At 41.8% G+C, this 72,089-nt stretch overlaps 1 long non-coding RNA gene across 1 annotated transcript; it reads left to right on the top strand.

The window, feature by feature from the left end:
• The first annotated feature begins 18,312 nt into the window (after nucleotides 1–18,312).
• On the top strand, nucleotides 18,313–62,291 carry LOC142020532 (uncharacterized). The gene is made up of 3 exons (XR_012647432.1): nucleotides 18,313–18,404; nucleotides 61,456–61,695; nucleotides 62,120–62,291. It is a non-coding gene; the product is annotated as an uncharacterized LOC142020532 (long non-coding RNA).
• Nucleotides 62,292–72,089: the final 9,798 nt, after the last annotated feature.

Here is a 72,089-nt window from a genome sequence, read left to right as displayed (position 1 = left end):
CTATTTCGAAGTTGGGTGCACGTGTAGACGTAGCCTTTAAGGTGCTACAATACTGCTTGTTCTTTGTGGAGCTACAGACAACAGCGTCTACCCCTCTGAGTCAATTGACAAAAGGTTGTTCATAATCAACATTTTTATTGGGAAAGGTAGAAACTATTAAAATGGATGCAGGATTGAGACTAAAGTTTAGATTTAACTTCATTCCATTAAAATTGCCTTCTGCTTCAACTCTCATAAGCATGGAGTTGTGCAATCCATGTGGGTATCAGACTGTAAGCTGTTCTCCCTGATGGTAGGGTAGCATAGTGGCTACGCCCCTTGTGGAGCCTAGAGGCCCAAGGTGTAGGTCTGCAGCCCACCCCTAAGTGTTGTGGTCTTAGTTTGGGGTGTGGGTCTGAGAGTCTAGCTTCCCCCTCTCTGCCTGGGGAAGGGTTTGGAGGCTCCTTCCTGCAGTGGCCAACCTGGTGGCAGCTCTGACTCAGGGTCTGCATGCACCAGAGCCAGCTCCTGCCCCTTGGCTGGTCAGCCCCAAACTGGGCCATATTCTCCTGGTTTACAGTGCCTCCAAGCCCGACAACAGCTGCAGGTAAACCAGGCTGGGGCTAATTGGGCAAACAGGCCCTGTTTAACCCCTGCCTTGCCTGGCCTTCCTCTTGCTCCCTTACACCCCCCCGTCCCAAGACCCTCATAGGAATCTGTCTCTCCCCTCCAACTATGTTCGTTCTCCTCTGGAGAAAAAGTCAGCATTTGCATGATCCTTCCCCACACAATGTTGGATCCGGAAGGAGAAGGGTTGGAGGGAGAGGTACCACCTCATGATTCTGGGGTTTGTCTCCTTCATCGCCTTTAGCTAGCAAAGAGGGGCGTGTTCAGTGATGAGGGTGAAGTGTCTGCCCAGGAGGTAATATCAGAGTGAGTTCAGGGCCCATTTTACTTCTCTATTACTGAGTAGGCCTTCTCTCTTGGAAAGATTTTCCTGCCAATATAAAGAACTAGCAGTTCTTTGCCTTTCTTTGCCTCCCACAACGTGGCAGAGCACCGGTCCCGCTCCAGCATCCCAGGCACCCATCTGTAACAACATGGCTCATGCATCTGATGAAACGGGTCTTTATCCACAAAACCTTATGCTCCAAAATATCTGTTAGCCTATAAGGTGCCACAGGACTTCTTGTGGTTCTCAAAGATACAGACTAACACAGCTATATAGAGCTGTAACAAGAACTCCTTTGAGAAGCTGGGGCTATGCAGGACTGCTTCTTGGCAGAGCTGGGCTTTTAATGCTTGGAAAGCTTTCTCGTAAGCTGGGGTCCACTGTATATGGTTTGGACTTGCTTTCTTGAGGAGGCCAGCAAGAGGGGCAGCGATGGAGGAGAAGCCCAGGATGAAGCCGTGAGTGCACCCTGCTCACCCCAGGAACTGGTGTACTTGTCCTTTTGAGGATAGAGGAGCATACTGATGGAGGGATTGGACCTTCCCCACTAGGGGGTGTACAGTGCCCTTCCCCAAGGTGGAGCTTAGATAGGTGGTTTCATCTGTTGCCAGGCAACATTTTGCAGGGTTCACTGTCAGCCCTGCTTCCTTGAGTGACTGCAGTAAAGCAGCCACATGTTGTAGGTGGGTTTGCCAACCGTGGCTATAGATTACTCAGGCACGAGAGGGATTTGCCAATAGCCCTTTGTTAAGTTGAGGATAGTAATGTACTCTGCCTCCCAAAGCCAGTGGAGCAGCTAATCCACCCAGCACATTGCATTGGCATTGAATGTAGAGACTGCATTCACTTTTTGGAGGTCACTACAAAACAGGGTGCTCCCATCCGGATGGGGAATAGGACTATTGGGCTTTTCCATTCACTGGAGGACTCCTTGATTACGCCTCAGTGCTAGCATTGACTGAAGTTCTTGTTTTACCACCTCTCTCAACTTCTGGGAAAGGTCTCCTGGACCTTAACCCCTGGTTCGGTCTGAATATGATGAACAGCAGGGGTGTTTGACCAGGTTTTGCTGAAAAGACTGAGAAGAAGTTGGCAACTAACTTTTGGGCCTGAAGCCTCTGTTCTGGAGTCAGGTTGGGCCCAATCTGGGCCTCCCTGGGGTTGTCTGCCTCCTCTGCCTGGGGTCCCAGTTCCAGGTCTGGCAGATAGGGGCCATGTCTACACGTGCACGCTACTTCGAAGTAGCGGTGCCAACTTTGAAATAGCGCCCATCATGGCTACACATATTGGGCGCTATTTCGAAGTTGAAATTGACGTTAGGTGGCGAGACATCGAAGTCGCTAACCCCATGAGCGGATGGGAATAGCGCCCTACTTCGAAGTTGAACTTCGAAGTAGGGCACGTGTAGACGATCTGCGTCCCGCACCATCGAAATAACGGGGTCCGCCATGGCGGCCATCAGCTGAGGGGTTGAGAGACGCTCTCTCTCCAGCCCCTGCGGGGCTCTATGGTCATCGTGTGCAGAAGCCCTAAGCCCAGGGCTTCTGGCTGCGGCTGCTGCAGCTGGGGATCCATGCTGCATGCACAGGGTCTGCAACCAGTTGTCGGCTCTGTGGATCTTGTGTTGTTTAGTGCAACTGTGTCCGGGAGGGGCCTTTTAAGGGAGTGGCTTTCTGTTGAGTCCACCCTGTGACCCTGTCTGCAGCTGTTCCTGGCACCCTTATTTCGATGTGTGCTACTTTGGCGTGTAGACGTTCCCTCGCAGCGCCTATTTTGATGTGGTGCTGCCCAATGTTGAAGTTGAACGTCGACGGTGCCAGCCCTGGAGGACGTGTAGATGTTATTCATCGAAATAGACTATTTCGATGTTGCTACATCAAAATAAGCTATTTCGATGTAGCGTGCACGTGTAGACGTAGCCAGGGAGTGATTAGTAACCCTTCCTGGGCCTTCTAGGGGTTTGAGGCTACGTCTACACGTGCCCCAAACTTTGAAATGGCCATGCAAATGGCCATTTCGAAGTTTACTAATGAAGCGCTGAAATGCATATTCAGCGCTTCATTAGCATGCAGGCGGCAGCGGCGCTTCGAAATTGATGCGCCTTGCAGCCGCGCGGCGCATCCAGACGGGGCTCCTTTTCGAAAGGACACCACCTACTTCAAAGTCCCCTTATTCCCATGAGCTCATGGGAATAAGGGGACTTCGAAGTAGGCGGGGCCCTTTCGAAAAGGAGCCCCTCTGGACGCGCCGCGCGGCAGCAAGGCGTGTCAATTTCGAAGCTCTGCTGCCACCCGCATGCTAATGAAGCGCTGAATATGCATTTCAGTGCTTCATTAGTAAACTTCAAAATGGCCATTTGCATGGCCATTTCGAAGTTTGGGGCACGTGTAGACATGGCCTAGGAGATTTACATGGTAAATCTGTCACCCCTTGTGGTTACCCTTCTAGTCCAGCTCATAGTTCACTGGTTCATAGTTCATAGGTCCCAGTCACTGAACGACCCCATAAGGTTCATGCCAGTGGGTGAGGAGATTGGAGTCTGTACTAGGTAGTAGCAGTAGCAGTCAATCCCCTGGCTGAAACTCACGGAGTCTTGCTCATTTGTTATGTCGCCTCCTGGGCGTGCTGTGCTTGGAGGAGGTTCTCCTGGGCAAACATACCGAGGGCTTCAAGCCTCTCTTGTAGGTTAAGCATGTCATGCACCATGTTACTGCTTTGGGATGGCTGTTCCTCCCACATCTCCCTTACTAAGTCCAAAATCCCCCACGGCTGCCTCCCATACAGGAGTTCAAAAGGTGAAAATGCTGTGGAGGCCTGGGGCACTTCCCAGACTGTGAACATGAGGGCTGGGAGGAGCTGGTCCCAGTGGTGTACATGTCAACACAAACTTGCTGAGCATTGCATTCGAAGTCCGATTGAATTGCTCTACTAGTCCATTCATTGGGGTGGTAGACGGATGTCCGGAGTGTCTTGATTTTTAATAACCAGCAGAGATGTTGCACCATTTGAGACAAAGTTTGTCCCCTGATCTGTTAGGATTTCCCAAAGGACCCCGACCCAAGCAAAGATATTCATGAGCTCAGTTGTCATCTTCTTGGCACTCATGGAGCATAGTGGCCCGGCTTCTGGGTACTAGGTTGCATAGTCAAGGACAACGAGGATGAACTGGTATCCTGCTGTACTCCTCTCAAGTGGGCTGACTATATCAACACCTTGCTAAATGGGTATATTCACTAGCAGGAGGGGAAGTAGAGGGGCTTTCTCCATGGCCCAGGGTGCTGTGAGCAGGCACTCTGGACAGGAGGCACAGGAGTCCATGATCTTCCTGTGGACCCCGGGCCAAAAGAAGTGGGCCAGGATCCTGGCCAGGGTCTTGTCTCATCCCAGGTGTCCTGCCAAGGGGATGGCATGGGCAAGCTGCATGACCTCCCTCCGGTAGGGCCAGGGAACCTGGAGCTGATGGTGCACTTCTTCTGTTTGTGGGTCCTTTTCTACACTGTATAGTCGGTCTCCCTGGATTTTAAAGTAGGGGAACGGTGCCACTTGATGGGGTCGAGTGGTCTCCCCATTCACCATAATCACCTTATCATATGATCTGCTCAGCATCTCATCCGGCTGCTGCTCCCCCACAAAGGCTGAGGGGGGCATTAGGACTGCAGATTCAGGCAGTGAGGGTAGCTCCATCTCAGGTTTATTGGGGCTCAGGCTCACCTGGGCCAGTGCTAGCCCCTGGGATGTCCCTTCCCCTGGATCCACCACTTCCCCTACCCCAGCAAGTATCATGGATTCCTTCTGCACAGTTCTCAGTGGTTGGGGTTGCTATTCCCTAGCTGAAGGCTTCCCAAGCTCTGCTTGCAGTTCTCCAAAATATGTCCAGTCTCTACCCAGTATCACTGGATTTGCAAGGGCTGGGGCCAGGCCGACCAGTGCTTTTCCACTTATACAGTTACCCAGGTGCAGGGGTAGGCCTTCATGTCTCTGTGGACACACTGCAGCCTGATGGTACACTGAAGGGATCCTGGGTCAGGCACGAGCATTTGCCGAGCCAGGGTCTGGGCACACCCCAAGTCAGTCAGCCCAATTGCCTGTCTCATTGATGCACACAGGGATGGCTGGCTTGGCGGGGTCCTGAGGGCACACCCATGTTTGTGGGGTCCAGAGCTTCCCAAAGCTGCATTCCATATATGGGCTGTCCTCGGACCAGTGCCCAAAGCCCCTGCATGTAAAGCAGGCATCCTGTTCCAGGGTGGATTTCTGGAGGGCTCCAGCTCCTTGGCTGGTCAGCCCCAAACTGGGCTAGCTTCTCCTCTTTTATACTGCCTCCAAGCCTGACATGGGCTGCAGGTGAACCGAGGTGGAGCTCACACGGCTAATGGGCCCTGTTTAACCCTTGTCTTGCCCAGCTTTCCTCTCACTCCCTTACACAGACAATATACTTACGAAATTGGGGAAATGAGGTGCCCACCTGATCTTTTTATATCATCTAGTTTTCCCATCTAAGATTTTTAACAAACTGGTCCACCCTACCAATTTTTCCCAATCCCCAATGTGTGACTGGAGCAAAACTAGTTAACTCCTGTGTAACTAGTAACTCTCTGCACTTCCATTTTTAACATGGTAGTTTGTACCTTTCAGAACAACACAGTATGTACCTCCTTGTGGCGTGTTCCTCAGAACGTCACATCCTTTGCTACCTCTGATTTCCCCAAAATCTGCCCTGCCAAACTACAATAATCCCAGATTTAAATTTGCTAGTAGTGTGAAATCCACCAGACCACCCAAGAGTATACTAGCTATAAAATACATGGTTGGATGGATAATTTAAGCCATCTTCACATATCCGTGATAAATGCCATCCACCAACAAAGCATGGTCCTTTTTCAGCTCAGATTCAGATTTATGAATGAGCAGGGGAACGGCTGTCAGGCTGTGAAAAACAAGATCCTTAAAGTACACTTGGAAAACTATGTTAATCAAACACAAGGGAGTAAATATAATTGGCTGACCCCCTTGTTTTTTTCTACTGACTGTTACATAAAATTAAAATGGGAGAAAGAGGTAATATTCTCCATTTCCTTGATAGGGTAGGAAAATACATGACACAATATATGTAGACCATCCAGTTCTCCATTTCTGAAGTTTGTTTCAAAACAAAATCTAAATAGATATTTTTGGACTTCTTAGCAATGCATAAAACCAGACTAACCAGTGTCGCGAACCAACAGTGTCCTCACGGTGGGAAAACTGATGTTAACCTACAGAGGCACAAGATCCAATCCTGTAGACTTTTGGTCTCTAAGGACAGTGTTACAAACTAACTTGAGGTTTGATTTGGCTTCTGAAGAGTTTTTTTTTTCTGTGATAAGGCTGGAGGCTTAGGGAATGATTACCCCTGAATGTTATATCAATGTTTGCATCATACTATGTTATTGTTCTGTCCACCTCTTGCCAGGGCAGGTTTGAGATATCACTGCTGATTTTCCTTGTTTTGTTCTGTGCATACATTTACACACTGAAAAAATATTAGCATTTTTACATAAAGAAATATATAAAATAAAAGTAGTTGTCACTCTTCACAATATAAGGCTTTAAATATTAGTCTCAGAACTTTAAGACATGACATGTAATCTGAGCGCCTCAGTTTTTTTATTCCCAACTTTTCAGATGGGCATCTAAAAATCACTGAGTGTGCTTGGAAATTTTGGCTAAAAATGCTGGATAAATGTTGCAGGATTGGATTCAGCACAGACCCGAAGGTTGAAACCCCAAGTAGCAGGAAGTCAGTGAAAGAAATTCATGTAATGGTGCAAAGTGACAATATGCTTTATAACAGCCGTGTTGTCCACTGGAAGCACAGTCCCAAAAGGTGACCAGGGAGAGGACAATCAAACCAGCCATCGGATATTCTAATTCAGCACAGCCTCATCTGTGGCAGAGAAGCTGGGGAGAGCTGGCAGTAATATTCCAGTTCTAGGAACAGACTGGCCCAGGGCTATGTAATTTACATTGTGTGCCAGCCAGAATGAATCTGGCCTATAAAAGGCCTTTCTCACACCTCCTTCCGAAACTTGATATTGAGACAACTTTATTATCCTTGATGGAAGATATTCTTTAAGGAGCAAGAAATTGTTAAAGTTGGAAATTGCAGAAAAATGTTCAAATAATGTTACTAAGAAGTTTATAAAATATTTATTGCTCTGTAAACTGGGTGTAAGGAGCAAAACAGTGCTGCAAAAAATCCATTGAAATTTCAGTGACTTATGTATTAAAAATAAGTGGAATATATTTTCATAAACCATATCTTGCTGTTGCTTTCTCCAACACCAAAACCCTCCACCTTGGTGTGAGTAGGCTTATGTCCTGTGAATTCAGTGAAATTACACTCCCTCGCAGGGCTGCATTTCCCCTTTAACCCTGCAGAAACTTAGTATAGGGCTTCTCTTCATTTTGCATTCATTACTCTAACCTAGCTACATCAAGGCATTTATAGCAGGTTCATCGCTATAGATTTTGAGGGCTCTTATAGCAGAGATGTTGGACTCACTCATTTATGACCAAATGATTTAAGAAAGTTACAAATGAATTAGGGATGAGCAAATTGTCCCCGGTAAAACAATCCATTTTAAACCATCTGACCGTTCAAACACACCTGGAAGAAAGCGCTAAATTCAAACAGAATCTTTATTGAGATCCTGAAACGGGAGTGGGGACTGTTTTTTACTGGCTTGGGAGCAGTAGTCTTGCAGAAAGATTGTTGCTTGGGAGCTACAAGTCTCACTACCACAAATCTCATGACATGTTCAGGCTTCAGAGTGTTGGATAGTCTGAATAAACATCCAGACTTTTGGACACTTATCCAGACTGAAGCTGAATTTCCAATGTTTGAAGGATGCCTGTCCCTAATACAAATATCAAGATGCAGACTGCCTCATTATAATTAAAGGTTTCAATGGGTACTGCACTTGTTAGAATGCACAGGCATCTACCTTTCAAACTATTTAGAAATGCTGAACTGCCCCTCCCCCAGGAATTAAACTGGACCAAAGCATTCAGAGGACACGGTTAAAAGTTTAATTGCCTTCAGCATTTTCTCTTTAGTAGGAGTTCTGAATTCCAGTGGAATAAAACTTCAGTCTCCACTGTATTGAAATATATATATTTTTTTTTAGCTCTCAACTCACTGTCTCCACTTGACTAAGACATTTCTGTGCTGAAGCGGGTTCATTTACTTTTCAAGTATTATTTTACTAATCAATTGAAAAATTACCTCTGTGAATGACAGAAGTGCAGACCTTTGGAGTATTTCATTAAAAGGAACAAACATTAATTACAAATCCAGCCTAACCTTTTGCAGACATAAATTATGGGACTGATCTATTTTCTCCATAGTTAATTGCAACCAGGGAGTAGGTCTTTATATTATTATCTGTAAGGCATGAATGAAATTAGAATTTATTGAGTGATATTCTGAAGATTTATTTGTGTCTAAAAAACCTGACAAAGGGAGTATTGGCCCAATGCTACATATTGTTAGAGCAGAACCAGTTAATACATCTTTGAGGCTCCAGATTGGCTGACCAAGATCACTATCAAAAGTTGGATAATAGCCTATGATAAACACTTTATTAACAGTAACAGAGAGGTAGCCCTGTTAGTCTGTGTTCTAACAAAGCAAAACAGCAGAAAAGTAGCACTTTAAAGACTAATGAAATGATTTATTCCGTGATGAGCTTTCATGGGACAGAACCACTTTATTAGCAGTGTCCTATAGCTGTTGGGGATAGCTAGTATTGCCCAATTATGTTTATTGTAAGTCAACAATTTTGTTACCGATAACTTTCCAAAAAGTTCACATCACGGGCAGAAATTTTCCACACATAATATTTGCTGGAAGGTAAAGCAGGTCAGCTATTTTCTAGTGAAATAAAATACACTTTCCCCATGATAAAACAAAACAGGTAGAGCACTGATGTAGTTGGGGATCAGATTTAAATCTGTTAGACTACAGTTACACTAGCAAGTTTTGCTGAACAAAACTCGTGTAGCATGCACACACAAAATGGGATTTGTCAACAGTATCTCAACAAAACACAGTACATTTGTCTGCAGCCTCCTGCCCGAAAGCTTTGAGACCTAACAGTGCTGTCGACAGATTCTGTGAACAAAAAAGCTGTGTAAACACTCCCCGGGGGCCTCTCTCTACAGAAAAGGCATCCACAAAAAAGGGCAGCCCTGTCTGCTGTGCTTCCGGGTGCCTGTTTTTTCAAGAGAGCAGCCAGGCAGTCTGGCTGCTCTGTCGACAGCCGAGCGCTTTCCTGATTTACCTGTGTGTGTGGCCGCACTCTGTCAACAGAAGTTTTGTCAGGAAATCTCTTCCAACGGTGACTTTTGTCAACAGAGCGCTGTAGTGTAATCAAAGCCTTAGAGAACTGGCCTTCTATGAGCAAAGTGACTGACTGTTCCGGTTTAACTGGTTTTGATTTGACTTTCTTTTCCTTCAAATATGATTTTCAGAGGTGAACAACAACAATGGCAGTAATTTTATAGTGATCATGCTGGATCATCACTTCACAAGTGTAAGAGGTGAGGCATGCTTGTTTTAGTCTTCTCTTTAAAATCTTACTTATTTTTCTGTTACAGGACAAGAGAACTGGAGTGGGAGCATCACCAGGTCACAGCTGAACGGATGAGTGCGTTGTATCTCTCTCAAAGGAAGTCTCACTCTCGAAGCATTTTTTGGGCATTTGAGTTAAGTAGAAAATAAACCAAAACAAAAAGTTTTAAACAGACTTACTAGAAATCCTTGCCAGTCTGTACTGATCCAGCGCATTAAATTTCCTAACTTACCACTGTGATAAGGAATCATCTAAAGTGATGGAAGTCATTAAATAAAATTTTCATGTAAATGACAACAATAAACACCGATCATTACTATCAGTTTTATTTCAAGTCCTTTCAGGCTATATTCACGCAAAGCAAGAGCAAGGAGAAAATAAGCCAACATATGTGGAAAAAACAAAATCTATTTGAATAATCCAGACTATGGAAAAAAACTGTTTTGGTATTTAGCAAGTAAGGACACCACTTATACATGGGTCCAAGCCTTTTCTGTTTTCCATATTATTCCTTGGAACAATTTTCAGCAGAGCCATCTATTGGTGAAGTCACTCCAATATTGTTACTACACGTGACATCAAAGTCATTTTTATGGCATATTAGAACCATCAGTACCTTCACAGGTTAGATTAGCTGCAGGGCATGATGACTTTATGTAAGGAATAAGTAGCTAGCGACGATTGAAAAAACAGAGACTTTTTTTTCCTTTTTATTCATATAAAGGACACTTATCATGAAAACTGGAAAGAAAAATATGGAATGCTCTATACATAAAATATGTCAACAGATTTCACTCTAAGAGAGCTTACAAAAAGAAAAAGAAAGAAAAAATTAAATACTTTACACTGGATATAGTAAACTTTGAATCCATAAATTCTGGAACACACAGGACAATGTGTTGAAAGAAATATCTCAGCCATGACTGTTTGCCTCACTTCTCTCGCTCCCATTTACCAAAGGAGTTAGTTATACTGCACATCAGAAAACTTAGCCAGTGTGTTGTATCGTCACCTGAGTAAATTAAACAAGTCACCCCAAAGTTCTCAGAGCATTCAGCATTAAGACTGAATGCTGTGTGCTAGCTTACGACACACTTTTGCACCCTCCACATGTGTTATGTGAATACAGTCTGTTCATAAATCTGGAACACAGCTATGCCTTTCAGAGATAATTTTCAAAAGGACCTAAGAAAAAGTAGAGGCTAGGGGCTTTGTCTGCACACCGAATCTTAAAGTGCTGCTGCGGCAGTGTGTTAACCAGCACTGAGCACCCAGCTCTCTGGGAAAACCACAGAGTATAGCTCCCTGCACCGAGAACCTGTTTGGTGCTTTCAGGCCTGCCAACAGAGGAGTGTCAAGCAGGGAACTGTGTAGGGGCCCCACATTTCATAGTAGCAGCGGCAGTGACTGAGACTTCTAGACCCCTTTGAAACGCGGCAGAAATATCACTCTGAGGCTGCGTCTACACGTGCACGCTACTTCGAAGTAGCGGCAGTAACTTCGAAATAGCGCCCGTCACGTCTACACGTGTTGGGCGCTATTTCGAAGTTGAAATCGACGTTAGGCGGCGAGACGTCGAAGTCGCTAACCCCATGAGGGGATGGGAATAGCGCCCTACTTCGACGTTCAACATCGAAGTAGGGACGTGTAGACGATCCGCGTCCCGCAACATCGAAATAGCGGGGTCCTCCATGGCGGCCATCAGCTGGGGGGTTGAGAGATACTCTCTCTCCAGCCCTTGCGGGGCTCTGTGGTCACCGTGGGCAGCAGCCCTTAGCCCAGGGCTTCTGGCTGCTGCTGCTGCAGCTGGGGGTCCGTGCTGCATATACAGGGTCTGCAACTAGTTGTTGGCTCTGTGTATCTTGCACTGTTTAATGAAAGCGTGTCTGGGAGGGGCCCTTTAAGGGAGCGACTTGCTGTTGAGTCCACCCCGTGACCCTGTCTGCAGCTGTGCCTGGCTCCCTTATTTCGATGTGTGCTACTTTGGCGTGTAGACGTTCCCTCGCTGTGCCTATTTCGATGTTGGGCTGAGCAACGTCGAAGTTGAACATCGACGTTGCCAGCCCTGGAGGACGTGTAGACGTTATTCATCGAAATAGCCTATTTCGATGTCGCAACATCGAAATAAGCTATTTCGAAGTTGGGTGCACGTGTAGACGTAGCCTGATTCTCCTTGCGGCTCTGAGGGCTGATGGCGGGGGATAGCACCATGCTCCAGGTACTGCTAAGGGCTGACTACTCTCACCCTCCCCTTCCACTGGAAGTTCTGCCCCTTCTGGAGGAGCTGGGTGCCCCCCTCCACCTTCCTCCAGGCCCGTGGTGGCTGTGAAGTGTTGTAACTTCTGCCCTTGCAGGGATGAGGGTGTTTTCACATCCCCGAGTGAGAAAATTACAGTAAAGTGGCAGCGCAGACAAGCTCCGTGTCTAAGGCCACCTTGACAACGTTGCTCTTCGGAACTAATCTGGTCTTCCATCTCTTCAGCCACACATCCCCTGGAAGTGAGACTGCTGCAGCTCTGCTTTGCAGGGAGGGGGCTGAGTTTGTGGGAGGTATGGGGGGGTGCCCCTTCTAGGCTGCATGCAAGGGAGCATTGGAATCAGGACAGAGCTATCCTGTGATGAACATACGGCTTTGCTACTCTTCTAATCCTTGCTCTATGCCAGACGCTGTGTGATGCCATTATATGATATTGCACACAGTAGGATGAAGATATCTTTGCAGTTTGGCTCTTGTACACACTGAGCCACAGTAGCTGGGAATACTTAGCCTGATGAGGAGTTTGGAGAACTGGGAAAAGAGGAATTAGTCCTTGTGAAGCCAAAGCTGTCTCTTATCCTTGTATTTTGTCACATTTTGAAAGAAAGGGAGTTAAGGACTGAGCTGGAGCCTGGGAAAAGCACTCAGGCAACAAGACCACTTGAGACAGAGTGAAACTTTTTAAAACCTTTCTGCGTGAGAAAAGCACACAGTGACAATCCTGCCCTTAGCACTATTACGTGGAACCTATTTCTTCTGGAACCACAGTCAAAGCAGCGCTTTTCAACTACCAGCTTGTTTGTGTCATATCAGCAAAAATTAAATCAGGCATATTACAGGGGATCTCCTGAATCCTAATTTTAAAGGATTTCACTCAACTTGGCAAACCGTCCCAGTCTTACATTGAAGAACACGCTACTCAACTCATGGCTAACATTATAAACTTACATGAGTATTGTGACCACTCCCCACCCCCACACCATGAAAGTCTAGGCATGAAATGCTATCCACTTCGAATTTCTTGCCAGAGAGACTCCCTTCCCCCACCCCCAACAGAATGAGTGAGGATCGCAGGAATAGCTATGACTTGGCTTTTACACCTTCAGAGCTGGTTTCCATATTCGGAAGAGACACCTTGAGAACGGTGTGAATCTAACACCAGTGTAATTTACAAAATGAAAAACCTTAGAGTAGAATAGGCCTGATGCTGGATAAATCAGAGGCTTAAAAAATGACTTAACATCTCCGTTCCCTTCCAGGCTCCTCCATTCCACTCAGACCCCCACTCCCAGCCTGGTTCTTGTGACCAGCTCTCCCACCCCCAGCCCACTCCTGCACCCTCCCTTGATTCTGCACCCCATCCTGGCCAGACACCCTACCCCAAATGCCTCTTGCTTCTTTACCTGCCCCTCTGGCCAGAAACCCCACACTGAGTAGGTTCCTGCACCCACCCTCCCAGCCAGACACCCACCCTACTCCCATACCTACCCCGCTCCCTGGCAGCCCCTTCTCACACATCGAACCCCTCATTTTTGGCCTCAGAGGGAGGTTTATGAAATCTACTAACTGTGGGACCCCAAAAGACTTAATCTGTCTTGTGGGAAGCCCAGGTTGGTCTTCCCAGCATCTTCTCTTCCTTCACCCCACCATGGGGCTGGCACACCAGGGGAATGCAGTATCTCAGCTTGGGGCCTTATCAGTGAGGGTTGGGTTAGTTTTTAATTTTTTGGGGGGGTTGCGTCTCAATTGTGTGCCCCCCCCCCGACTAATTGTTCTGTAGATCCGTGGCCCTTGACCCAAAAAAGGTTCCCTGCCTTTGCCTTAAATAAAGACACAGCTGAAACCCTTTATCACATAAATTAATACTTTACTTTATTTAAAAAAAAGAATAGTAAACTAACATGATAAAGTTTAAGCGCTTAATCTAGTTATTTTGATTTCCTCTCTTACTAGTTATATATACCCCCTTATGTTATAGGTCCAGTAGCCTAATGTAAATAATTTGGTAGGTATGTAGAGATAAACAAAGTCATTTTGTCATCATGGGTGGTTGGCTAGTGGTCCATGCAAAGGTTTGCATTGAGTGGTTGGCCATGGGCCAAGAAGTTTGAGAACCATTTCAATAAATGATGGTAAATGATTGATTTAAGGAGAAGCTTATTCCACATTTACATGCCTGTGTGTGAAAGAAGATTTCAGCCAAATTCTCAGTCACAAAATACACAGAGGGGTAACCCATTAGTTCAACATCTTTATAGTTATTATTACAACCAGTGTCTTTTTTTTGGGGGGGTGGAGGGGACGGGAGAAGGGCTGGTACTCAGCCAGCTACCCACCTCCTCCTTCTACTTGATCCCATGGCTAGGGCTGCCAAGGTGCTGGTACTGAGTACCAGCAAGTATTGGCATCAAAAAAGCACTGATTACAACACTTTCTGGTATGTGCTGCAGAATTTTATGGCAGATGATATACCTCTCTCAGACATAAAAGACAGCATGTCACACATAAGTTTGGCATGACATGGTATATAGACTGTTCTCTATGAACACCTAGTTGACATGCCGGAGCCGAAAAGCTGACAAGTGATATGGCCATCACTTTGTCAAATGGCAAGCCATGGGTTATAAAATGCAGAAATAACTTTTTGGAGCTTACATCCATTATTTCCATTCTATCGTGTTTCTTCATGCAAGAAGTTCTGAAGCAGGTAAAAATGAACAATTTTACCTTTTCATAGATAAAAGAATCTTTATGGAACAATATGATGCAGCTGTTCAAAGATTTCTAAACACAGCTCCTGGCAGTGTTATGGTTTACCCTATGTCACTTTATTCTCACATTTACATTTCATTTAACTGGAGCATGATGTAGGTAAAAAACCTACTTGGCCAGGCAGCCCAAGAGGTTACAGTCTTGTTTTCAAAAGAAGCGTGTAACTTACGAGCTATCTAAGGCAGGGATGAGCAAACGTTTTAGGTCGTGCCCCCCTTTTCAGCACTGCAATTAGGCAGGGTACTCCCAACCTGTGGGAGGACCACAGGAAGGGATACAGAGTGGGTGTGTGTTCAGACAGAGGGTGGGTGCTTGGGAAGTGGGTGCCGGGAGGATCCAGGGGGTGCCTGAAGGGGAAGAGGTGCTTGTGGGGAGAACCCCAGGAGGGAACCTCTTCAAGCCATGAAATCGCCAGCTGCCCCCACCCCTTGTGTCAGAGCCTCTGTACACTCTGATTGTGCCAACAGCAGGTGCGGGGGAGGGCTTCCCTCGGTAAAGCAGCAGCAGATGCTGGGTGGGAGAAATCGGAGAGCTGGCAATGCAGTGGAAGCTGCAGGTGGGTGGAGGGGAGCCCATCATACTTCACCCCCCTTGCAAAATGTCATGCCCCTTCTGGGGGGTGCAACCTCCACTTTGCACACCCCTGATCTAAGGCTTTGACTGGTAGTGTAATTCCTATTAACGTCACTCTACTCGCTTGTTTGCAGAACAAAACCAATGTGGTAAAAATCAATTTCAGATCTTTTTCTGACGGGAAAGTATTAATAACTTGATTAAAAGCCACCTATTTTGGCCATGTTATGTTCCCAGTCTGAGATCTGCTATCACAAACGTGACTGTGAGAAGCTACACTTTCAGGACAATGACAGAATATCTGACAGATTAAAAATTTCTGTAAGTCAGTAGGCTGCTGTTAAGCCCTTCTAAAATATTTATAGTAAAGTAACTAGCAAAAGCTGAAGTCCGAGGCTTTATTACAGTGGGTAACATTGAGACAAATTATATTGAGAAATTAAATTTACTTTAGATTTGTTTCATGTAAATACACAAAATCAACTTCTCAGAAATCACATGAAAAATATAATGAAGTTAATATTAAATACACTGATTACACAACCTATTACTTTTACAGTTTATGTGGTTATGTCCTTGATTTTAGTTCTGTTTTGCTTATGATTAATGAATGACTCACCCTGAGTACAATTGTATTTATTTCATACCTTACTATGAGTCTAAAAAGGTCATTTGCTCTTTGGAACTAGAAGGCAAAACATCTTTGCAAACAGTAAAATGTTGACACATTTAAAGCACAGACTTCTGTGTAACTAAATTATTGTAATTCATTTTTAAAAATGGCATTATTTTATGTTTTCTAAATAGGTTCTAAAACTTTCAAGAACTTACATGCTTATTATTCCCACACAGCACAAGAGATGATAATTTGGGCATTGATGTGTTATGTGCAGCCACACACACACACACACACACACACATGCACATACACACACAAATATATAAAATCTTATGTACTCTCTCTTTTAACTTGTCAGGTGTACTACTACAATAGCATGTTAATTATTTGTTTATGTGATACAGTTGCCTATGTATGGTACTCATATGGGACCAAATCCTAGCTCAGAAGAAGTTAATGGAAGTTGTGTCTCCATATAGCCCACAATTTTTAAAACCCAAAAAGTATCCAATCAATATTTTAAGAAAAAGTTTTCTTTACTACCAGCTTACACTAAAACATGAAACTTTAGTTTCCAGGGGGCTGGAATATTTTGACCCAATTCCAGTGATTTGGTTTTGTATGAAGGAGGCTAGGCAGGGTTGGTGAGACACAATTACTCGGAACAGATGATCTGTCCATCCCACTGCCCTAAACTCCAGCAATCTCTAGTTGGCATCAGAGGCCCTAGGGAGAAGTAGGGAGCAGCACATTTAGAACCAGCCCTGAGAGTGCTATAACTTGTGTTAATAGCCAAGCTGGCCGCAGAAGCCACAGGTTTAGGGTTACATAAGGACAGCATTTAGGCATTGTGGCTCCTCCTCAACTGTGTTGAGCAGAGCTCTGGAATAGCTGAGCATCTGGACCAGTACCATACAGGAGAACATAGACCAGAGTCTGTTCTTACTGTGCATCAAGGTCTTTGTTGTTTTCCTCATTCACCTAATTTGAAAAAGACTTCCCCAAAAGAGACTGATTTCATGTTATTGGTCAGAAATCATTAGCTATAATCCTCCCCTCCCACCATCTCTGCTCTGGTGGGATTCCATTGACTCCAGTGGAGTCACTCCTAGTTAAACAGGCCTGAGAGGATGATCAGATCCATTATCTTTTCTCATCTCTAGAGCTAAATTGATTGAGAAGCTTAGCTATATATATTTGAAGCTACACTTCCTGAGAACCAGTGACTGAAGCATTATTATACAGTTGTATATGGCAATGGTTTTCAGCCTGTGGTTGGTAGGTCCCTGGGAGTCTGCAGAATATGTCTAGGGTGTTTATAAAAGACTGCTGTTGCCACAGAACAGTGGTTTTGAAAGTCAGGGAGGTAGACTTTTTGGGGGTCCACACCTCCATCTGAAATTAAGGGAGCACAAATGAAAAAAGCTTGAAAACCACTGGTTTAAGCCATAGTACTCCAGAGCCAGTGTAGCTAAAGAATTTGAGGAGCAGTGGTATTTGAACCAAGCATCTCACTTATTGCAGTCTTCCATGTGTCTTGTCCCTCAGATTTCTGGTGTCAACTGCTGGCAGGAACACCTCACCTCCCTCCCACATTTTCATTGCACAGCACGGTCAGTTAAATTACAACCGTTCTTTACAGACATGCGCTTGGGTTGGTACTGGGGCTAGGAGTTGATTTTTACATTTGTCTTTAAACTGCCAATTGTGTAATTGCTCACCATGTATAATATTCAGACATATTTGCGTTACAAAGGTCAGTAGTTTCAGTATTGTGTCATCACTTAAAATAACATAACTGAGAATGATTAGTAACAGCAGTCTGACCTTCAGACTCTGGTTTGCTTAATATTGTGGCTTTAAGAGTCCTCTTCCCCCACCCTCCCACTTTGTTCAGAACTTTTTGTACCTTGGATTATTAACCTATAACTAAACACTGTCCTTGGTTTTCATCTAGCTGACGATGTCTGGACCCAAACCAAATCTATTATCATTTCTTTTAATTTTGTAAGCACATTAATTCCCACTGTTTATTCAAGCTGCTTGTTCCCTACAATTTCATTGTAAACTGTGCACATGCAGAGGACATTACTTAATCTTTTGGGATTAGTGATTAAACCACCTTTCACAGATGATGAGCATTAGATTTTTGTGGACAGTATCTCTAAGTAAATTTGACTAAAATCGAGCTATTTCTTAAGGTTTCAGGTCTGCCACATTTCATATCTAGTAGTATAGTAGTGCTCAGTGTGAGTATCCATAAATGAGGGACAGTTCAGTGACATATATAGCTTGCTATTAGCAGATGGCAAATATTAGGTGAGTTGGGTTGGAGAGGATGCTAATCATACTCCAATAAGAAAAAAAAATTAGAATAGACCTACAGATGGTCTTAAGCTATGTCTACACTAGACATAGAAATTGACCACTGATACACTCTTTTAGCTATGCCAATTGTGTGGTCCATCCATACAGCAGAAGGTGGACCCTCCTTATTCCTCACCTCTCATGAGGCGTACAGGAGTCAACGATGACCCATGGAAGCATCATTTTGCGCATGCGTAACATCAAAGCCTGGAAGATTGATCCTGAGCGGGTCGATCTTTGACTAGAGCCACACTACAGCAAAAGAACTGTGTAAGTCTAAACTGACTACTGAATTGCTGCTATTCTATCGTAGTGTAAAGCCATTGAAATCAACTGAGTAACACCATTGCCGAATTGGCTGTTACACAGGGTAAACTAAGGCAGGTGATTTCATCTGCTGGAAGTAGCTTCATACAAAGGCTATGTATAGGAGCAAATTTACTTAATTATTCCTATGGAAGTTTAATTTCAAGGTAGATGTTTAGAGATGACAGCTTGTAGGCAGTTTGAAACATATGCATTATCTCAGGTTAGATTTTCAGTTGATTAGATACAGCTTTGTTTGTAAAAGAACTGGATTTGCTGTTGTGTTCGAAGTATTTCCCTCCCCAAATGAATTCTCCAGTATCATAACAACTTTCTTCTTTGCAAACATTTTATGGCTATTATGAGCTGAAAAGGACTTTGCTGGGGAATATAGCATCAAGGCAAAGAGAAAACTAAATATACACTTCACCATTCAACCCAGAACTCCTTTTAAACTCAGTGCAATTGTATTTGCTGAATTTTTCCCTACCTTTTAGGAAAGGAATGATCGGGTTTTCCAATGATCCTGTTCAAGTGCAAAGATGCCTCTTGTGAGAAGATAACATCTTGAAGTGCGCGACACTATTCTCTAGTCAAGCATCTTTTACTTATGATAAATTCTATAAACCTCTCTCTTAGTTCAAGTCTTTCCATCGATGTTTGTTGAAAAACCTTTTCTATTTTCAAACGTCTGTCAGCTTTAGCACCCTACATTACTTTTAAATTCTAAGCTCATTTGTGAGAAGAAGATGGTAAAATTTTAAAGAATTACATTTAGAAACAACAAGAAACATCTCCGTCACAGACCTCTCCACTGTCCCGAAAGCAGAACAAAAACAAAACATTGCACAGCTGAAAGAAACCTACATTATCTAAAGCTGCTTGGATAATGCTGAGCTGTAAGTAGTAGTAGTCACATTTCCAAGATTTGTCACTTCTATCTCAAGCAAAGGATGTGACTAAATACTCACTCCTGGATGTAAAGTGAATTTTAAAAGGTTTTAATCAAGTTACAAATCACAATGCCCAGGCACAGAACTTTTGCCTATGACAAAACATTTTTATTTGGATACTCATTACAGGCCTCTAAAATCTCTGTTCTTTGCTCAACACATGCACTGAGTTAATGTCCAAACTCTGTTCCAGAGACTGGCCTTATTCGTAACTCAAAAACCAACCAAAACAAAACAAAAGAAAAAATGGGCCTGTGCCTGCATGACTCAGCAAAGGTTTTTACTCTCTGAGATGACTCAGCAGGGATCCCCACATTTCTGTACTGAGTTTTGAGTTTGCTTTCCTGTTGCATGGCCCTGAAAGATTTAGCAATGAAAGCAAATTTCTGCTGTTCACAAATGTTTAAGAGAATGAGGACAAATCCCTTTACCCATCCTCATACTATCTTGAGTTGCATGCGTTGTTTTGCTATCTTTGTTAATTATTTTTAATTATTTCAATTGATGAAGTTGGACTGCAGCAATCTGATGACACTAAAGTAATAGGATGTTTATCATTTGTCTGTGGTCACTATGATCCCACATGACAAATGGTACAAAAGAGAACACCTTGTTTTCAAATTAATCTCCTTATCATCTAGAAACATGAAGCACCAAGCAAAGTATGGAGAGCTGTCTGATTGCGGTTCAAAGAACTCCACATCTCCGCTATGGCTCATGCGCTCTGATGACATACTAGAAAGCTTCCCAACATCATGCATTTCTGCACTGACTATGTTATGCATCTGTTGGGCTGAACCCATGGAGCGATGAGGAGCTTGTATGGAGTGCTCAGAATGCTGTATATTCTGTCATTAGGAAAGCTATGCAACAAAGTCCTGAAATTCCACCACATAACTCTCTCAATAAAACTGAAACTTTATAATGCTTTTGTGCTCGCATCACTCCTTTGTGACTGTGAGACCTGGACTCCATAGAAATGGCATATCAATCAGCTAACGGGCTTTCCTGTGCTGTCTCTGTGCACCATTGTGGAGAGCCACTGGCAGGACAAAATTACCAACTTGGAAGTTCTCCAAAAGTCAAACAATACAATCATTGAGACAAGCTGATAAGAGCCCAACTGTGCCAGGTTGGACACATTATAATACCTGAACACTGGCTCCCTAGAAATATTTTCTATGGGAACTGGCACAAGGACATCAGAAGCAAGGCCACCCCAGAAAAAGCTCCAAGGATAGAATCAAGAACAGCACATGCTTTGTTGCAATAAAACCAGATGATCTTGAGAAGGCTGCATTAAACAGACCAGCATGGCAGCACACAAGCCTTTCCAAGTCTTTGAAGAAGACTGAAATAATCAGCTGTTAGCTGCCAGGAAAAAGTGGCTTACTCTTGCTGTAACCACCAAGATGCTCTCAATGACTTTGTCTGCCTGATATGCTCATGGGCATGCACACCAGGCTTTGGACTTCATAGTCACTCCAGATTCCACAGAAAGAGACAGCATGAAAATGCCAGAGTCTAACTGATGGGCTACACACATATTCGCTTCTAAAGTCTATGAATACTGAAGATATGCAGCACTTTGAAGTACTGGGGTAATTTTGACCACTCAACTGCTAGAGCAATGATTGCTTTCATTGTTTAGCTGCTCATAATGCAAAAAAAGTTTTAACACAGGAAATGAATGGACTCCAACAGTTTGCAAGTAGACCACTCCATGGAATGACTCTGCTGATATTTTATACTATGACAGCAGAGTTTCCAAAAAATCTCATGAAGGGCATCCAGGTTAATTTGAACAAACCTGAAATTGTCCCCGATAACCCATCCCTATTATAAGCTGTAATATGCCTTATAAGAGGTGTTTTGACTTTTCATACCATCACTAAAAAAATTCAAAAATAGACAAAAGATGTGGTGTGTTTTTACTACATCATCAGCAAAGAGCACCCAATAATATATGCCTGAGAGTGAGAAGTGTTTGCCACCAATCTGCATGATGCACGCACACACATGACACAGTTACTAGAGCCTAACATTAGTTACCGCACCACAGCAGTACAGGCAGACTGCTACTAACGTATTTTTAATTTCATTAGTAGTGCTATGTGTAACACAGATGTAACAACAACAATCATCAACAGCAGTCACCATCAAAATAACAGAGGCCCTCTGAAGGTCAATGGGGACACAAACACCCTTAGAATAACTTCATTGATTCATTCCCTGAAGATTTAGAGGGTCGGAGGGTGAAATCTGATTCTACATTGGGTGCCTGGACACACTTTTTGAACTCACAAAATTGTGGGAGTTTAAGCTACTGGGTCGCTGTTTAGATTCCATACTATAACATTTCAGAGGCAAACTTACTAATGCATGCATCTTATATAGTTTGTGTGTATGTCTAGGAAAAAGATAAAGCAACAAACTATAGGGACAGGCTGAGAATATAGAATTTAAAAGTTAAAAAAATGAAAGGATGGCTTAAGTGGCACACACAACTACAGCAACTGTGCTGGTAAGGCAGTTACTCCGAATGGTGAACCATCTGCTTTCTAATGAAAACAGCTCTACTTGTCAGCAACATCTAGAAAAAATGATTTCTTAGTCAGAGTGTATAACCAAGGAAAGTAGCTTTTTTGCTATATGAGGTAATACACTCGAATGATGTATGACTTAGATAATAGTGTGGGTTAATGATCTTCAGCTGGATCAGGGAGTAAAACAAAGTAATTTCATAATACAGAGCATGATGGATTAAATCATGTTAATACGGGATATATACATTAAAGAAAATGATCTTTCTGGCATACTAAATGGCAAAATAAAAAGCACTTTTAGTAAGTTATATGATTAATTAGTCTGCCCTTTTATTTATGTACCATGATAAAGTAAAATGTACTACTTCTGGTTACCTCCTAGGCAATTATTCTAGAACTTGTATTAAATATATTAGCATTGCTGTATTGTACCAGTCCATCAGGAACACCAAAGTGTGTCCCTGTCTTTCTTATAAGTAAGGGATTCCCTCTCTCCCCCTATTAATTAAAATGGAAGTGAGCCCATTCTTTCCTAAGGTTTCTAAAGGGCTTTTCTCCATGAGAACATGCTTTTGATTTCAATACAAAATTTGTCTATGTTTGAGTTCATTAACTAGTGGCACTGTTAAGAACTAGTAGTGGGTAAGTAAGAATTGGAATTGAGGTAAGCCAGGGCTTAAATTGGCATTATATGGCTGCTTCTAAGGAGAAAATGTCCCCTCAAACAGGAAGTAGCATCCATGTGACTGAGGAATTAAGGAAGCCAAAGGATCAATACCGCCCAGTAGCTTCAGAAACAATTATGGGTTGACTGGAGAACTGGTCCTCATTTAAAATGCTCTCATGAAAGACAAGCTGTTTAGAAAAGAAATTAGTCAGATAAGAACTAGTTAGCTTAGCTCTTTAAAAATTTTCCCCATCCACAGTTTTCACAGTGTGGCTCAGTACTGCATGTACGTGTTCTAATCCTGGGTGTCTCTCTAAAACAGCCTACCAGCGACAGTTGTTTTGTTTTAACAACTGCTAATCTCCCAATGCTCCCCTGCTATTGTTTGACTTTTCTTTCTCTGGAAATGGGATGTGAATTTTATTTGTACTGAATATCTATCAGAACCATGGAAAATGTAAATCCATGTGTTTTAACCATTTGTTTTAACATCTGTACATTTCAACAATATGCCTTTAGCAAAGGAAACTCTTTGCCATCAAGTTTCACAATGTAACTTTCCACAGGATCTCATTTTGGCAAGTGAGAGTACATTTATATGGTTACAGTTAAGGGCCTTTCATTCTCCCTACAGCGCTTTCACTATGTTTAATTTTAATCAGCATTACAGGGAGTGATTCACGTGCACTGAGCAGGCCCCTCAGCTTTCTACATTTAGTGGAATAAGAGAGAAAATACCAGAAACTTTCTTGCTTACGGTAGATCTTGCCAGTATTGTTCTTTTTAATTAAAAGAGTGTAATGATTCTGAGTATCTGTATTAAATGCTGCTACTTATACCCAAAGAGATCCTCCTAACCTTAATCAGAAGGCAGTAATAAACAGTGAGACGTATGCTAAGGTATCACGTTTGCAGATATGTCTCACATAGAAATCTCTGCTTTTTAATCTGACAATATTGTCAGTTTTGTCTTAGAAATTTATTTTAATAAGATACTACAGCTATTGGGTTAATTATTCTCATATGTTTTTAAGAGGCCTTTGAGACACGGAAAAATAGAGTGAAATTGACAGAAAACATACGGTAAAATGGGACTTATCCTGCATAAGTAGAAAAAAATCGAGCACCCCAAGGTCTCACTCATTCACTGCAAATCATAAAGGGATTTTAAAGGCATGTTAGAAGAAATACCTTTATGAAAAGAAAACTAAGCGCTGAAGCAACAGCATTAAAATATGGAAGATGGGTGAACTATATCAAAGAGTGGAGAAGTACAGCTTCTGAGGCACACAAAGTGGTGATTTAAAATAACTTTCAATTGTTGTTGCATTTTAGACTTTGTAGGCAATAAACACAGTGCAGAAGTGTGACTTTAAAATTAGCATTTGAAAGTGCTTGTGATGAAGGTGAGGGTTTTTAACAAAACAGTGGGGTTTGAACCTAAAATTACATTAATTTATTTGCTGCAACAAAATTAAATATATTAGTTATTATTCAAACTCAGTTGTTAAACAAAAGAAAAGCCTTTATATTATATAAAAAAATCAGTATAGCAGGCACTTCTTGTAGTCCATTACTGTTGACAACACTTGACTAGAAATGCAAGATATGTATAAAGAGTAATTTTGTCTCATTAAACGACAACACTAGTGGTTCCTCTTCATCTCCTTAATTCATTTCTTATAGTTTTTCTTGTCACATCCACTTGTTTTATTGCTTACTAACTTGCAAGTTATGGTCGTAATTTATGGTCAAAATTGAGTGGTAGCAAATCACAGAATATTTTCATTGATTACCCTAAATTGCCTAATCTCCTGTATGTTTTTAGGACTTGATTGGGTGGTATTTACTGATTGCCTTCATCTAATTTAAAAATCAATCAATAGCAACAATGAGAGGTGGTGGATAAATCGAGTCTAATGCAGCATAACTGCAGCAAATATCCATCAAAGGCTCATTCTCAATCAAATTTGTGGGAAGTTTTAATACATAAGCCAAAATGTCTAAAAGCTTTACTTCTAGAGCATATCATTTTAAAACTGTGCTCTGCAGCGTGACATCTTATTGCTCTTATGCTGTCTATTTAGGGTGATTTTCCACTGCTAAAATGAACGTATTTCACTACAATAAAACTGTAGCAAACAAGAAAAAATGTGATCAGCTTTAGTTTAAAGGCACTTTGTTCTCTCTTCCTCAATATTATCTGTATATAATAAATGGAAATTAACATAACATCAGCTTCTCTTATAAATTGTGTGCATTTTCCCAGAGATAAACATTCTAATAAGTGGCTTGATGGGAAATTTGCTTTCTACATTGAGAAATGAATTCGTTAAAGTTGTTTCTTACATTGTTGTATTTTGTTGTATTTTGTGTAGGCGTGTGTGCGCAGATTATTTAGTCCCTAACGTTTACAGTGGAAAATATGAAAGAAAAACGAGTTTAGAAGACAGCATATTAATTTCTTGGCCCTCTCAGTGGAAAGACTCACCAGAAGGTGGGACATGTTCTTATCTGCTTTTACTTTTAATTCAAAAAAGGCATGAAGAAGTCAGAATACCTCTTTCTAAACTTCTAGGAAAAAAACTGTAAAAATACCATTTTTATTTGTGAATTATGAAGCAGATCCTGATTTGGTGTAACTGGGCAGAGTTGCTTTGAAGTCATGTGACTGACGTTGGAATTCTATTGATCTGTACCAGCTGAGGATCTGGCTGAGCAGTCTGAAAGAGTGTGTTTATGCTGGTATCTAATGATAGAAAGATTTAAAACTTTACTTGAAAGTATGGATAGAAGCAGCATTTACTTGGTAAATACTGAAAGCAGCTAAGGATATTCAGCATTGAATTCTGAACAAACCATGCAATGTAAAGCTACAGATCGATCGTGCCAGAGGTTCTAACCAGTTGTGTGCGCGTTGCTGGTGACAGGTGGAGAATGGATGGAAAGAAATGTGCTGCTGTTTTGGCTTTGCTGTTATTTCAGTATTTTATTTATCATTACCATTAAAGGTGCCTACAGCCCAGTCAGGACTACTTTTATGTTGTATTTAAATACAAACAAATAAATCAAATACTGATTGAGATGGACTCCTGGGGCCAGATTTTCGGTGTATGGCAGCCTGAAATTTTACCAAGGATGCCGAGTGAGAGGTATTCAGAGAGAAAAAGGTCACATCCATGTGCACATATTTAGAAAAGCACAAAACAGGTCTACATAACATTTGAGAAGAGCCAGAACCCAAATCCTGGACGTCTTCATAGGCTGGAGATGTTTAGATTTGAATCCATCACTGTAGTTGATCCCTCTTTCCCTGAACCAGATCTTGTAAAAATCTAGAGGTATAACATTTTCCACTTTGCAGACATTCTGATCCAGATGCAGTTCAAAAGTTTGCACCGCTGGCACGTTTCTTCACCAAAAGTGGATTGATCAGAATCTTCACTCAAATTATAAAACCTATCGCAATCCCCTAGATCAAATTATTGGAGCCCATATTGTTTAATAAGAACATTATCTATTCACACTCCTCTGCCAAGGCTGTTTTTCTCTGAGACTAAAAAATGGTGATGATGGTGCTGACTTACTACAACAGAGGCTATTCTTGAAGATCCCCTCCATTTCCTAATCAGAAGAAGGGAGCACAAGAGATCTCACAAGACGCTTGTTCTCGTGAGATTCCTAAATCCATATTGGAGGTTCAATGGCTATACAAGAGACTGAAGAAAGTTCAGATGAGCATCCAGGCCTGCTCATCCTAACTGAACCAGAGACAGATGCCAAACCTTTAGAGGTCGATCTGCTGTCAGCACAGACAAGGCTATGGCACAGGGCTGGGCAAGCACGCAGTTCTGGAGAAAAAAAGAAAAAACAACAAAAAACAAAAAAAACATTCCCACCCAGTTTAAAGCATCATTTGTTGTTAACCATACTTAAAAAATCTCAGCATCAACAACAGCTCAAAGCACACATTACCAATACAAAAGACAACCACCGAAGAGAATCCTACCAGCAATCCACTTTTTATTAAAATTCTGACATTCTGAGAGATCTTCTTGCCAAGGGCCCTCTTACAATGACATCTGTACACTTGTCATTACATTGCAGTTCACATTACTTACATAAACATGCCACAGGGAAACCATGACTGATATAATTTTTATAAGACTGAAAGTTAGCCATTATGATCATTAAAACAAACCTGAGAGAGCCTTCCTGATGATGGAATAGATTCGGTTACCTCTTCCTTCTCTGTGGGTCATTAGTTAAAAAAGGGAAAGAGGGGGAAAATAAAGAGGGAGAGAAGGCTACATACTGCAGGTGTTTTATCCTTTGTAAGGAAACTGCACTGAGACAAATGATTCTAGCTGGCATTTTGTACACACCGGAGATTGCTTATCGATCCAGATCAGAATATTCAGGCTGGCCCCGGGGAAAAGGCAGAGTATTTTCTGAGGGAGTTAATAACCTGGCAGCTGAGCTGTCTTGTCCAATTCACCGAACCTAGGGCTCTAATCAGGCCAGAGTTTCTTATTTTGAGAAATCTTGCCATATGTGTCTGCTAGCTGCCTTCCACTCTATTGGACTAGTGACAGTGATTGAAATGACAGCCTATAGATAGAAGCTAATCAAATTGTTTATTATCAGCCTAAATCAATATGTATAGATTGTTGAAACATCACTGTCATGCCATGGAAAAGTAATACTAATACTTCTCACGATGCTGATGTAATTCTAAAAAAAGTATTGTTCTATCTTGAATTACATCTGAGTTTGAGAGTAAAAGCAATTACAATGAGGGATCAGACAGTGAACAGTATACATGGATACACATTCCAATAAAATAATGTTAGGGATTAATGATGAAATGTCACTTTGTGCTTTATTTAAATATATTATCATGTTTCCAGAGAGAGCGAGAGAGAGAGAGCGAGCGCTAGCTCACAGATCTGTGAAAAGGGGGTAAAAATAAAAAATAAATAAATAGAACACCTAAAAAGATGATGTTCCTTTTGCTGGGGAAGGCGGGAAAGAAATCTGAAGAGATTTGTGTTTGTTGTCTACAGGGAAAAGAATAAATTCCAGCATGTATGAAAGTGACTCATAGATGCTCACTCAACAGAAGTGATCAAAACAATGTAAACCCCAACTCTAATAAATGAATGCCCATCACAAAAACATTCCAAAGATTGTTTTACACAGCTCCACACTTTGATACACAGTCCAGCAAGGCAAATGCTTTTCTCTCTGGATTTATAAAAGTACACAGCATGCAGCATTTGGAAACTAAGTTGGGAGTCGGTACGGCAGCGGTGAAGTGTTTCACTTACAAATTCTAGCCCATGCATTTTGAAGCCCTGGGCAATTTATTTTGCCCGGGAATGAGGTATAATATGTATGTGAAGAAAAAATGTTGTTCAGTTTTCAAAATATGCTATAATCATGTGGTTTTGTAGACAGTGATATACTGCATGCCATGTATATATATTTCATCTTGTACAGTACATTGTCTGAATTAATAGCCTTGATTCTCTCCTAGGGTTGAAGGTGCACAGTGGCAGTAACTTGATTGGCACAGGGGGCGTAATAGTGACCTGCGCCCCTTGCTTTACTGAGTAACCCAGGTTGGGTGGGACTGCATCAGCCTGAGGGCAGAACTGTGCAGGCCAAATGATATACCACCTCAGCATGCTGCAGTGGAACTCCTCACTGTCTCCTGCTGACATTACCATCTGTCCCACCCCCAGCAACACCCACAGAGCAGGACGTCCATGACCCTCCGGTTCTGCTGATCCCCTTAGTGCAGTGACCATGGTTCACCCAATGCATGTTGTGCACATATATATCCCAGACCAGAAACTGAATCTGTCTGTGTGTGTATATATATCAAGTGAGTACGTTAACAATAATCTGCAGTGCCTTGTGTATGCTCTTGCCATAGCATGGCATTTCCCTTCAACAAAAAGTCCTGCTTCTTTTTGCATTCGACCCACTATTTAACAGCTCTGGCAATACAGAGGGGCCTTCAAATTGCAATAACTAATATTTATCTACCCCCATTTTAAACTCACCCCCTACAACGTCAGGACGGTGCTAAATGGACTTAGTATAAATGAAGAATTGGGACCAAACATCTTTAGCAAATAATAAACACTCCTGCTTAAAGGTAACATTCATGGTATACTCACTGTACAGAATTAGTAACAGAGAGGAAGCCGTGCTATACACTATTAAAACAAAAAGCAGTCAAGTAGCACTTTAAAGACTAGCAAAATAGTTTATTAGGTGAGCTTTCATGGGACAGACCCACTTCTTCAGACCATAGCCAGACCAGAACAGACTCAATATTTAAGGCACAGAGAACCAAAAACAGTAAGCAAGGAGGACAAATCAGAAAAAGATAATCAAGGTGAGCCAATCAGACAGTGGAAGGGTGGGGAGGGGAAGGTCAAGAATTAGATTGAGCTAAGTATGCAGATGAGCCCCTATAGTGACTCAGAAAGTTCCCATCACGATTTAAACCATGTGTTAATGTGCCAAATTTGAATATAAAAGCCAGCTCGGCTGCTTCGCTTTCCAGAACGGTGCGATAACTCTTCTTCAGTAACACACATACCTTTAGGTCATTGACGAATGCCCCATTCCATTAAAATGTTGACTAACTGGTTTGTGGATCTGGAATGTTTTGATGTCTGTTTTGTGCCCGTTGACCCTTTGTCTAAGGGAGTTAGAAGTCTGTCCAATATACAAAGCATGTGGGCATTGTTGGCACATGATGGCATATATGATGTTAGTAGAGGAGCATGAGAAAGTGCCCGTGATTCTGTGAGTAACCTGGTTACGTCCAGTGATGGTATTTCCAGAGAACATATGTGGACAAAGCTGGCAGCGGGCTTTGTTGCAGGGAAAGGTTCCAGGACTGGTGTTCCTGGGGTATAGACTGTGGCTATTAGTGAGGATCCTCATGAGGTTGGGAGGTTGTCTGTAGGAGAGAACAGGCATGTCACCCAGGGCCTTCTGGAGTGTAGCATCCTGATTAAGGATAGGTTGTAGGTCTTTAATAATTCGTTGCAGTGGTCTGAGTTGGGGGCTGTAGGTGATGACCAGTGGTGTTCTGTTCTTGGCTTTTTTGGGCCGATCTTGGAGTAGCTGGTCTCTGGGTATTCGTCTGGCCCTGTCGATTTGTTTTTTTACTTCTCCTGGTGGGTAATTCAGGTTAAAGAATATTTGGTAAAGTTCTTGTAGTTTTTGGTCTCTGTCAGTTGGATCAGAGCAAATGCGATTGTACCTAAGAGCTTGACTGTAAACAATGGATCTAGTCACGTGTGCAGGATGGAAACTAGAAGGGTGTAGATAAATATAGTGATCAGTAGGTTTTCGGTACAGTGTGGTACTGATCAGGCCATCCTTGATTAGTACTGTAGTGTTCAGGAAATGTATCTCTTGCACGTTGTAATCGAGGCATAAGTTGATGGTGGTGTGTAGATTGTTAAAGTCTCTGTGGAATTCTTCTAGAGCCTCTGTACCATGGGTCCAAATCATAAAGATGTCATCAATGTATCTTAAGTAGCGGTGTGGTAATAGGGGATGAGAGCTGAGGAATCGTTGTTCCAGGTCAGCCATAAATATATTAGCATATTGTGGGGCCATGCGGGTGCCCATAGCAGTTCCACTAATCTGGAGGTATAAATTGTCCCCAAAACAGAAATGATTGTCTGTGAGAACAAAGTTACAGAGGTCAGACACCAGATTGGCTGTGGTGGCATCAGGGATGGTATTCCTGATTGCTTGTTATCCGTCTTTATGTGGAATATTAGTGTACAGAGCCTCTACATCCATTGTGGCAAGGATGGCATTATCAGGAACTTTTCTGATGTTTTGTAATATCCTCAGGAAGTCAGCGGTATCTCAGATATAGCTGGGAGCATTGGTGGCAGAGGGTTTGAGAAGGGAGTCCACATAACTGGAGAGTCCGGTGGTAAGGGTGCCAATACCTGAAATGTTAGGGCATCCAGGGTTTCCAGGTTTGTGGATTTTGGGAAGTAAATAGAATAATCCAGGCTGTGGCTCAGATGATGTGTCTGAGTGAATGAGGTCCCGAGTAGCAGCAGGGAGTTCCTTCAGTAGTTGTTGTAATTTCCTTTGGAATTCCAAAGTGGGATTAGTGGAGAGAGGTCTGTAAAATGTGGTGTTGGAGAGTTGTCTGGCTGCCTCCTGTTCATAGTCTGACATATTCAGGATGACAACAGCACCCCCTTTGTCAGCTGGTTTGATTATGATGTCTGGGTTATTTTTGAGACTGTGGACAGCCTGGCGTTCAGCATAGTTGAGATTGTGTCTCGTTTGGCATTGTTTGTGTATAATGTCAGCCTGAGCACGGTTGTGGAAGCACTGTACGTAGAAGTCCAGACTTTCACTACGACCCTCAGGGGAAGTCCACATAGAGTTCTTCTTCTTTTGTTGTTGGTGGGGGGGGGGGGTTGAGAGAGTCAGACTGCTGTTCATAGGTGTGCTGGAAAAATTCCTTTAGACGGAGGCGGCGAAAGAAGGCGTCAAGGTCACCACAGAATTGTATTAAGTTCGTGGAGGAGGTAGGGCAGAAGGAAAGACCCCAGGATAAGAGAGACTCCTGTGCTGGGCTGAGTTGGTAGTTTGAAAGGTTAACAATGTTGTTGGTTGAGCTACTGTTATTGTGGTTGAAGTATCCTGAGGAATGACTTTGTCAAGCTACTTTGTAGCTCCAACCTAAAATGAAATTCTGCCATATAGCATTTATGTTAATAAAAATAATATTACTCATTAGGTGGTACTGATTTAAATGGTTTATTTTCCCTTTAGATAAAAATTACTGTTCTTAGTCTGTGCACTCACACCCATCCTAAACAGCAATAATCTTTGGTTGACTGATTCTAGGAATTTTCCTATTACATTTAAACTGACATTTTTAGTCAGCTCCATCTGTAAGGAACAAAGGCCCTGATTCAGTAAACAACTTCAGCAGAAAATTAAATGTAAACATGTGCTCAAGTTCATCCTTAGTCAGGAAAGACCGAAAGAAGATGCCTAAGGTTAGACATGTAAGCAGGTTCCATTGAAGCCAATGGGATTTAAAACAGATGCTTAAAAGTTATGTATATGTGTAATGCACACTTGCAGAATAAGTCACTGCCCAATGAGAGTACAGGTGGCTGAATTTTGTTCACAGTGAGCTGGAACAACAGCAAAATAAAATATTACTTTTAAAGTGTTTTGGCCTCCACCCAATAAAGCACTTAAAACTGGCTAACACACAGTTTTTTTTCTTTTTCCTTATTTAACTATTTTGAGTCAATTTCCTCAGTTTCATTCCTTCATGTAGACATATAAATACCTTTATACCAGAGTAAGTATTAGCATAGCTTATTAAAGTAAATTTACACAAATAATGCTTCTGAAAATGGTGGAAGAACAAAAAAGAAGCTAAAAAGGTGGAACTAAAATTAACAAACTGAAAATTGAACACTGCCTGGAAGTTTTTATTTTTTAGAAAAAAAATCTTGCTTTTGAAGTTCTGAAAATCTTTTAGCAACTCTGAAACAATGTGAACATACTGAAACAGAGCCTCTCAGGGGATGTCTACATAGCAGTCTTATTTTGAAATAAGCTAGTCTGGAAGAGGTATTACAGAATATTCTATTTCAAAATAGTGCTGCTAAACATAAAATGCATTTCAAAATAGTACTTAGCTATTTCAAAATACAGCATCTACACACAGAGCCTATTTCAAAATAGAGCCATTGGATGCACGGTGGCTTATTTCGAAATAGTCTATTTTTCCTGTGGCTCTGTCTACACTATCATTCCTCTTTTGAAAGAGGCATGCAAATGAGGGAAACTGAAAATGCAAATGAGGTGCAGATGTGCATATCTGGTGCCTCATTTGCATAGTCTTTCAAAAGAGCTTTTTTCAAAAGAAGAAAAACAGTGAAGACGTGGCTCTTTCGAAAGTAAGTCCTGCTTTCAAAAGAACCCTTATTCCTTAAAAAATATAGGAAGGGTTCTTTTGAAGATGGGGTTTGCTTTTGAAAGAGCCCCTTCTACACTGCTTTTCTTCTTTTGAAAAAAGCTCTTTTGAAAGACTATGCAAATGAGGCACCAGATATGCACATCTGCACCTCATTTGCATTTTCAGTTTCCCTCATTTGCATGCCTCTTTCAAAAGAGGAATGCAAGTGTAGATACAGCCTGTCTAAACAGCACTTATTTTGAAAGAACTACTTTTAAATAGATGCTCTTCCTCATGCAATGAGGTTTATCAATTTTGAAATAAGCCAGCCACTATTTCAGAATATTTTGAACGAATGCTAGGTTGGGTTGCGTAAATGCTAGGCTAATTATTTCAAAATAACTTCCTGTGTAGACCTACTCTCAGGCTCCTGCACCCCAGGGCCCTGTTCTTTCCACAAACTAGGTGGAGACCTTTCTGCTTGCAAGCACCTGTGCTTTTATTATATGTAACAAAGCCTACTGACTTCTGTGTCACAATTTCTTGGTCACAGTCACCTCTCTAGTTACACAAGCTGTTTTTTCCCACTTCTGCAGTCTGGGACTGCTAGCCTCTACAGCCAAAAACCTCCAGCTACTGGGGAGCACTTTCTGGCTCCTCCCCTCCCTCTCTTCACCCCTTCCTCTCAGTACCAGCTGCCTTATATAACCCTCTCCTCAGAGAGTGCACAGCTGCCGGCCATCAGGCCTTGGGCTTGCTCAGTAGGATCCCATTCCCCTTTGTGGACAGGGTCGATGTGACAGAGCTTTGACTCAGTCTCTCTGGCCAGTAGTCTTTCACAACACAGCCGCTCAGTACTTATTGTTATCAGGATCTATAATTTGCTGCTGTATGGCATGGGAGTGGTAGAAAGGTTATGTCAGTACAGGTAATGCTAATTTCCTCTTTGTATGCATGTGTGCACTTACCAGCATCATGTGGGAAATTTCAATGGCTTGATTGTAATGTCTTTATCTTAATTGCCCCTGTGTGTGGTCCAAAAGGAAGGCATTATATTCTTACATATGGTCCAATTGTCTTTGCATTGTCTGATCCTCTTCCTACTCTTAGGATTGGTCTACACTAGGCAGGTAAGTTGATACACAATTCTAGGTAATTGACTAATCTGCAATGAACTTACCTGGCCATCTTCACAGAATCTCACCTGTTGACTCCCCTACTCCTCATGATATTGGAGGTACAGGGTTCAACTGCCGAGCCCAGATAGTTTGATTTTGCACATCTCTATCAGGCGTGTGAAATTGAACTCTGGAAGATCAACCCTGATTGGATCAACCCTGCTTCTCCAGAGCCACATGCAGTTCTTTAAGGACTTCTTTGTGGCTCCCAATGCTATAAATGAAAAATAAAAAATATCCTCCTGATTATTTTTGATAAATGGTGAATGTCTAAAAGCCCAACAATGAACAACTTGTATTTAAATAGCAAATTATATGTGAGCTCAGAACATTGGATAACTCCTCCTTTAATATGTGCAGTGCACTGTGGGATATCATACCGTATCTGTGTTTTGATCATGTTGCTAAGAAAGTCTTGATTCTGAAAAGGAAGCTTGTCACATTCCTGCTGTGAATCCACTCATTTTAAGAAAGAAAACTGAAATTAAGCATGAAATAAAATTGGCATAATTAAAATAGGTTCGGGAGTGAAAGTCAGGAAGATAGTGGTACAAACACACTCAAAGTGTGAGGAAATAGAATATGTAAAAAGTTTGTGAATATCCTGCAGTAACTAGGTATGGCATTATCAATCATCGTGTGGGCGCTGTTCTTAAAATAGGGGTTACATAAAGTATGGTTTGATGTTGTTGATTAAGGACCAACTCATTAAAATGCATTGTGGCTCTCGAATTATTGAGGCTTTTTTTTTTTTACTGAATTTGACAAAATCTCTTCTTGCTGCTTTGGCTGCCATCCCCTGGTCTAGACAGAGCTGCCTCTGAAGGCGTAGGCTAACAGAAGACTTTCAGAGAATACAGCGGACAACAGGGCATTTGAGATATGGGTCTTGGTGACTTGTGTATTTGGTCCATCTGTGGGATAGCTGGCTGGGGAGCTGGTTGGCCATTTTCTGTGTACAAATGGCTTATTTGGGCCTAAGCCACTAAGTAAGCAGCTGAGACAGGTCTGTCTGTTGGTGTCTTGGATAGAGCTACGAGACTGACCCTTGCAGTTTTGACCGTGATTTGGTAAAGCCCCACTGTTTGACATCTGAGAGGTTAATCACTCCCTTGTGGCAAGAACAGAGCTGACCTGAGCTAGGCAGGGAGGCTTGGTTAAAAAAATCACTTGCTAGGCCACTCTGAGAGCTGTGCTCTGAACAGGAGAGCTGACAGACTTGTCAGGATCCTGGACCGGACAAGGGGGCTGCCAGCTGCATGCTCCTAAAAGCAGCAAGGCCTTGGGTGGAAGGGGAAAGGCCAGGACGACCAGTCCTCTACTGTGTCGGAAGCATACCACACCACAACTACCCTGAAAGCTGTCAGAGCTGACTGGAGTTCACATGGCACCACTCTAGCAGCAGTTTAAAGGGCCTAGGCCTCCCGCTGCCACTGCTCCTGCAGTAGGAGTGGCCAGTAGCCTGAGACCCTTTTGAACCTCCTTTGCTGCACCTTGAGTGCAAGCCTGGAATTGAGTCAGCTAACAGGAGAGTTTTGGAGGGACCAGAGACACACTCTTCCCAGGTTCAGCTCCATGTGCAATTTCAAAATGGCCAAAAATGGAACAGAGGTGGTGACCCACAAGGATGTGCCAGGTTTTCTTTCCTGCCCGCAGCTAGAAGGGACCTCTGGTTCTTTCATAAGCTGAGCTAAAGGAAAAAAATCCTGGATTGGAGGAACAAATAGGGATGCTACCAAGAATCAGAGAAGCAGAGGATGCAACTAGATGGCCAGATTTGGGAAGCATTAGTGCCCAGGGTTCGAGGAGGAAAAGAGCAGACCACAAAGTATAAAAGATACAGCAAGTCAGAGAGGAGACATGAGACCACATAAGTATTCTTCATGGCTGGAAACAAATGAGGATGGGCAGTCTGTGGTTCCTGACAAGAAGATAACTGGGAGGAATTCCAGACAGCTAGAAATTTTCAGTCAGTACCAGGCCCTCACTATGAAAACTGTGGAAGAATCCCCATGAGTTGCAGAGAATGGAGAGCTGTATAGGACACACGCGTGGATGGTCACTTATAAGAAGAGCAAATCTGCCCAAAATGAGAACTTCAAACAGCCAGTGAAGGCAGATGATGCTTTTGGGGTATTCAATGCTCAGAAGATTTGAAAGCATGCTCTGCAAGGAACAGATGAACAACACAGGAGTGTGATGTCTTCCTGGAGCCAAGTCAGCCAGAAAGCATCCACTGGTGATGGTTCATAGGCTCATAATGATTCTTGTGGGGTAATTCACAGGTAATGGATGACTTCAGGATATTGAGTGTATTGAAGAAGAATACCCAAGCAATTTTCTCTTGGGTCTTTTCTGCCCTGCACGTAAGATGGACGGTAGAAGATTCTGGAAGTGAACTACTGACTAGATAAACCATGTAGGGCTTTGACTTTGTGGAACACAGGTACATCATCTTTGGCTGGAAGGGATTGTATAGTTTGGACGGCTTCCACTTCAGTCGCAGGGGAATTAATCTCATCTGGGACAGACTGACTATAGTAATCAGGAGGGTATTAAGCTAATAATAAAAGAAGAGGGTAAAAAGAAGGAAGACACGAGCACTCATTTCACTCAGAATCAAGACACTGAGAACAATGTTAATGTTAAGGAATCAAAGAATAGGAAGGGGACAAATTCTTTATTTGACTGTATGCCAGTGATAGCTAGACAATGAATAAGAGGAATTGAAATTGCTTATTAATCAGTATAAATATGATCTCATTGTACTACTGAAACCTGGTGGTTTGCATGACTAGAATGCTAAAATCCAGAGTTACAGCTATTTAGGAAGGATCATGTGGGCTAAAGGAGTGATGGGCTCCCACTTCAAAAATGGGTTTACTTGTTTCTGACTCACTGATAACTCAGAAGAAATGATCTTGAATGTTTACAGATCCATGTCCCACCAGGTAAAGCATACAATGGAAATCATGCTAGGGAACAGAATGACCTTCTTGTTATGCAGTTATCCAGAATATATAAAGAAAAAAGCTGTGCGTTCATGCAGTACTTCAATCTCAAGGACGCATGCTGGAGGTCTCATGCTGGTAGTACTCGCACATCCTTTGAATGTGTAAAATATTAGAGATGACCATTTCCTCATTCTGAAAGTGATACATCCAATATGCGAGAATACTACAAGAGACTTAGTCTTGACAGACAGGAACTTACCACAGAACTGAAAATTTATGGCAGCTTTGGTGCAAGTGATTGTGACATTTATAAATGTGCAAACAGAACAGAGTCCAGATCCGTGATATATATACCTGGTACTTTAAAAAGGGCACTTTCATCAAGTGGAGAAAATGACATGCCAAATCATATGAGAGGAAGAATGTAATCCAAAAAAATATGAATGACAATTAGGAATGGTTTAAAAATACTTTACTAGATGTCCAAAACCCAAGATCAAGAAAAGGCTGAGCTGGTTAAAAACAGATCTAGTCTACAGGGAAAGAATGCATCTATAAATAATAAAATAGAACAAATGGAAGAATAGGGACACTGTTAGCAACAAATATGAATCAGAAGCTAGGAAATGTAGACAAGTGATAAGCAAAGCAAGGGGACACAGAGAATCTATGGCCAGCAGAGTTGAGGACAAAATGAGAAAGTCTTTTTAGCATATTAAAAGCAAAAAGAATTTTGACAATGCTAATCATCATTACCATCTGGAAATGGTAGAATTATCAATAATTATGCAGAAACAGCAATAATTATCAAGTGTTCTATAATTAGAAAAATCCTGATGATTTAGTGTGATCATAAGATAATACTTTTTGCATTCTAATATAATCTTAGGAGAATGCTAATCAGCAGCTATTAAAGACAAATATTTTTAAAATTAGCAAGTCCACATAACTTGCATCTAAGAGTTTTCAAAGAGCTGGCTAAGAAATTTGCTGGATTATTAACAATGATTTTCAAGAAGACTTGACTCACATGGAAAATTTCTAGTAGACTGAAAAAAATTACTGTTTTGCCAAAATTTATAAAAGATAAACAGGATGACTCAAGTAGTTATAAAAGGCTCAGAATGATCGCAATCTAAGGCAAGATGGTGAAGCAACTGATATGGAGTGTAATTAATGCCAGTCAACATGGGTTTATGGAAAACACTACCTGTCTAGATGGTATCTTTTTTGATGAGATTACAAATTTTGTTAAAAAAGAAAAAAGTATTAGGGTATGTCTACACTTGCCCCCTTCTTCAAAGGGGTCATGATAATCAGGGCGATGGGAGATTACTAATGAAGTTCTGTGATGCATATGCAGCAACTTCAAAGTGTCAAACTTCAAAGTGCCAGCATTCCATGTAGCCATGGGCACTTTGAAGTGCTTGCACTACTTCAAAGTGCCTTTATGCTTCAAAATTCTGGGGACTAAAGGCACTTCAAAGTGTCTGTGGCCACACAGAATGCCAGCACTTTGACGCTTCAGAGTTGCCATGGGGGACAATTTGCCTAATGAGGTACTGCATATGCATCACAGAACTTCATTAGTAATCTCCCATCACCCTGATTATCATGCCCCCTTCAAAGGAGAGGGCAAGTATAGATATAGCCTTAATGTATAAGACTTCTGTAAGGTGTTTCACTTGGTACTGTGTGGCATCTTGATTAAAACACTAGAATGACATACACTTAATATGGATGTTAAATGGATAAAAGTCTGGCCAGCTGATAAGTCTTTAAATGTACATGAAGCAGGGAATCACCATCAGGCACATATGTTCCTAGTAAGGTCCCAATCTGTTCTTTGTCCTAAACTATTTAAATATTTCTATCAATGACCAGGAACAAACAAATTCATCCATAAAATTTGCAGATGACACAAATATTTGGGGAGTGTTAAATAAAGAAGAGGACAAGTCAATTATATTCCCATCTGAGGAACTGGGTCTTACCCATGAAAGCTCATTACCTATAAATAAATTTGCTAGTTTTTAAGGTGCTACAGGACTTCTTGTTATTTGTGAAGCTACAGACCAACAAGGCTACCCCCTGAGTCTATTAAGTTGCTTGTCATGTCTAAAGTACATCAAGGAACATCACAATTTAAAAAACTCCATAAGTGGGCAACTAGCGTGGAGATTAACAGTGAGGTAGAGACATACAGTTCATACAATCTGTTAAACAAATGTACTTATATAAACCTCGTTAAATGTGTCAGCCTTGGACTGAGTTTCTGCCCTGTGAAGCTCATGATCTTGAAGAGCTCTTCCCTCTCTGTATTCCCTAGAGCAGGGGTGAGCAACCCCCGGTACAGGTGCCCAGAGAGGCATGCAAACCAATTTTCATCGGCATGCAAGGCAGGAGCTCAGCCTCACATCTCCTCCCCAGTGCAGCCAAGAGCTTGCTCAAAGCCATATTGCCTGTGGATTAGCAAAAGATCAGCTAATGCTACCAACCACCACCTAAACAGAAAAGCTCTGCGTCTTTATATATTAATGAAGCTGTTGTAAGTAGGACAATTAGTGACTTTAAAAAGTACCACTAGCACTCGGACCATACATAGAGGTTAAAAGGTCAAATTTTGGCAATCTGTCTCCAAAAGGTTGCTGACCCGTGCCCTACAGCCTTAGATGGGTTCTGGGCGTGAGTTGTTTTGACAGAAAGAGTCAGAAAGAGAGAGAGGTATGTTTGTATTTTGGTTGCCTCCTAAGCAAAACATAATCACCTTTACTACGGACTAGCCTGGGCAGCTTGTCAACATATGGATATATGGGCTAAACCCTACAATTCTTAGGCAGGCAACACTCCCACCGACTTTGAAGGGACTTCTGGTGGTATCAAGACTTCGGAGTAAGGCCAAAAGTTGGAGATTTTTCAAATGCAAGGTCTTTATTTTCTGGTAATTTAATCCTCCTCCAGGACCCCAGCCCATTAGAGAATATCGTGTGTGTGTACTATAATTCCCACAAGGCGAGAGACAGAGAGCAAGTTCAGTGCAATGCTTTGTTGAACTGATTTGAAACAATGTAATTGAAGTCTGTTCAAGAAAAAGGATACATTCAAATTTGTTTGAACTGATCAAAATAAAATATTTCCTTCTGATTTTCCCAATGGAAAACAGTTTTTTTTGTTTTTCCCCCAAAATCAAAATGTTCCCAATTTTAATTTTTGTGCAAATATATTTTCTATCAAAAGTCATTGTGACCAAAAATTCCTGACCAGCTTCAGTTGAACATGAGAAGCAAATTAGATGTATATTTTACTAATGTCAGCAGTAGGTACAATGCTTTTTTACATGTGAATTTTTAAGTGGATTTCAGCTGCTGCACCTTGTAGTCTTTTATTACCTTTGTAAAATATACCTATATTTGAAACTTCTCTTTGGCAAGCATCTTTTAGTGTCAACATACCAAAGATGGCAATAGAATATTCAGAAGTGCCAGCATGTTGCCCTTCATGTGTGACCGGTCTCACAAATAGCAGCTCCTTCCAAAGAGCTGGGAAAAAAATGTCTAAATTATATCTGGTATACTGTAAGTTACATTGAGCTGCATATGCACTAATTGTTGGGTTGAAATGTGGAAGCCTATTTTAGGTACTGGATGGCATTCACTGAAATTCTTGTTACAGTTTTTTGACTCTGACAATAAAGCACTATTTTTGTATCATTTGTTTGCTTTGTTGAATTTTAGTACACCCAAGTGACTCAAAAGAACAGTATGAATAATTTTTCTTCCCTAACTGATCTTCAGAGGAAGCTCTGGTGCATATTGGAGGGAAATAACATAAAAAATGAAGAGATATGGAATGTTTTATTAAACTTTATTTCAAAGAAAAGTGTATCACTTCTTCTTTGCAGTACTTATCTCCTCTGATATGGGCATTATGGATTAGTTTGGAACTCAGGCACAGGCCAGTGGTTATCTCTGCAAAGGTCTGTGTTTGGGGGCCTTTTGTAACTGTGATTTAATTCTTATACAACACTTAACACATCAGTAGTTTAACTTCTTTAGCTCCATTTATTTTATTTTTATGCATTCTTTACTTCATGTGTTGGCATCTTTACATTTGGCAGTAAAAGGAGATGTAGAACTAATTGCTATGGATACCTTATGTCTGTGTTTTCATATTTTGCTTTGTTTGCTTCTGGTTTGTTCTAATTTGACATGTAACATATTATTAATATAGTATACACACTATACGCACTCCACCTGCCACGTACATTTGAAGGATATTAAGATTGCAAAGTGAAACACTCAACATCCCTTAATTTTGTCATTTGATGTCTTATATGTCATTGTAACATGTCCACCGGTGTATATATATTACATTCATGTAATACATATATCTCCTTTTGGTTTTGAAGGACAATTGCCTCATCTTTCATTAGCAGTACTAGCACCATTCAGTTCCTAAAGACAGCTGATGGAAGTCTTATTTTGCCCTCTTGCTCAACATAAGCAGTAAAATAAAAATTCTGTTATTTAGCATTCATACAGACCTCTAAACTATTCTAAGTAATCAGCAACATTTTCTTTTTAAAAAATTGTTAGAGTTCAGACCATCTTCAGTTTAGCTTGTTCTTATGAAAGCCTCAGGCACTACAGAGAGCCTCGTTGGTTACCATAAGTGAATTTCAGCAACATTCCCTCTGTCAACGTGAACCACAAAGACAATGACTAAGATTAAACAGATTTCTCTGTTAACAACAAATGAAGTCTTATGCTGAACTATTTCTGTTTTTTCAGATGCAATATGAGGGTGCTAAACACAGCTAGCAATGGCACAACAACTTATTTGTGCTCTGGCTCACAAACTTTGCAGCCTAAATGGCAGAAATGAAAAATTACTACTCAAGCGAGAATGGGAAAATACAGTATATACGCTCCCCATTTCTAACAAAACCGCTACACGTAATCTTGTATAATTTCAGCTGCACTAATTGATGCACTGTACAAACAAGTCCTGCAAACACATTTGCCTTCTAACTTTGATTCAAACCACATAACATTTAATTGTTCCATACCAATATGTCATGTTGCATAATACATTTTTGACCAAATGTACATACTTGTTTCTTGCATAATCCACTGCAACAGTGAAATACTGCAGACTGCATTATTAGCATGTTCAAAGGGCAAGATGTACCCCACCAGCTTTAAGTCAGATTAATTACTTTTTGTGAAAGCAAAGTTCCAGCAGATGGGGGACTGAGGACTGAAGTAAACTCTATCAATATGTTGCCTAGCTGCAGGACGCAAGCACAGCTCTTGCAAGCTATTACTCCATAGGCAGGTGTGCCAGTTGCATATCTTTAATGCTATCTGCATAGGTTTTTTGGGGGACTCCCTCTTTGGCATAATTCTCACCATCACTCTTTGCCTTGACTTAGATTTGCTCTAAATTGAGGAGGTCCCTTCCATCACAGATGTCTTTTTGGACATCCAGGCCCCCCAGGGGCTGCAAAACACAAGACACAGGGTTGGAAAGGACTATGCAGGCCTTCTACTCTTTGGGTCAGATGCTCAACCACTATCAATCAACATAGGTCCATTCACGTCAGCAATTTACACCAACAGGGGATTTGGCCTTTTTTGAGAATTTCATTTAATATGAACATTAGTCATAGCCCCCTTAGATATCAACACAATTTAAGGTCATAAACAAGCTAATTCAAATTAAAGTATCAGATGGATCATACACAGAATCAGCATTAGACATCTACCAGATGAGAGACCTACCAGATTTAAATGGGCAAATTGTGAAGTCGTTCGGGAAATTTTACCTGAGCAAAGCTGAGTAGAGATCTAGGGATTTAGCCTATGGAGAAAAAGATGACCCGGCAGCTGTCCTTAAGAACTCTCTGCTCTCTTAAGCAATCTTTCGAGAGGGCACTGCCAAACAAAAATTTGTCATGTGACACAATGTAATTCTATAACGATAACTGTCTTGTAAGATAATATTTGGATAGATATTTCTGAATAGTTGTTATTTCAATTGCTTATTTGGGGCACTATTGCATTCAGAGTTGTTTGATTTTTAGCTCTAAATTAAACATCACATGCAAGGAATTTTAAGGTTTCATTATTCAATGATTTTAAAAGGAACAGTGGGTATATCAGTGCTACAACAGTACAAATTAATCAAATGGAAAAAAAGTAAAGTAATTAAAGTTGAGCAGGGAGACCAATGAATTCAAAGATAGACCAAACTTTTGTAATGCATATTCAGTAACAAGAGTCTAAGTAATTAGGTATTGCTCAAGAAAGATTGTTAAAATGCCTATTATTGTAGTTTTATGAAATCTAGTTTATTTAGGAAGCAAACATACTTTTTGTGGTCCACTTTAAAAGTTTCCATGAAAAATAAGTAGGTGAGGGGAAAGGATGGTCTTTGGTTAAGGTCCAGAATGGAAAACAATAAATCTAGGTTCTATTTTTGGCTCTCTTATGACTCGTGTGGTCTTGAGGAAGCCACCTAATTTCTCTGTGTTTGAGTTTTCCATTGGTAAAATGGGGATAATAAAACTTCTCTACTTTACAGGTGTCTGGTGAACACAAAGCAGAAATGAAGGTGTCATGACATGGTATTGCTGCCCTTGGTTCTATGCTGCTGCCGCTGCTTACAGTACTGCCTTCAGAGCTAGGCACTCAGCTAGAAGTCATCTCTCTCTGGCCCAGCTCTGAAGGCAAAGCAATCCTCAGCAGTAGCTCAGAAGTATGGGTGACGTGGTGTGAACACATTCACAAAATTTACTATTTGCGCCATGACTCAGACACAAAAAAATTGTGTGATTTCGTCACGATTTAATTAGCCAGTGTGATCAAAATTCACAAATGGGCCTCAACTTTTTGGAAGCCCTACCTGGGCTAGTTTATATCTGATTTTTAAAAGTGGTGAGGAGCACTGGTTACGTGGCCAATGCCACTTTTCAAACTTTGGTTTCTGAACCCATAATTGTCTCTCTTCAAATAGAGAGGAATTAGACAGGAAAAAAGCTTTTGCTGATGAAACTGGATTTATTATGTGATTTACATTTAAAATCTCCTTACTACATGACAAGCTCTGTTTTTTCAATGGGTCTACCTAGTAAGGTGTTACTCAACATAAGTAAAGCTACCCAGATCTGACCCTAAATGACCATGAAATAGTCTGAGCAGTGGTATGCAACTATAACATATGTCTTCAAGTAGCTAAGCTGAAAAATACTATTGGAAATAGTGTTAGCTTTTTTGTTTGTTTGTTTTTTAAAATATACTTTGGTAGCATCCAGAGGTCACAAATAGGATTGGGCCTCCATTGTTTTGAACTCTGCACAAATTTTAATAAAAGCCATTCCCTGCTAAGTACAGAAAATGAAAGACAGAAAACAGATGAATGGCAGAGGTCAGAGATTCAGCATGGGAATAAATGAAGATGTTTTTAAATTGATAGCAGAGAAACGTGTTTTAGTACATTTTAAAGCAGTAGTAAGATTAAAGGGGTTCATGAAAATAAGGGAGTCGGTGATTAAAGAGAGTAAAAATACTAATTGAAGTATATAGGATTGTTTTTGAAAGTAATTGTGATAGCTGTGAGCAATGTTATCCCGGGAAACATGGGGTTAACCCTAAAGTTCAGTAGTCATTGGCAATAATGTCTAATAATCCTACACTGTGGGACGAAGTAACAGAACAAATGAGGAAATACCTTGTCTGCTTCAACGCAAACAAGCAAGATAACAAAAAGAAATGGTGGAGGGGAAGACAGAAGAACATTAGCTTTCGTCTAACTGGTCAACCGATGTACAAATTAAAATAACAATTCTTGATATGTTTAAATTATTTAGCTTGTTCTTTCCCTTATAATACACATGAATCCAGCAGTCACTGAGACTCTCCTCAGACACAGATGTAGGTGACATTATTTTAGCCCACCCTCTAAGACTGATGCTCAAGCTTGTGTTCTGTAAAGGGTTGCTCTGTCAAACAAACTAATCAAGACACTCACCTGCTTGCTCACCTACTTACCTGAAACATTTCTCCTGCCAGGGTTTATGCCTGAAAGCTGTATCAAATATTTACCTGAATGCATGTGGATTTGCTTAGATCTTCCTTTCTCTATCTTTACGGCGTTATGGAAAGGAACGGAACAGTTTATGTTTAATCACTCATTTATGTGAAACTTCCAGAGACAACAGGGAGCATAGTACATAATGAGAAAATTATCCCAGGTTAACTTAGTTGTTATATTCTTCTGCTGACAAGAACAATATGTATGCCATATTCCCGAGGTTTCAGGTGGCCAATAAAAGGATCCCTCAAGTGTTCTCATCATAGGCTTCAACTTAACTAACAAATACTAGACAGTTAATAATACAGTAGCTAAAGCCAGGCCTTTTAAGGAACACTTAACCTTTGAATACGTAGCTCTGTTGCTTCACAGCACTGACAATCAAAATCATATTGGCACAATTGCTTCTAGTGGTCTCATTAGGCTGAAAATCAGCCAGGCTCTCATCACACAGATATCTGTTCTGTTGCCATTTAGGACAGCTTCACTTTCACAAAAGGCCACATTTCAGTAACAAATGTATTAACTGCCTCCGGGCTCCAATTGCTAGATTATTTTGTACATTAGAATGTCACTTAAGTGACTTTTTACCAAGTAAAGGGTCCTAAAGATATCAGTGAAAATGGTACTCAGTGCATGAATGGGCACATAGAAGGTCTTTGGGATACAGCTTTAGAAACTATGTAGTAGTTTTGCTGTAATAACAACTCCTCATTCAAAGGGGGGGAAAGGAGAATGCTTATCTTCCACAGAGGTCCATGATGGGGAAGACTGCTAAAGAAACCCCAGTTAACGAGATCTCTTGAAATGTTCAGTCAGAGCAATAACATTCAGGACTGCAATGACTCGTCATCCAAGAATCTCAGAGTACTTCCCAGATGCTAATTAAATGCCCTGTGAGTAGCTGTTATGACTATTTTTCAGACGGATAAACTAAACTAAACTAGACCTCCACTAAAGTGTCTGAAGGAGACCAAAATTAATAGCCATCCATTAGAGTGGCAGAATCTGTGCTGAAGGACTACCCTGCAGCCATGTCTCTGCAGGAGGAACTAGAAGCCATTCCACCACTGGTTTGCTGCCCCTAGCTTCACCCTGTGAAATTACAAACAAGCATTCTTATTGCCTAAGGCATCACTAACTCTCCATAACTGTTCCTGCAGACTGGGGGCAAGTGAAAAGGGGGAAAGATATGCCATTGTTCAGAATTTCCTCTGCTGTCCCCTCACCAGTTCTTACTCCCACCCTAAGCTGCTAGGTGAAAGGTGATGAGCCATCATTCACTTTATACCCACCAAGGCTGCGTCTACACTACGAGATTATTTGAATTTAAGGCTGTTAGCTTGTTATTACCACGTGACTGTCCTCACTATAAATACCATTAGTTCGATTTAGGGAGCACTAAGATCGAGATTACAATATCGCAGTTACTGGATGGGTGTAGCTTCAAGCTCGAATTCTAAAGTTCAATTGAAGGCCAGTGTGGCAGCGCCATGTCTTAAAATTGAATTTGTTAGCCTCCAGAGGTGTCCTGTATGTAACCCACAATGCCCCTCAGTGCTCTGCTCTGGCCACTGCTCTCCAGGTGCACCAGAATTAGGTAACAGGAAGACCGTGAATTTCAAACTGGGACCAGGAAGCCTATGGCTGCAGGCTCATGTTTGTATGAGGGCCTGAATAATGTCTGTCTTTCTTTCTTTGCAATTAGCACTGTGAGGGCATCTGTCCCTTACAAATAGCCCCTGCAGGGAGTTCGTGGTTCTGTCTCTACACTTGTTATTTTTGTCTGTGGTGCCTGATGCCAGCTGCTGCCTTGCCACACCACATGGCAACAAGGCTGTTGTGGGGGTCGTGCTTGCCACAGGCACCATGCAATTGGGGTCTTTCCTGAGCTCAGCCACATCACGTGGGTAGCCCCAAACCCAACAAAAGGGTGTGCCTGCCATTCAGTGCTGACCATGCTGCCAGGCAGCACCAAGTCTTAGCTTAGCTTTTCAGGAGCAGGAAAGAATTTCAGGAGCTTGCAGCTGAAGCGGGGGGAAGTCTCCCTCGGCCTGGGAAAAAATCTCTGGGTGCTGTGATATTCAGGGAAAGTCTTCCTCAGTGGCTAATATTCAGGGGTTGGTTTAAGAGCATCAAGCACTCAGAAGCAGGGGCTGGGACCAGACTTGCCCTTCAATGGATCATCGTTAAAAGATTTAAACTGTACACAGTCCAATGTGGCAGCTGTTTCTCAGGTTCCTTCTCCGTAATTAACCCCTGGTTCCCCATTACCTGTAGGCACAGGAAGCCCCATCAAAAGTTGATTGGGTGGACATTCAGTATAATGCCTGTAAATACTTAGATGTACATTTCTAGATTCTGGACTGGGTGCAAGGGTGCAAATTATTGCTTTGAGGACCTTGTTGGCCAGGAGGTCTAAATACAGAGCCAAGACTTTCCTCTGAGCCCACTGGGCACAGGGACAAGTGGTGGGTCCTGCCACAAGGTTTCATGGGCTCCCATGGGCTTTAAGGAGGACCAGAGGCAGGCACCACAGAGCATTGATTACTACAGTAGCTCTACAATTACCACAGTTCTCCAACAAAGGCTTGCAGTGACCAACCGAGCCATAAGAGATTTGACAATCCACTGCATTTTCAGTGTAGTGCCCGTGTCTACTTACACATACATTTCAATTCTTCTTTTGAGGGTCTTCTTTGCCAGGAGGTCCAAATCCAGATGCAGGTGGTGGGTCCTCCCATGGAGTGTCAGCTAGTATCCTGGGCCTGAGGTAGCCCTGCTGGACCTACTTCACCTTTGCCTGGACTTCCTCCAAGCTGCAGTGGGGGGTGGCCTCATTCTGCCAGGGTGGTGGCCACCCAGTGTAGGCTTGGGCATTTCAGCTCTTCACCTTGAGGTCTTGAAGTACATCTGCACCTTTGGCTCAGTCCAGGAGGGACGCACCTCTTGGTGCCCCAGGCTGGTTCCTGGGACCCTCCAGATGATTCCTTGAGGGCCTATGGAGTCTTGGGCTCCCTCCCAGTATGCCATGTAGAATTCTGGCGGGAAAGGAGTGGGTGCAAGGGTGTTTGCATGGAAGCTTGTATCTCTGCTGTTTGTGAACACTTTCTCGGAATTTTTTCACTGGAGTGATTGGCCTTTGAGACAAAATTATTGATCTGAGGATCAACTTTGCCAGGAGGTCTAAATCCAGATCCAAGCCCGCAATGATCCAGTGACTTTGCATCTCGTTTTGAAACTCTCTCTGTTGGGAAACCTGAAATTTTTTTTCCAACCTTTCTTAGTACTTTACTACCCCTTCCCTCCCCTCAATTATAAAAAGCAGATGTCTTATACAGGCAAGCCAGATACTGCCTGGAAAAAGGGACATTTGGTTAATATGGGAGGGGAATGAGGGAAATGAAATGGGGGAAATTAAATGTATGAAGATGTTTTCAGATACTCACAGCCACTTGAGGGGCATTTTTTCCCATGCTGCACCACTGAAAATACCCAGCATGCTATGGGACTTAGGGAACTCACAATACACTGCTGCAACAGTCAATTTTGGTGATGTGCGTGGCAGCAATAAGTTGATTTTGTGGGGAGCCTGCGGGAAGGTGAGGATGCTCAAAATTGAATTTATAAAATACAGAGTTAATCAATCTATTTTAATAAAGTTGATTTTAGCTTGTAGGGTAGACACAGCCATAGTGAATGCTAGCGAAAGAGGGGTCAGATCAGAACTTAAAATACGGAAGGATCAAGTTAAAGATTACTTAGACAAGTTCAATGTCTGAAAGTCACCAGGGCCTGCTGTAATGCATCCTTGAATACTTAAGGAGCTGACTGAGGAGATATCTAAAACATTAGCTATTGTCTTTGAAAAGTCATGGAAGATGGGATGGGTCTCACATGACTTTCCCATTAACAAACTACAGAAATACAATCGAGATGGAGCTACTATGAGGGTGCATAAATGGCTGGATAGCCATTCCCACAAAGTAGTTTTCAATGCTTCACAGTCATGCTGGAGGGAATAATGAGCAGGGTTCAGCAGGTATCAGCTCTGGGTCCAGCTCTGCTCAATATTTTCACCAACAATTTTGGTAATGGAATAGAAAATACACTTATAACATGTATAGATCATCCCAAACTGGGCAGTGTTTCAAGCGCTTTGGAGGACAGAATTATAATTCCAAATCATCTGGACAAACTGGAGAAATGGTCTGAAGTAAACAGGATGTAATTCAATAAGGACAAATGTAAAGTACTCTGTTTAGGAAAGAACACATCCAAAATGAGAAATGACTTCTTAGGAAGAAATACTGTGGAAAAGGATCTGGGGGTGTCATAGTGGACCACAACCTAAATATGAGTCAACACCCTAACATGGCTGCAGAAAAATCATACATCATTCTGTGATGTATTAGCAGAAGTGTTCTAAGCAGAACACAGGAATTCTTCCACTCTACTCTGCACGAACTAGAGTATTGTGTCCAGTTCTATAGGGACACAATAGGAAAGATGTGGATAAATTAAGAAAAGTTCAGAGAAGAGCAACAAAAATAATTAAATTTCTTGAAAACATGAACTGTGAAGGGAAATTGAAAGAACTGGGATTGGTTAGCCTAGAAAAGAGACAGCAGAGAGGGGACATGATAATTTTCAAGCACCAAAAAGGTTGTTACAAGGAGAATGGAGAAAAATTATTCTCCTTCATCTCTAATGATTGGACGAAAAAGGAGGTTTAAGCTGGACATTAGGAAAGAATTCCTAAGTGTTCGGGTGGTTAACCACTGGAATAAATTACCAAGGGAGGCTGTGGGATCTCCATCACTGGATATTTTTTAGAGCAGCTTAGACAAAACACCCGTCAGGGATGGTCTAGGTGGTGCTTGGTCCTGCCATGTGTGCAGGGAAATGGAATGGATGCCCTCTTGAGGTCTCTTCCAGGCCTACAATTCCCACAATGTACGCCCATGGATACCTGTCTGTGATATGACAATCAGGTGCTTTTGGTTTATTTCAGTCTGTTTTTCTATAACATCACCTACTGGTATTTTTTCTAGTAATGCTGTAACTTATTGGCACTGGGTTATTCCTAGGTCACCTATTCATGCCAGGGCCTAGTATCACTAAGATAAAATCTTACACGCTTATGCCTGCCACCTTGGATTACAGCCATCACTTCCAGATACTTGTCTATCTTTTACTTCTATAATCCTACATCTTACTTCTATTTAGCATATATTAATTATACACAAAAGAGGACATGGGCTAACCATAACACTAAATAGCACAAAATAAACGTATGATAAAATGTACTATTTGTCTATAGTTCCAATAAATCTGCCTTACAGAAACAAGGTGAAAAGTACAAATGCTACTGCCAAAGTAAAGATTGTTGTGTTCAAACTGCAGTGGAGAAATTAGTCCAGGGCAGCTCATCCGTGTGAAAATACAACCTGTAAGACTGCCAATTTCAGTAAGACTTTATGGAGCAAATGGTGCTCATATAAATCAAAGATAATGAGAAAACTTTGAAGGTGAGTGGCAAAGAATTGCAAGTTCAAAAACTGTTTAAGAGTTGACTCAATACACAATGATGCAAGTGAACAAAAATAAAATTAAAAATACTTTAAGAACAGAACATTCCTTGATTCACCAAGGCTGGACAGCTCATCACCCTGCTCCTGCTCTATTTTTAACTCTGTTTACACTATAGCCATTGCTGACCCCACACCTACTTACTCTGAGAAAAAAGAGGGAACTTAATCAGGATATTTAAGCACAGCTCCAGTAGCATCCCAAGGTTTTCACCTCATCCTGCGATCCTAGCCTGCAATCTGTCCCAGGATTGGGTGCTAGCCCACATATTTAAATTAGAAGCAGCAAGACATGCGAAGAAAATCTGAACCATTTCTCCTAGCTTGAATATGTCTGAATTTTGTCTGATTAGTTTTGTTTTTCTATTTTTAAGCCAGATTTATAACAAATGGCTTTCTAGGTAAACAGATTTTTCACAGAAATGTTTCATTTTGTCAAAAATGTCAAGTTTTTTTTCAACAAAAACAGAACTTTTTTTTAAATAAGTCTTTTTAGGATTTGGTAAAATATTTTCAATTCTTTGTTTCCAAAGCCCTTATTTTTTTCTAAGAATAGCTAATTATTTTACCAGAAGCTTTTTGCAGAAATAGAATTTTTTCTGTCTTCACTTTTTCCACAGATAAATTTTTAAAGTTTAAAAAAATTCCTGAAAAAATACTGACATTTTTAAACTAGTTCTTTATTTCCCCTCTTCATCCAGCACCAATCTCTGGAATCAAAAACTGTGTCTAAAATGCAGGCTTCTGTCAGGAGCCCAGAGGTCTCTTGACAGAAATCTGTCACACTAGGAAGCATTCTGCCGACATCCCTTCTTCCTTGTGGAACACGGAAGACAGGCATGTCTTGGCAGAGGAGGTTTTCCCAACATTTCCCATGTGTAGCTGGGCCAAACGTTGGGAAAACCTCTCCCAACAGAACTATCAGCAGCAGATACACAAATTGCACACTGCATTTGTGTATCTTTTGCTGACAGTTCTGGGCAATCTAAACATAGCCATTAAGCACCTATTCCTTATTTCTACCTATCTTCTTATATTCCATACACCTATCTTAGGATAGGTCTACACAGCACAGTTATTTTGCAATAACAGTAGTTATTCTGAAATAACTATCCTAGTGTCTACACAATGCAACCAGTATTTTGAAATAATTTGGATTTGACTTCTTTCAAAATAGGTAAACCTGTGGCTACACTGCCTCTCCCTAGCGGACGGGGCATGCAAATGTGGCTGATCAGAAATGCAAATGAGGCATGGCTTTAATGATATTGTGCCACATTTGCATACCCATGCAGGATGTCGATTCTGGAAGCGCTGATTTTGAAAGCCAAAACAGCTGTGTAGATGGGGTTCATTTGAAAGGAAAGCCTGCTTTTGAAAACACCCCTCTTCCTAATTTTTTTCACACAAATACGCAGCTGAGGTTTGAGATATTTAAATCCATGCCTCATTTACATTTCCAATCAGCCATATTTGCATGCCCCTTCTGAAAGGGAAGGGCAGTGTAGCCACAGCCTCTATGAGGAATAGCACCTATTTTGAAATAGCTATTTTGAAATAGGTTGTGTTAAGATATGGAAGAGCCTATTTGGAAATAAGCCACAGTGCGTCCAATGTCTCTATTTCGAAATAGGCTCTGTGTGTGTAAATGCTGTTATTTCAAAATACATTTTTGTGTGTAGCAGTGTAATTTTGAAATAAGCTCTTCTGGAATAGTTTATTTTGAAATAAGGCTGCTGCGCAGACATACCATTAGGTATCTACAAGGCCCCTTGTTTTACTGTCTGAAAACCTCAATCTTCATGCATTTAACCCTTCAGTGCCTTTCTGAGATACAGCCTCAGACTAGCAGAGCAACAGCAGACATAGACAAACATACATGTTCCAACAAACATACATGCTCACCCGTGGGACCACCAGGGATATCTGAAGTTAAATTATTTTCAAAATTAAAATGTACTTTATGCAGCAAACCCAAAAAGTCGTCTGTGTTGTTAAAAATAGAGAGTTACTGACAGGATGAGCAGTTTTTTTTTCCTGAGTCAGACACTCCAAATCCCAAACAAAGCTGAATTCACTATAGAGTTGGCATTTAAAATCAACTGTGTATTGACTCATTTCTATTAATAATTAACAGTATATTTCTGACTGCTCTGCGTATCTGACCCAGAACTGCACAATCCAGAAGGTACAATCCATGACGACACTCTACAATGATTAGCATCCATTCAAGGAATTCAGACCATTTTGAGGCTTAATTAATTAGTGCTTTTAATGCTCCTTCTCTGTAGGTAATTATCTGAATTTTGCACGTGATTAAATGTTGCAAGCAATGATTCAGGGCCTGATTTCTAAATTATGTGCACAGCTACATATGAAATAACATATGTATCTGTACACCTAGTTTATAGCTGCAACTACAGTGACTCCAGGTGTGAATCAAGAACTTGTACACAAAGGAACAGATATTCATCATGAGTGTGATCCAGAGCCCACTGAAGAGCAAGTCGTCACTAGCAAATAGTAGTGGTAAAAGTTCTGCCAGCATAAAGCTGCTGATGTAGCTATTTTGTGAGAGTGCTGTATTTGGTTGCCACTGCACCAGGTTGTATTGGCATAAGTCATGTATCACTGGCACACATCCCAGCATCCTTGATGTCACTTTCTGGTGCATGGTCTTATGAAAACTTTTTTTGGGTGCACTGTGGAATGCCACCACTTCTGTCACGGGGAATTAGGGGTCAAGTTCACACAATTTCCTCTGATCCTTCCCATAACCCATTTGTGTTCCATTGCCCTGCCATCTTGCCATCAGAGACTGACCACTGAACAGCACCACTGATCTCACCTGTCTGTTTTAGAGAGAGGGTGACCTATTCTTTTGTATTTGTGGAATCTCCACTACCACCACCAGCCAGCCATGCTGCAGTTAAAATGAGAATGTTGAGGCACTGTAGATGAGGCAGAAAAAAATATTACCACCTCTATCAGGCATTTACTGACCACAAGCATTGCAAACTCAGATTGCTATGGGTTAGTAGGCAACCAACTCAGTACTGGTGGATGGATGTACAGTTAGGACAGTCATAATTCTGGAGAGCAAGGCCATTAAGCAGATCCCTTGACGCAGGATTGTGACTCAGGCTTCCTTAATGGTAGATGCAAATGCTGATGGAATGACTGGCCCAGTTCTGTCTCCTCCATGCTCCCCCAGCTGCCTACACATTTCCTCTGATTACATAGGCATAGAAGGGTATTTTCCCAATAGGGAGATCATCCGTCCCATGTTCACCAGAACAGTCCTGTGTTTTAGGCAAGCATATAACTGTCCTGTATATTCACTCTCCCTGCTGAGCTGCCCTTTCCCCAAGTCAGTGCAGCTGCCCATAAAACCAGCTGTCCGTAAAATCAATCAGGAGCTGGCTGGACAGCATGTGCAGCATATACTGACTGGCCAGCACAGGCAGCAGCAGGAGAGGGAGAAATAAGGCAGGATATGTTGGGGGGTAGAGTAGTATGTTTTGTCCTACCCATAAGATTTTAAGGGGGACATGTTGCCCCAGCAGTGCTGGTCATCCCCTCAATGGGCAGCTGCCCCTGGAGCTGGGGAGACCACTGTAGGGAGGTAGCCCAATCCCCACCACAGGACAGCCTCCCATGTATCTGCCTTCCCCACTGCCACAGGGCAGCTGCCTCTGCAGCTGGGGAGCTCTCCCATGGCATGGAAGCACCATTGCCAGCACCCCAAGGCATGGGGTAGCCATGGAGTTCTCCTGTAGGGTGGCAGCCTGGCAGCATGGGGCAGCTGGTGAACACCCCCCTCCTTCTTCAGGGCAACCGTCCCTTCAACTGGGGAGCTCCCCTGTGGGGCAACAGCCACATTATGGTGTCCTGTGGCAGGGGACAGCCAGGGACCTGCACTTGCTTGACACCTGCAGCTGGGAAGTTGCCCCCATCCCCGTCCCATATTTGGCATAGGAAATACGGTCATCCTATTTTCCAAGGTTATGCAAGCTCTCGTGGATTGCTGTGGCTGTTTCACCGACATTAATGTTGGCTTACCGGGGTGGAATGTGATGCTTCTTTAGGATACATAACTTGTCAAAAAGCTGTGAGAAGGGATATTTTTCCAGCCCGCTGTCCTCACATTTGGTGGGGCTGCAATGCCAATTGTCACTTCGGAGGACCCAGCTTATCCCTTTGCTTTTCTGGCACTGAAATGGGCAACGGGTCAGCAGCAAGGAAAGATTTAAGTGTCCAGTGCTTATGAACCTACAGCCCAGTCCATGTTTCATCCTGAGCCTTCCCATCTGAAGGACAAGGTGGGGGAGCTGCCTCAGGCCCCACACTTTTGGCGGCCCTGTGGCAGCCGCCACAGATGTTCTATGGATGGGAAGTTGGAAGACTACCTGGGACAGGATGTGAATGATGGGGGCAAGTGGTGACAGCAATAGCCAGGGGGCGTTGCCTCCCATAAGCCTCCCACCCCCACGGTCCCATATGCACCATGTAGTGCCAGTGGCAGCCTGCTCCACTCTGCTCCACCACAGCTTCTGGGCCTGCTTAACCATGGTTCTCCACAGGTGGCTGGGAGGCACTCTGTGCCCAGCTGCCTATGGAGAAGGGAGGCTCAGCAGGACAGGAGGATGTGGTGGAGCACCGCATGGTGAGCCTAGGGAGGGGAGAGGCAGGCCAGGGGGGTTCAGAAACAACCTGTGGCTGCTGCTGCCACCATGTACCACCTGCCTCCAGCCCCAGGTATTTCCTGGCCAGGCTGATCATGAAGGTAGCAGGGTGGGTGTGGAGTAGGGAAGTGGTGAGGCATATGGCACTGGGGGCTTGGCCGGGGCCACCTTCGCCCCTTGGGACAGCATGATAGCACCCCCAGGGAGAGTACTGGAGGAAGTCCGCGTACACATTGTGGGCCAAATGTGTCTTACAACTGTAAATAGATGAAGAACCATTGGTATGTGCATAATAATTATGGCGTATGCATCTGACAGACTAAAGGATCAGTAGAGATGTTTTATGACTAGGCTGTATCTCAATGAACCCAATATTCTATTATTATTGCTTGTTGTTGGGTTTTTACATAATCTATATCAGGCCAAGCGAAAAATGTTACCAGGAAGGAAGAGAAGGGAAATGGAAAGACTGTCCAAAGATATAGAACATCCTAACACAAGGACATCAAGTCACTGTGCAGCTGACGGAAGCCTTAAGAATACACTTGACAGTGTGCCATACACAAACAGTGTGCTGCATTGTCCATTTCTTTTTTGCTTCTTTGTGAATGCCCAGGCGATAGCTTTTTATGAACATTTATGACTCTCAGAAGAAATTAGCAATAGGGAGGTTACATCTCCATCTTGGAAGACAAAATAAATGCTTTTCACAAACAGTGGATCTCTACTAAAACAAATTACTAAAAAAAGTTGCCAAATGCTGACTGTTCTGGGCGGTATCACACATTAGTGTGTGGGTACTCATAGATGTTCTCATTGTCCATGGTGTTTAAATGGAAGGGAAAGTGTTGCAGAGAATTCTGGTTCCTTGAGGAAGGGTTTATGCCTGGGCCAGGAAGCAACAACTGTCCACTAAGTGGAATGGCTTTGGATGCTCTACTCCATAAAACTTAACATCATCTGTGTTTATCTGGGTACTGAATCATGTTTTTGGAGAACCTCCACCCTTCTGCCCTTCCTCCAGCCTTTGTTCCCCCTACCCTGGTATCATGAGCACATTAAACAGGTCACACAACACATCCTCCCTTGTCCATCTCCCCACCTCTTTCTCATGGTCAGTCTTTCAGCATAAGTGGAAGGGATGGTCCTTAAGGATACCCCAAGCCACATTCACTGATACACAGCCAGACAAGTAGCTATTGTTAGATGTACAGATCTAGCTGACACCAGAAGACAGTGCCACAACTCCCTAAATTCCACCCCACCCCACTGTACAGATGTGCATAAAAATCTGAACAAGGCCATGCTTACAACCACTTGCTTCAGCACGCACCATGGTGAGCGTATGGAGATATGATTCAGATATTTTTCAAACTCTTGTTTGAATAGACCTGTTATGTAGGCCCTGGATTACTGTCAGAATAATACAGCAAACACTACTATACTTATTATAGACAGTGCTGATCCAGGGTGCATTTTGGGTGCCAAAGGTCCAGAGAAAGCTATGCCTGAAGTGGTTTGCAATTGCCTGGAAGTCTCTTCACAGCAATGGCAACAGATCTTTGAAGGGAAACTGTCATTCTGTTAGTGGGGGAAAATAAGGTTACTCATCCTAGAAATGAGAAGTGAAAGAGAAAACTACACACATTTGGATTTTCCATCTGGATAAACCAAAGTACTGTATTTTTTTAACCTGCTCCCAACAACTTTAAATTACTATTTCTGTAAAATTATATAGTCAGAATGCACAGTCACTAGCTTGATTGTAAATTTCCTTTGTATTTTTGGTGCATATGTAACCCCAGAGGCAGAGACCACTGACAAGGGAGAGTGAAATCTCTGCTCCACAAGCCTTAACTGAGCAGCAGTAGGCTTTTAGCTCATGCAGTAGAGCACATGGCGTCAGCCCTTAAGGTCTCACTCCCTTCTGCCAATGACCTGGGTTCATCAGTATTACACACACAGTTTGAATGCTCAGGTACCATTTTGTGCATATTTCATATTCTGGAATTAAATGCGTAAGAATTGTTTTCATCCTGAAATAGCTATTCCCTGTTTTAACAGCACCTATTTCAAAGTACTTTTTTCAAAAGAGGCACTATTTCAAAATAAGCACTATGGCTGTGTCTACACTTGCACTACTCTTTTGAAAGAGGAATGAAAAGGGCGGACATTTAAATGCAAATAAGGCACTGATTTACGTATCTTTTCAGAAGAGATTCTTTCAGAAGAAAAAAATGTGTAGAGGGGGGTCTTTCGAAAACACACCCCTCCTTCAAAAGAACACTTCTTCCTGAAACAAAATAGGAAGAAGGGTTCTTTCAAAGACAGGGTTTATTTTCAAAAGACCCCTGTCTATGCTGCTTTTTTTTCTTTCAAAAGAATCGCTTCCAAAAAGAGATTATGCAAATGAAGCACAAGATATTTAAATCAGTGCCTCATTTGCATTTCTCTTTTGAAAGAGGAATGCAAGCGTAGACACAACCTATGTCTGCAAACTATGTATTTTGAAATAGCTAAGTGCTATTTTAAAACACATTTTGGGGCGTAGCAGCCCTATTTCGTAATAGTGATTCTGGGTAGCATGTGTTTCTACTGGCGGTGCACGTCTTCTCATGCCTCAGTGCACATAAAATTTATTCCGCCCACAGATGGGAAAATTAGAGGGGCCGCTGCTTGTGCCTTCTGTAAACTAGCAAATGTAGAAACTACAGGGTGCTGGGATTCCTTACACCCATACAGATATTTATCACAACTGATCTGAAGAGACAGCCTCAGTGGAATATTAGAATAGATTTTCCGAATGAATTTAGGATTCATTCATTGGAAAATTACTAGACGAGCATGAAAACCTCCACAGTTTTTCTTATCAAGGCACTAACTGTCACAGGCGCATGTCTGATATTTTGTACTGATAGGCAGTGGGCAATAAAACTTAAGGGACAAGTACTGCTTGCAGTTCCAACAGCAAATTGACCATCTGAAGTAGCAGACTATGAAGGAAGGGAAAGACAGATATATTATGGCCTGATCTCAATGGAGTCAAATTGATTTACACCACCTGAGGATCTGACTCAGAGTCAGAGTAACAAATACAGATTCATTTGTTTGCCCAGAAAGTTCTCTTCTGAACAGACTTCATTAAAACAAAAACAAAAACAAGCAAAAAGAACCCCCCCACACACACTACTTTTCAAGGAGCTGGACTGATGGCAACCACTGTGTAAGATAACACACCCTGGCTACGTCTACACGTGAAGCCTACATCGAAATAGCTTATTTCGATGTAGCAACATCGAAATAGGCTATTTCGATGAGTAACGTCTACACGTCCTCCAGGGCTGGCAACGTCGATGTTCAACTTTGACATTGCGCGGCACCACATCGAAATAGGCGCAGCGAGGGAACGTCTACATGCCAAAGTAGCACACATCGAAATAAGGGTGCCAGGCACAGCTGCAGACAGGATCACAGGGCGGACTCAACAGCAAGCCGCTCCCTTAAAGGGCCCCTCCCAGACACAGTTGCACTAAACAACACAAAATACACAGAGCTGACAACTGGTTGCAGACCCTGTGCCTGCAGCATGGATCCCCAGCTGCCGCAGCAGCAGCCAGAAGCCCTGGGCTAAGGGCTGCTGCCCACGGTGACCATAGAGCCCCGCAGGGGCTCGAGAGAGAGCGTCTCTCAACCCCTCAGCTGATGGTCGCCATGGTGGACCCCACTATTTCGAAGTTGCGGGACGCGCAACGACTACACGGTCCCTACTTCGACGTTGAACGTCGAAGTAGGGCGCTATTCCTATCCCCTCATGGGGTTAGCGACTTCGACGTCTCGCCGCCTAACGTCGAAGTTAACTTCGAAATAGCGCCCGGCGCGTGTAGCCGTGACGGGCGCTATTTCGAAGTTAGTGCCGCTACTTCGAAGTAGCATGCACGTGTAGACACGGCTCCTATCAGGTCTGACAGGCTATGTCTGTACAGTGTCCTAACCTTGAAATAAGCTATGCAATTTGCATAGCTTATTTTGAGAAGATTTCGAAATAGGCTATTTCTGTATGTGTTGCTGTCTAAATGGCACCACCTGCCAAAATAAAGAATTCTTTCAAGGCATCCCTATAGTCCTCTTGTGATGAGGTGTATGGGGATGCCAGAATAGCGTGCCTGTTATGTGAAAAGCTGTTTTGAGACATTGGGAACGTTGCAGAGACATGGGCAGCTATTTTGTGATATCGGAGTATCCTGAAACAGCTCCCACCATGTAGACATAGCCACAGAGAGCATCTTGGGTCAAAACCTCCTTTCTTACATAAATCTGGCTTAAAATTTTGCAATTCTAGCTCACCTTGAATTATAACAGCCCCTTATATTCACAAAGCTCCCAAAGCACTTTTCATATGCTTTCAGATTCCCACTGAAAAGCAGCCACTTCTTCAGTGGTAAACAGTCGTCATTTTAGACCAGGAATCCAGCACAAGAGGTTGTTGGTCTTATAGGGAGAGAAGAGAAGAATTGCTATCCATCAGTATGCACAAAGGTAATGTCCGGTAAGCATAATACTAATGCTAGAATGTGGTCAGGCTACTATTTTAACAATATCACCAGTCTTATAGAGGGCCAAGGGAATTAATTGATTGCAAGTATTTGGGGCTTCAAATACATCATCTGAAAGATGAATTTAATTACTACATACCATGCATTCTGATTTACAGGACAGAATTATCTTGTTTTACATTAGAGTTATTGAGCCTTGTTCTAATCAGTTAGGCCATTGTGAATTTGAAGTAACTCCCTCGAAGTCAACAGTCCTGTAAAACTAGTGAGAGATTAAACTCAGGCCCACTATGAAATTTGAAAATCACAGGTGTTATAAACTGGCCATCTAAGCCTCTGTACTATTATCAGCTGGTTGCGAGTGGACCCAATCACTGTTTCCAAGCCAACTGGGTCTGGATGGCACGTCTACTTGCGGTGTGTATCTACACTTGCCATGGTGCGCATAACAAAATTTCTGAAAGTAATGAAAGTTATGAGATGCATTCCAATCCTCCCATAGTCTGAGGTTACCCCTTCTTTTGAGTCTGAGGCTCAGCTGTGCAGGCGGAGTTCTTCCTGTAAGTCCTTTTCATATGTAGCTATGGTTGGCCTCCTGCAGAGAGCAGAATCCCATTCTAAAATAGCCCACCACTCTTTATCATTTGCTCAAATGGAGAAGATCCAGACCCACCAGTCATGCTTAGCCCATTCTTGTGGGCCACTGTGTAGAGAAGCCATTATTGCATCCATGGTGTGTTCCTGTAGTTGACACACACACAATCACAATTGATGGTCCTGGTTTGCTATATTGATGGCTTCTCAGTAAGTCATAGACCACCAGAACTGGAAGGAACCTCAAGAAGTCATCAAATCTAGTCCCCTGCCCTAACGGCAGGACCAAGGTCCAGCAGACCACCCCTACTGGACACCTATCCAACCTGCTCTTCAATCTCTCCAGTGACAGAGAACCTACTGTCCCCCAGGCAATTTATTCCAGTGTTTAACCACCCTGACAGGAAGTTTTTTCCAATGTCCAGCTTAAATCTCCCTTGCAGTTTCAGCCCATTGCTTCTTGTCCTATCCCTCAGAGGCCAGAGAGAACAATTTTTCTCCCTCCTCCTTGCTACACTCTTTTAGGTACTTGTAAACCTAAATCCTTAAACAAGGTGTCAAACATTCCCCCAGGAGGGGCAGCTGGCTGAAATGCAGCATAATAAACGTGTGCTGGCTAAGCCCAGACTTAAGCTGAACATCTAGTACAAAATATGGTCCATAATTTAATACATCTATATCCACTCTGTCACCATCTGTACTTCCTGGTCTCCAAACACCACATGTAATTTCAAAGAGATAAACAAATGATATTATGTTATTAAAAACAAAATAGGATTAATGAAGTCAATAACACTTCATTTAACACTGAAATGCAGCCTATAAAATGTTCTAGCTAAACAAAAGTAAATTTTCCTTTTGTTTTTATTCCCTAAAATAGGAGTTATTGTAGCACTTTTGATAATGGCATTCCTGGAAAGATGCATGCTCTCAGCTGTCACAAGCATTTCAGTTTTAATACAACTTTGTTCATAGCAGCTGTAAATAAAAAATATTCATTAGTTAAGTTCCCAGTTTGACAGGAGCTTTGTTTTTACACTGATTGTTAAATTATGCATTGTGCTGATTTATTTATAGCCTCGGAGTCAGACACGTAAATTCTGTATATGAAAGAACTGCAAAAATACAGGAAAAAATAAAGGTCCAGGGATCCAGTGTTTGGGAAAAGATTATATGAATTAACAGTTCTTTTCTTCCACATTTTTTCCCTTACAGGGGGATTTGAGGATGGACTAATGACAGAGAGAATTTACACCGACCTGTAACTGGAGAAACTCTGCTGCTGAGGAGATTCCATAAGGGATATTCCATGCGTGCTGAGGAATCAAACTAAGCCAAATAAATTTCAAATTATGTCTACTCTACGGAGACTATGCCAGCATCACCTTGTGGCATAGATGAAGCCTCCACTGCCAAAGGGTGTTTTCTGTCGGTCTAGGAATGCCACCGCCCCAGGTGAGGTCACCTATGTTGACAGAAGCCCCCTCCTATCTGCATAGCTTACATAGCTATGTTGGTTAGGAGTGTCTTTTTGTCCCATTTCTGACCAATGTAGCTGTGCTGATATAGCTTTCAGTTCAGACCAAGCACTGGCAAAACTGCCGGGTAGTGTGTGTGTGTTGGGGTGGGGGAGTGATTGACCCTAACTTGCTCTCCTGCTTTGGGTGCAAACAACTTCTGATCTGTATGGGATTATTACTCTTCTTTTTTGTTGCTGCACTATTTACTTCTCCTTGGCATGTCTTTCGATTGTAAAATGAGTGTAAAATAGAGAAATGTGCAAGAGAGGCATACAAATAAACCATGTTTTGGTTATTAATCCTCCCAGTGACAACTGGCTGAATTGAAAACAAAATACTCTGAATGTCTCTTATTGCAGATCTCCACAATGACGAGTTCAAGTGACACCAATCATAACGGAGTAATGCTCTATGATTTCATTGGAAGCAACATATATTCACATATTACCCACTGATTTCAATATTCTTCTAACTGTTTGTATCATCTAACCACCAAAAGGTATCTGAATAGTTCTTGTATATTATACACATTAAATTAAATATGATCTGTGTTTATAAAACAGGATTGCTTCATTAATAAACTGCATTGAAAAGATATAGCTGTCTCAACAGCAATTTTGTCAGTTAAAATACAGTGATATAACTCGAGTTTCTACACTTCAGTGCTTCTCATGAGGGAGTGAAATGCTTATTAAGTAGTGTTGTACATTATTCTCCCAATCTTCTTTTTATATCTATTTTAAGCATTTGATTATTGCCTGGCTAATAATAGGTGTTTCTTTAGTCAAAGAACAGACTAAAGGAGATAGTATAAATTGTAGCATATAATTGTTCACTGACTGCCATTGATAATTCCTAGCTACTACTGTATGAAAATCTTCCTCTTATGTTAGTAGCTAATTTATCATGTAATAGTAATTAAAGCTGTGGGAATCAGGAAAAAACCCAGAGGGCAATTTTATTCTATTTTATTTTCTTTTTTAAAATACACGATACCGCTATACTCATGAGTCTAGGTAAACCCAGGTATAGTCAATGACCTACAGAAATGTATTTCACAGGTTTGAATTCCATTGAGGAGGCCCCAGTAGGCCTAGTGAGACAGATGGGAATATGTCAGGGAGGAAGGCCTCGAAGGGAACTACGATAAAGCAACGTGGAACAGCAGGAGTCTGCCACCCCACCCACGCAAGGACTGGGATATTCCAAGCAAAACTAGAGACTTTCTTGAAAATATTAGTGTTTGTGGAAAAACTAGAACACACAGTTGCGCTGCAAGTCTGGTGGTAGTAATTCAGAATGCATTCACAGCCGTCAAAGGAAAGGAAAATAGGAATCCTTTGAAAAGTATGCGGCTCATCTCTTGACTCCCAAAGATTTCAACTAAGACATTATGAATTGGAGATACAAATATTTTAAGAAAATAACTAATCCAGGAAGTTACTGGTTGAATCTCTCTAATCTGGAACTCTCTTGTCTGGCAACATCCCTAATCCAGCATGATTTTAGTTAGCCAGAAAACCACTTATGGGCGGTGCCATGTTTCCCATAGTCCCATAAGGTTTGTTTCTAGCCCCGGGTCCTGGCTGTCAGTGTTCTGTGCTGTCCTTTAGCTGCAAATTACCTCTAAATGTCTTCTAAGAGACAGTAAGCAGTGGAAGTGTTCATAATGCTGCCAGAAAATATTGACCTCCCATGGTCTGGCAAATTGTCTGGTTTGACCCTGGTCAGATTCTGAGGTTGCCAGATTAGAGAGGTTCAACCAGTATAAGGAATTAAGTAATTTGAAAGCCAGAGTCATGTTAGCTGAAGGATGTGTGGCATTGTGTTCTTTTACATGAAGTTTGCCAGAATGTCTTGGTCAGAAATGTGGCACAAAGTGGTTTTGGTCAGAAGCAGGTGTAGACCCTTCTTTTTATGAGCAATCATAGATTTGCTGTACAAGTTAATTATGTTTACTCTTTGCACAGCCAGAGATGCTCAACCCATCCTCCTCTGCTTCTAATCTACCTATCCATCAAATACTTATACAGTGTGGGTGTGTCTACACTAGCCGGCTACTTCAAAGTAGCCAGCACAAAGTCGAAATAGCACACTTCGCGTCTACACGCGCCGTGTGCTATTTTGACATTGAAATCGACGTTAGGCGGTGAGACGTCGAAATCGCTATTCCCACCCAAAGATGGGAATAGCACCCTACTTCAACATTCAACGTCGAAGTAGGGTGTGTGTAGATGATCTGCGTCTTGCTATTTCGAAATAGCGGGGTCCTCCATGACGGCCATCAGCTGAGGGACTGAGAGACGCTCTGTCCAGCTCCTGTGGGCCTCTATGGTCACCGTGTGCGGCAGCCCATAACCCAGGGCTTCTAGCTGCTGCTGCTGCAGGTCCGTGCTGCATGCACAGGGTCTGCAACCAGTTGTCGGCTCTGTGGATCTTGTGCTGTGCAGGGCAAGTGTGTCTGGGAGGGGCCCTTTAAGGGAGCAGCTTGGGGCTTTGCTGGCCCCTTATTTCGATGGGGAGTGCTTGTGCGTGTGGACGCTCTGCATTTCCTTCCAGGATGGCTCCTTTCGATGTTCCCCATCGCTACTACAATGTTGAACATCGATGGCACCAGCCCTGGAGGACATGTAGATGATACGCGTCGAAGTAGCCTATTTCAATGTCCTAACTTCAAAATAGGCTACTTCGACGTAGTGTGCTAGTGTAGACGTGGCCTATGTTTTTCAGTTTTGTGACTTTTCAAACAAACTTCATATCCAGTACTGATGTAGCAAAAGAGCAAAATGGACTCCAGAACCAGTATATCATTCTAGCCTTTTAAGCTCTTTTCTTCTATATAAACATTAAGATTAATGTAACCCTGCAGTGAAATGGCCACAGGAGTTTTAATAAAAAGAACAGCTAGTGGCTTGGTTTCTTTTTCACTCGGGGCATGGGCATCATACAAATAGTAATCTGAAAAAAACACTTCTTGAAGTAATTTCATTTAACTTGAAAACCAAAACCGACTGCATGTCCAAATGCACATCAACATTTGAAAACATCTATGAAATTCTTAGACTAATTTTTCAAATGGCTAGATAATTGCACGATCTGTGTGTAACTGTTCTAAAAGGCACATTTGCATTTTTTCCCCCTTCTGGGAGTAGCAAATATTTGTGAAAGGTGTCAGATTCCACCACAGAGAATGAAAACCTTCTTTCATGCACATACTGCCTGGGTACTGACTTCCTGTATAGCACCACTCCCAACCTCTGGGGATTCTGCTGAGGGTGAGAGAGTAGTTCTGTCTAGGAATCTATTCAATCTTTGGCCTCCTCCAAGTTGGTTTGTTACTGTGTTATTATGTGGATGCCATTTGCAATATGGCCATTTGTCCTGAAACTACTGACTCACATCCTACAAGCCATTAGATGATAGTCTTTATATGCTAATGCCCCTGCACTACTACTATGCTGGATTTTAGCCAGTGATCTGATGTTGCAGGTCCTGTATCCCACTGCCAGTTCAACACCTAAAACCTACACTGTCTGTCCCCACTTTCAGCTACCCAAATCTGTGCATTGCCAAGTTTATAAAAGCTTTTAGGACTGATCAGAGTAATGTTATTTAAATCAGAACATAACCGATCAATCTCATAAGCATTATACAGGATTAAAAATATAAAGCCCTAGACCTAACTTAGTGGCTTGCTGAACCAGTTAATTAAAATTCATTCTTAACCATCCTTCCTCTTCAGAAGATTGTAACATGACAAAAACCGTACATATGGACTCCGACTGAATGGTCAGACATGTGCAGCTCATGTTGTAAACATGAATGCCTAAACTATAGCCAATGTGGGCACTTACCTGCTGTTTTACATGCCTACAATGGTGTAAATCCATATGAGTTTAGGAATCCAGGCTTGAAAATTGGGCCTATGGGGATTCCTTGCACATCACATATCAGGTCTTGAACATGGAGGATGCAAGCCATGGGAATAGTTTCCCTTATAGCCACCCATCTGCCATTGTTTTGAGGGGATTTATGTATGTCTTTACTTTTAGACTGTCACTTTGCCAATTCTTCACCTTCCATTATGTACAGAAACTGCAGAATTTCAGGGTGAAGGGTGATGGTAATGGGTGAATGGAGCAGAATCAACAATTCCCTTGAACGGGAAGGAGTTGCTAAACTGGAAGCACAGACAGGTCTTTTATGCTATGAAAAAGAAAACAAAAACAAAAAAACCTCCTCACAGTGGAGATGAAAAATATTGTATTTCAGTTCTAGAAAGATCCTGTTCTTCCTACTCTATCATATTTTTTCTCCGCACCACAATCTGCATAACCCCACATCTTTCAAAGATCTACAAAGTGGCAAGAAATAGATTCAAAATTATTTACATATATTTTTATTTTTAGAAATTATTTTACGATTGCAATAAATGTGTCAGACAAAGACATTCTATGGCATCCTATTCAAATGAGGCAGTTAAGGTTTCATGCTAAGTACCTCAAGCATTTACATCTTTTATTTGGCTGTTATTGGAATGGTAATATATACTGGGCTTTGACTTGTTGACTGTTATTTTTATTTATTACTTGTGTGGTGCTGCAAATGTATACACCAATCTACAACTGCTAAGAACAAAACAATCATCCTAAGAAGCTCCCAATCTAAAAGAATAAATATATACCATTGACAAATGTGGGTGAATAATTTCTGATAACTAACGTTTTCAATAAATTTCATCTTCCTTTCCCTATTGTCTGCAATTAGTGGTAAAAATTCTCAGATATTCATTTGAAAAATCATTAGTGAAATGTCCTCAGTGACTAATCCTCATATTGCAGATCATCTGCAAATTCTGAATCACAAACACCTGCAAATTGAAATCCAAAATGCAGCCGTAATGGTTATTTTTGTAAACAACATAGCAGGTTTCCAAACCCTTCTTTGGGGGCTTATGTAAGTAGCTAACAAAACACAAACTGTAAAATACAAATTTGCCCATTAAAACAAATTTAAATGTTGGGATAATTAGATCCTGTTAACAGAACTGGTATATTTGTATTCAAAAATTGGAATTGAGAGATCACACAATTCAATTTAGACAATCACTTGGATCTTAAATTACACTTTTCTCAAGTGTTCATGATATTAAACTTTTCAACCAACCACATTAACAAATGTGGAACGCAGATTATTGGTGGACAGCAATAAATTGTGAGATTTCAGAAGACATTTAAAGGAGTATGATGTTGTCTAATATAAACGAATTTGATGTACAGGTGAGGTAAATGATTATAATTTTAGCTAAGTTCCTTCAGGAAATTTGAGGCTAAATCACACAAATGGCATTAGGCTCCAAAAGTACCTTGTTTGGTGCTAAAAGCTGAAAATGTTACCAATAATTTCCCATGAAACCTGAACTATTCTAATATTTAGCTCCACCTCTACCTGAAATAAAGACAGGCCTAAATCAAAGCCTGGTCATTCCCATTGTCAGGTAAACTCTGGACTCCAACAGTTGTCTGTTTAGAGCTGCTTAGGTTCCATTTAACCATTCTGGAAGAAAATATATTAACTACTCTGTCTTCCTTGATCTTCTCACCCACTTAGTTCCTTTGCTTGGGGGCTTACTCTTCTTTTTGTCCGTACCCTCCTGTCTCATGGAGGCCATCAACAGAAACGAGCCTCAAACAAGTCCACAGAACTACCTATTGAAACATGTGGGAACCTGGATACCAACTATCTGACTATTCTCTGCCCTCCCTCCCCATTTTTAGATCCAAAAACTAGAGATCTGACCATTCCCAAAGCTTTAAGGATGTGGTAGCTCTGATGCCTTATGGCCTGAAACTGAGAGTTGGAGGTAAATGTGACCGGCACCATGGGATTATTTCTGGACAGAGGATCATGAGGGAACCTACAAGGGTAAATGGAGCTTTGATTTTTTTTTTCTTGAATGGTTTGGAGCACCTAATTAATTGCAAAGGTTTGAGTCAAAACTTTCCAAATGTGGAGTTCAAGCTGGGAATCAGCATATAACAATTGTGGAAAATGATATTACTTAAATACTCTGGTGTATTCCAAACTTTTACCTTTGATTCATTAAAGTACCAAATGTACAAATCCTGTTACCTCAATCCAGGGTTTTTTCAAATCTTTACATTCTTTGATTGCGCTGCTACTTCAGCAGACTAACAATTCTTTTTATCCCACTTTCACTTTCACAAAGTTCCCCATCTAGTTGTGTCTTAAAACTGTCAAAGATGCTTTACTGCTTCCAGATAAACACATCATTTTTGGCAGAATTAGTAGACGGGAAATGTAGGAACATTGTTGTTTTAGGAGTTCATATAAAAAGCAAATTTTAATGTTTCAAAATTTAAGGTGTTTCTAAAGTTTTAAAATATAGCGTCCCCTGACTCCATATGGGATGTTGTCAAAATCATTATGAAGGGTCCCTTTGGAAGAGTAAAGCTGATTAATTAGAGTGTGTCTCCATTTTAGGATTCAGCAGCTATATAAACATTCATGGACTTTTATTAACAAGCATTTAATTATTGTTTTTAAACATTTTTAAAAGTTGAAATGATTTAATGGTGAGCCATTCTGTTGAGCACCTTCATTAGAATATTTGTAGATTAGAAAGCAGTACTCTCAAGATACACATTGAGGATTACATTAGTGCAGAATTGCTTTAATGGAGTATTTTGCAGAGAGGATGCCTTTGACATGGGCATTCTGCAAAAAAGGCGGAAAATATGGGAATTGGGGAGACGGCCACAGAACAAATTTTCAGCTTCACTCTCCGACACAAAGCATTCAAATTGGAATATTGTCTCATCTGTGGGAAAGCAAGTTCTCATTCTGCTTTCATCCCAGTCTGCCAGGGACTCCGTGGCTCTCGGTATATGTGCCCTTTCTCCTCCAGGTCACTGGGATGAGTCCAGTACATTTATTATTGGCATTTGATTGCAAATTGGCATTTATATAGCCATATGGAGACTAGTTATCAATGGACAATTCCACACATCACCAGAACAACCACTGGTACTGCTAACTGGCATTCTTCTTGATAATATCAGGTGCAAAGTTAGTGGCTGGAAGGCCTATGTGGAAAGATTTATCTAATCAACACCAGCAGGGGACTTTTCTGGCTAGGGTGACCATATTTCCCACTGGCTGGTCAGTATGTGCTACACACGCAGTCTGACCAACTCCTGATTGATTTCACCAGCAGCTGCGCTGACCTCGGGAAAGGGCAGTTCAGCAGGGGGAGTGAATATACAGGACAGTTTTTTTTTTTTTTAAACACAAAAGCTAAGGTGGGATGCCTGCCTAACAAACAGGACTGTCCTGGTGAAAAGGGGACGGATTGTCACCCTGTTTCTGGTGAGCAATGGGGCACATTGGAGGGGCAGTTGGGGTAACTCCTTCACATGCAAAATTTGAGACAGGATTTATGGAACTGATGGATAGCAGCAATTTTCAAGACCAGGTAAACAGAGCTTCAATCTAACTTCTTTCTTAGCCATTCACACTACACAAACTATTTAATACTGCTGTCAAATCAAGTGTTCTTCTCATCTCCCCCTAAATCCCCCTTGCACACAATACTCTTAGGAATCAGGAAATGAAGAGGAAAAATATCAGGTATAAATGTGTGCGTGCACACTGACACCTGAAAAAACGGGGGTGCTGTATATTGTAAACATGAATCTCAAACAGAAAGAAAATCCCAAACCTCACGTGTGCTTGTGTATAACTGAGGAAGCAATAATTCACTGTTCTCCAGTGTTCCCACAAATAACGTGGCCATCTCTATTTTGGCTTCTGATATCTGACCAACCTTAGTTCACCCACAGACCAATCCAGGCTTCTCTAATTTCCTTACGAATCACAGCAATTCTTTACTTACCAACCAATAATTCTGCCATCTCTAATTCACCAATAAATAATTCTACACTCTCAAATTTACTAACCGATAATGTGACCAATTTGCTGACCAATGATTGTGTCAACTGGTTATAGTGCCCCCAGCGAACAGTAATTTGCTAAGCAATATTTGGAGCGTTTCCCCTTTAGCAATAAAGAACTTTAGTGATCTTGGATTCAGTGCTCATTACATTGTCTGAAACGCTTTAATGCTGATGCTAAGTCTTTTACAAACTATTTGCTTTCTATGCAAGTAGGCTGTGTATCCACATTAACTGTTTAGAAGCTGCTCAGGACTCTTTGGAATGCCTGAGAGTTGGAATATTGTTGTCATTCTTAGGAAATTAGCATTGGAGAGGAACCTTCCCCATGTCTGCCCCAGTCCTCAGCTGTTTTTCTCAGCACATTGCAAGTTTCTCCAGCAGCGTTCCTGCTGTCATGCAGGGAGGATTGGCTGAGATCCCACAACCCGTGAACAGAGTATGCTGGTGAAGAAGTGACACAGTTGGCCAACTCTGTCACCCCAGTGACCTTACCACCCAGGTTGATCCTGCCAGGCAAAGAGTGCAGCAAGAAGAGTTCACATGTAAAGCAGAAGTGATTAATTTGGTGTGTCTAACTCCGCCAGCCCTTGGCACAAGTGAAAACAAGGATGTGGAAATATTTTTAATGAAATAATAATGGCATTCATGTGGTAATTTCATCTGCAAACCACTTTACCGATGATACATGTTAATCCTTAGGCACTGTAATCTCCATTTTACAGAGGGAAAATTTAAGCAGTGAGTTAAGGGCACAGATGGAATTACTATCCATGATGAGATTATAATAAGAGTTTCTGACTCCCAGTTCAGTGCTCAAACTACTCTTTATTTCAGAAAAATACCAAATGTAACTAATAATGATTGCCCAGAGAATCCCTCATTTTTGTAACGTTCTATGACAGGAAGTTTCTGATGGATTAAATGATGACTTTTGGCATGGCTCCAGGGAAAGGCTGGGACAAAGTGGACTACTACACAATTTAGTCCTGAGAGGCATAGAGATGAGAGCGAGCCCAGGATTGAATTGATGTCATGGAGACTGGCAGAGATCTGATTAACTGGGGGGAGCTACTTCCCATCCCTGGCCCAGGAAAGGGCCCTCACCCATTGCTGTCCGGCTTATCTCCCTTCCAGCTTCTCTTCTGTCTCTTTCCACGCCAGACTTCCAGCAGGTCTCGGCTGTCTTCTTGTCCTTTGCATCCCCAGTATTCCATACTGTTCCTCCCCTCCCCTTTAGGGAAGTGCCCTGCTCTCCTCTGCATTGGCAGGCTGGGGCGGGAGGGTAGCTGCAAGTGGCCTCCTGACCTCTCCTTCCCAGGCAGGGAGGAGAACTAGCAACTGGACTAACTCACGTTTCACAGACAGGAGGGGAAAGAGGAACTGAAGACCAGCACGGTAGGTAAAGGTGACCTCTGCTCATGCCTCACTCCTCCTCGAGAGGCCTGGGCTCCTGGCCTCCATTTGCTCCCTTCTTGCCACTCCCATCCCACTGAAGCAATGGGGATCAAGCAGTACCTTTACTTTCTCTTGCCCCCACCAGAACTGTCCAATAGGAAGGGGGCAGACTGACAATGCGATTGGGTGTCCTTGCCCAGGAAGGCAGGAGACAGGGAAGGACAACCCACCGATCAGGCCAAGATTCCCCGTAGGTCAGAGGTTTGGTATTTGCAGCTCTGCAGTGCAAGGATTGGACTGGTCAGCATAAAAGGATTTGAGTCACAGGAGACTCAAGTTTATTTCCTGGCCCCTCTTCAAGCCCCAAGTCAGAGTCAAAATTTTGCATTCACCAAAATCCTCATTTTGGGGAACGCAATAAATTTCAGTGACAATTTACTGACAATACTGATCGAGACCTCACTTGGAAATATAATGGAATATGAGACAACACCTCTTCCCCAAAATATTTTTTCCACAAAAGAAGTGTGTAAAACTATGCCCCATATTCTTCATCGAGATTATGGTTCTAAGAGGTTTACAGCAAAACTAAGATGTAGTTTATGCAAGATGAGTCGTGGGATATCATTTGCAAAGTAAGGATTTACTCAATGTGATTGTCCCTCTTGTGTGCATGTATCATTCTTGTATCTAAAGTTAAGAATATTGTCTGTGCCTCTATTACAAATGTATTTACAGCTGCAATGCCCACGAGACAGAATGCAAATACTCTAGCTGTGGCTCGGTGCACATGGGTGAGAGAAAAACATTTATGAGAGGGCATGTGTGTGTGTGTGTGTGTGTGTGTGTGTATAAAGCATCTGGTTAGTTGTATAGATTCAGGGGAGTAGGACTAGTAAGTTTTCTGCATTATAGGATTATTGACTTTCTTCTGTATATAGGATATTATATATATCTC

Source organism: Carettochelys insculpta, chromosome 14 (genome assembly GCF_033958435.1).
Source record: "Carettochelys insculpta isolate YL-2023 chromosome 14, ASM3395843v1, whole genome shotgun sequence".
In the NCBI taxonomy this organism is placed as follows: domain Eukaryota; kingdom Metazoa; phylum Chordata; order Testudines; family Carettochelyidae; genus Carettochelys; species Carettochelys insculpta.
This window is presented reverse-complemented; position numbering and strand designations above follow the sequence as displayed.